We start from the raw sequence: 72,089 nt of genomic DNA, 5'->3' as shown, positions 1-72,089 counted from the left end.
ACTGTCATTTATTAAATATATGATCATCACACACATTTTTATTATTAGGGTGGTCAATCTAAGTGTAAATAGCTTTTATGATGTTTATCAACATTCCATCGTCAGAAAGAACAAGCATGCTGGGCTTATATTGTGTTTCATAAATATTAACAGATGCAATATAACTTTTCCAGAAACAATTTGTCATATTTGGGGGCTAAATCATTGATATAACCTTGCTGCTTTACTATGTTCCGAACAGATATGCTTATGCTGAAGAAAAGTTTTCTTCCCTAGCATCTTGCCTCTGTGCATATAGAAAGATTTCCTGTCTATATAATGAAATTATTTCCTAAATTGTTGTCATATTGTCAACCTTTAATTAATAGTTAGACTAAATTTATAATTAGAATGTTAGTTCTCAAAGTACTTTGAAAAGTTTTGGCTTGGGTCTTTCCACCCCTCCCTTCCCCCCAGCCACCCACAAAAAATACATACCAAATTGCTTTTCTGAATAGCTGATTTCAGTAAAATGGCTCAGCGTTGCTATTTCATTATCGGTTACATTATCTCTTTATATTGTTCAAAAGACATTGAAATTCATTAGCAGGTATGTTTGTCATTGTGACTTTTTGAGAATATAGCTTTATCCTGTCAAAACCTAGGAAAAAAGTATTCTTTATATTGGAGTTAAGGTAAGTTGGTAGGTTCATTCAAATGTTTTAGGCTGAAATTCTCACACGCTAGCTGGGGCTGATGGGAGTTGAAATTTAAACCAGGCTGCCAAACTTTGTCTTGTATTTGATCTATTTGTAGACTATCTTAAATATATATATATATATATATTCACAGAAAAGATTGTTTCAGTCCCACCTAATGGAAGCTGGGAAACATTTTTTTCTCCTGATACTCCCTTTATTACACCCTTGTGCTCTTTTCCAAGTCATATCCAAGGGGCCATACAGAGCATGGGAAGCTCTATTGCTGATCTTTTAGTTAAACTATGGTTTAAAATATAATGAAAATGTATATGAAATATAAATATAAAATATAATGAAAACAGATGCCATCCTATGTAACTGCTTCCCTGTCCCCACCCAATGCAGAGACATTTTGAAAAAATATCTATGCTCTGCTTTCATATGAACAGATAACTCCTCTCTCTTCTTCCTTGGTTTTTCTATTTTCAATATTTCTTCCCATTGTAAGCCACAGGAGTGAAATTCTGCAAGATGCAGGACTGAGTCAAATTTCTTCCCAGGATTGGGGTTTATCTGGGGACTGAGAAGACCTGGAATTTTGCAGCTCCCACACACTGTGTCCCAATCATGTCATGTCCTTTCTTCCTCTCCTGATACTGGATCCCTAACATTGGGAAGTAAACTGCTACCTACCCTTACATCTCCATGTCAGAGTTCCCGAACCATCGAAGACTATTTTGACAAAAGCTGGGGAGATTCAGACCTCCCTCTTTCTAACCTTTTCCCTCTCTTTCCACTCTTGGAGGGGAAGAATATTGTCATTTGTGGGATACCCCCAACAGGAGGATGCAGCCCTACAGCCTGAGAGGTCTTCCAGACAAAGGTGCAATCTCAGTATTCATATGTAAGGAATCCCTTGATGATTACATATTATAATTGCAGGCTATCTACTGCTGACAATTTCAACATATGTCCCTTTGCCAATGGGACTGCAACTGCAATTCAGCAAACCTGTATCACTGCTTAAAGGAGCACTCTGTGTTTTCCTTGGAGGAGATTCTTAGCTGCCCCCCGAGGCACACCACTTAAGGTGTGCTGGCATAATTAGGTAAAGGAGCCCAAACACAGAATTGCTTGCATTAGGAGTTCTGAAGGCAAACAGGAGACAATCACTGTTTAGTCTCTTTTATTTTAGTGGGAGGAAAAAGCAATATGTAATTAGTCCTGTACATGAAGGAACAGATTAAGGAACTCAGGACACAGTTACTGAATTACTGCTCAGCCTCCGAGCGCTGACTATCTGTTGGTTCTCTAGGTTCAGTCATTGGTTCTGTATCTTTACCGAAGTTTTTAAGGAATAATTCGTATTTTTTTAATTGGAAGATATACACAGGCAGACATATGCCTACTTAAACACATATTATTTTTAAGAACTTATTTATTTTTTTAAGTTTAGTGTGTATATGCAAACACATAGACACCCCTCCTGTTCCAAAGTACTCCAGTCTTCAGCTGATTCAAGAGAATGCTCTTCCTGTATTTTGTGTAGACAGACAGAGCTTTGCACAGTAAACAAATCTGCGAACTCAGACCAATTACTTTAGTTCCCCAGAAAGACATCTGGGAGCTTAAAGGCTTAAAGATACTGAATCATATTTATTCTCTGCCACTGTCATGATGATGATGATGATGATGATGATGATGATGATGATGATGATGATGCCTTCAAGTCAGAATTGAATCCTAGCAAGTACATGAATAATTCCTTGCAGTTTTCTTGGCAACATTTTCCAAAATGGTTTGCCACTGCCTTCTTCTGAAGACTCAGAGACAGTGACTGGCCCAAAGCCATGCAGCTGGCTTCATGCCTAAGGCAGGATTACAGTTCATTGTCTCCAGGATTGTAGCCCAGTGCCTTTAATCACTACACAGGACTAGCTTTCATTTGTTTCATTAGCCAAGTTGAATATTTTGAGGAGAAAGAGAGTTGCAGCAAGAATACAGTTTATGTTATATCATCAATAAGTGAACCTATATGAGAAATAAGTACTTCTTGTTGTTGGTCATTAACATTTTCACATATATAGAGAAATATGGTTGAATGCAAACACATTACTAAGAAAATGTACTTGGAGAACTATGGAGTAAGAGGAAATTGCACTGAATTAAATTTGCAATGGGAAAAAATTAGATTCCTATGGGGAAAAAAACAGTAAGTGGAAGAAAAAGACAATTCAAGTACAGGTAGTCCTTGCTTAACAACTGTTCATTTAACGACAGTTCAAAGTTACGACAGCCTTAGAAAAAGTGCTTTATGACCTATACTCACACTTACAACTGTCACAAGCTGTCGTACCACCCCCTGTGGTCACATGATCATGATCTGCGACCTTTTTTATGATGGCCGTTAAGTGAATCACCATGATCATTAAGTGAATCACATGGTCATTAAATGAAGTCTGGCAATTGGGGAAGCTGGATTCACTTTAATGACTGCATGATTTGCTTAACAACCATGTGATTTGCTTAATGACTGTGATTTGCTTAATGACCATCATACAAATGGTCGTAAAATTGGATCCGGTCACATGGTGACTCACTTAACAACTACCCCACTTAATGACCAATTTTCTGGTCCCTATTGTGGTTGTTAAGCAAGAACTACCTGTATCATGCACTTACAAAATATAATTTGTTATATTTTATTATTTTTTGTAAACTTAGAAAAGCAAAGACTTAAGTTACTACATATTATGTGGATTTACTGAAATTTAAATATTTAACATTTATCAATTAAAAAGGACAAAACAGTCTTGATCTATTTAACATTTCTTTTCTAAGAAGTGCATCATTTATTTTTGTTTATGATGCCTTCATAATTCTTGTAGAATAGTTGATGAATACTAATGCATTCTAAAGATCATCACGATGAAAGAGATACAGCTCTAAAAATAGAGAACAACGTTTATTTTTAAACAAATTGATCAATGGCAAAGAGACATACAACTCTCAAATCTGGTTGCACTCTTCCATGACTCTATTGCATGTGCAGGCAAACTTTGACAACCACTGCCACGGAAGGGGGAACTTGTACAATCACAAAGTCATTCTGGAGTTGGCGGCACCTAAATCAATTAATTTAATTAAATTAATTTAAATTAAATTAAATTAAATTAAATTAAAATGTCTACCATGGGAGCGTGGCAGTCACAAAATAGTCAGTTATCATAAGGCAAAGAAGGTGAGATAATTCCCTGATTCCCTTTTAATCCTTCAAGATATGCCCTACTGCTCCAGATTACCTTTATATTTATTTTTTCTGATGGGTAGTCATACTTCCAAACAAAACACTGGATTGTACAGCCATTGTATTTTCTTAGAATAATTATTAATCTTCTGTGGGGTCCTCCTAAGCAGAGATTACTGGAAGTTGATGCTTTGCTTTGGAGCACATTACGTTCATATTTTTATTCAAACTCTAGGAAAACGGGTTAAAGTCAGATTGATTCAGGTTGACTCTTCCTGCTTTATTGCCTTTTGCATGGAACAAAAATCAGTAACATTATTGCACAGTAATACAATGCAGACCTATTTTTCATTATTTTTCATTCTCTCATTTCTTGTCAACAAAATAATGGCTAGCATAGCATAGCATAGCATAGCATAGCATAGCATAGCATAGCATAATTAGCTTTAAATAAACCTGAAATAAAAGCCCGTTTGTACTTTATAATTATGTTCCTCAGAACACAAGCTAACTATTTTAGTAGGTCACTGAGTAAATAGACTGAATCCAATAAGCTAAGAATTTGTTCAAAAGTAAAATTAGCTAAATAGATTCAAAGTAAACAACAGCAACAGTTTTCTAACAAGATCTCAGAAAATCAGGTCCAGCCCTGATGTGATATGCCAATCATAATTTAAAAACACATGTCAAACAATAAAGCTCAGACAGAAAACAAACTTCTTGGATCCACTCTTTTACTAACAAACATAAATTTCAGCTCTACTAACCAGGTGCTTCTACACAATATATTAATGTCCAAGAATGAGAGGTAATCCAGTTTGCTTCCACTCACCATTCCATTCAGACAAACCTGGCTGATTTCAGAAGGTTTAAGAAGGTTCAGACTTGGTTAGTGCTTGGATAGAAGACCATCTGGAAGACCCAGGCCTATGGATTAGACTCCAAAGTTAAGAAGAAAGAAAAAGGTACAGATAAACATCCCAGAAGAAGGCAACAGAAAATCACATCCATACCCTGCCAAGAAAACAATATAGGTATAATCTGTGTAATCACCAGGAGTAAATTCAAATTGAGGAAAAGAAAATTTATCTTATTTTAGTTAAACACAGTATGTACTTCCTAGAAGTTTAGATATGTAGGTGACATGGTCCTTTAAAGCAGGGTTCCTCAACCTTGGCAACCTTGGCAAGGCTGGCTAGGGAATTCTGGGAGTTGAAGTCCACCTGTCTTAAAGTTGCCAAGGTTGAGGAACCCTGCTTTAAAGTACAAAGAAATCCAGATCAGCTCAGTATACCAATTATAGGTAAAGGTGTATTAAATAAAAGTAAAAAGAAGACAGGAGAAGATACCGAGGGGCACAATTATAAACGTAAAATCCTGCGCACAAATTTGCTCTAGCTAGATCAATGTACTCTATCCCTCGAGATGTACTCAAAGTATGTTGATCTGACCTAATTTGAAGGTCTTACTTGATCCAGGAAGGAGCCAAGGAAACCAAGAACAAAGGATGCTTCCACACTGCCACTGATTTCACTTTCATAGCCCTCAGAAACAGTTTGAAGGCAATCATGATTGTCTTCAGTTCTGCTGGCTTGAAATAGCAAGAACAAAAACCAATAATCAACTCCCCAGAACTGAGTCACTACAAGTCCTACAGCAACATTCTGTGCACAAAGAGACATTAAGAAGGCCAACTTCCCAGCCAGTCTGGCATCGCTGATAATTGTCACAGTTCAAAGCTACCAATCTGGAGGGCATCGAGACTGGAGAATGCTGCCAAAGAAGACCTTATCTCAGTAAGAGTCTGGTCTCTGTCCTCTTTTCCATCTCATTATAATATTTTATATTTTGAAAATTGCCTATAAATAGAACTTTAAGGTAGAATATCTTTACTGAACTCTGGCTGAATCAGAATGTAAGGTTTGGCTCTAGATAATTGTGCAATTAATTGAGATCGTTTAGGGATTTTTTCCCCTTTCAATATATACGTTAAGAAAGAATGACGAAGTGCAGTTTGAGATTACCTGGGCTATCCAAAAGAAAATGAAATGTTATGCTCCTGCAATTTGCCCAGTGATCTGAATTGAGAATAAAAATGAACCAATCCATTAAATGTTTTCAGGTCCCAATAGTTCTGAAAAGTCATTGCAGAAGTTTGTACCTTTATCAATAACTATGAGCAGTCATTCTCTGAATAAAGAAGAAGCTTGCTGGAGGGGAAAAAAGATTTTTTTTCCCCTCCACAAAGAGACAGGATTAACATTTTTCCTGTCTTTTAACAAGTCCATGAACCCATGCTATGAGAAAGCTTAGTAGTTTGCAAATAGTTTTTCAATGTCACATTTCAGTTACAGAGTTATGGAACAAAGCTAATTGCTGTCTGTAGTGGATGCAATTTTATTCACAGCAAGATAAATTGGATTTCTAAACTGTGATTTCCATTGTGTTACCTCCATGTATCACAAGAGCTATCCTGATGTGCACAGCAGTAGACCGGCTTACTTAGAGAGAGCAATACAGCTTTATGCTGAATTCATTATCTTGCTCTGTGATCCAGGGAAGCCAAAGAAAATTCCAAGTTTAATTATACACTGCCACCTACTTGAAGGGGTTAATGAGGACACCAGCTACTCAGGTTCAAGTTCATGATATCGGAAACTGGGAGTAACCTTTTATTATTTGACACGTGGAAGTAAAATATCCCCTTTAAAAATATATATATATTTTTCTAAGCAATCCATGTGGTTTCTAAGTTTGGACTACTGTAGATTTTAACTTCTAGTATGGATAAATATAAAATAAAACAAAAATTTCAGCTCAAATTCTTTTAATTTTTTTTAGATCTTATAATATCCTCCAGAAAACAAGTTGAAGAGCAATTTGTGCCAGTTCATGTTTCTCCATGTTTAATTTTTTTCTCATGTTTAATTTTTTTTTTAGATCTTATAATATCCTCCAGAAAACAAGTTGAAGAGCAATTTGTGCCAGTTCATGTTTCTCCAAATGCAAGAGATGCTATTAAATATCTCACCAGTCTTTTTCTTTTATAGCAGGGTTCCTCAACCTCAGCAACTTTAAGATGGGTGGACTTCAACTCCCAGAGTTCCCCATGCTGGCTGGGGAACTCTGGGAGTTGAAGTCCACCCATCTTAAAGTTGCTGAGATTGAGGAACCCTGTTTTATAGCACAAGTTACTCATAAAGACCATTTCTTTCAATCCCACTTCCTTCCAAAAATCAAATATTGTTGTTGTTTTTTTTCCAGAATAAAGCTCCACTATGGTTCATAGGCCTTACTTTCAGGTAAGTATATATAGGGCTGCAGATTTAGTATTACAAATAACAATACCTGTTTATTCCGAGATAAGAAAATAATTTGAAGATGGTTTTGTAGATGGAAAGGAAGACGCTGGAAAGTATCCATAATGGTAAAATTCATAGGATTGTCACACATGCTTAGCATCATGTAGCAGAAGTTTGAAGGCTTTTATTTTAAATTTTAAATAAAGTAGAAGAGCAGAACAACATTCCGCATAAAACAAAAAAATACGGATTCATTTCTGTGGGTTGAACAAAGTTTTTTTTTTTTCATTCTTTAAATTGCAATGCCATTCTCATGATTTGGGGTATTAAAGGAATCTCTTTCAATATTAAATGAAATAGTATACTTTTGTTAGTAAGATCCGAATGGCTATTTATGCAAAAAGTGAAATGCATAGGTCAAAATACTAGCATCAAAGAAAATAGATCCTTTCAACTTTGTAGGCTGGCCTAGGTAGTACTAAATAAAAGCTTCCATAATGATATTATTAGGGTAACCTGCAAGAAGTAAAATAGGAGCAACTTTTCAGTTCAGAAAATCTTCTAGGAAGCGAAGAATGGTTGATCCCAAATAGGACTAATACATTCTTTTCTTTAGCAGGTAATACCTTAAGTCATTGTCCAATTGTAAATTCACCATCCTTCTCTTCAATTTACTATTGACATACAATAATTATCTATCTACTAATGAGGAGTCATCTCATTAGCCATAATTGAAAATAGATAGTTTTTATGCTAGGCTGCATTCCTAATTCCACCCGAAATATTCCCTGGCTTCAATTTTCCTTCTTAATCTACTCTGCCTCATATTATTCTCACCAAAAGTATCAAGAATATCAGAACTTCTTTTTCTTGGAGCTCAAAATCCAATTGGTCAGACATATTCCTTGCAGGAGAGATAAGTAATAGGAATTTACACAAATGTGTCTTCTGTGTAGTCAAAAATATGTTCTTAATCTCAAAGTCAAATTTATTTATTTATTTATTTTGTGTTTTCATAATGGCTTTTACACTTAACAATTAATCAAAAAATGTTAAATCAGCCTTGCTAAACATTTGCACTGAGACCTTAACATGTTCCCCACCCCCCACCATTAACAACAAAGTCTTACAATATTGTTCAATTAAAAGAAAATTAAATTGAAAACTACTGAGAAAGCATGTGAAAGCGAATGGAATATCATTGCACTAAAATTGCCAATTTTATCTTTTTCCTAAATTATTTAAATAAGAGGGTTCATCTGACATCTTCCTCATCAGCTCAGTCAAATGACCAATGAGAAGGCAAATATTTATTTTAATGTACACTGACAGCAATATTTTTGATGATGTGAGACAGCATACTTAAATACATAGTAACAGTATGAGAGTCAGTTCCTAAGCAAGGCTTCAATACGCAAAGTTGCCGAAACAAGTGATAGTCTGAAAAACAAAAATGTCACATGGATTTTGTAGGAAATTTTTTATGAGTTATAAATAGCAGGAACAAAATGTTCTCCTTGTACAGTAAATATTTTCCATATAATCTCCACTGAATGAATGGTAAATGGAATACTTTCTGCATGAATGGAGTAAACCTTCCATGGGCAGACAACTAATGAGGGGAGGTATATAGTCATATGCACAAACCCCTTCCCTGCTTTGTCTTCTTAGACCTGAAATTTCACATATTGAGAGAAGGAGGTCTGCAGAGGGTGTCTCTGCAGTTTGAAGCATCCATATGAGCAGAAATCCTATGGTTTCAAACGAGGATTGCATTACCTCTCATCTTCACATGACAGATTGCACACAGGACTACTGTGTGATGAAAACACTTAACACCTTCCACAAGTGGACAAAGAAATGTTGCATTTTTTTAGATCAGTTCTCATTCAGTTGGATGAAAGAGAGTCTACTTTCAAACTTCTTTCCAACCAAAAATTATTATGGGTGGAGTATATACTTATTTACTTATAGGGGAAGTCAAGGTGTGTCCAGGTTTTCATTGCACACGTATCTCTCCAGTGGTCTCTGATTTCACCCACTTTAATTAAATTCCAGGGGGAGACTCTTTTTTTATTTTTTTGGCAACTTTGCAATACATTTTAACTTTTCTGCCTGTTGATTGGTTTGTAAATTACTTGAATTATATTAAAGATATTGTCCATTGCTCTTGCGAACAGAACAGAACAAAACAAGGAAAGACTCTGTTAAGAAACTCCTCCCATCAGGTTTTATCAGTCTGGCCCCACCCAAAAAGAATCCTGAATTCGACCCCATCTCTCCACCCACAAATTTGCTGGAGAATTTCAAATAGCCATTTGTGCCCAGTTGTACCACGAACTGGGAAAAACAATTTTATAATCCCGCTCTCTCAGGCCAGGAATGTCCCAAAATCCCTAAACAAACAAACAAACAAAAAAAGAATTAATCAAGAATTCCATCCTACAAGTATAAACATTACTGTATGAAATATGTCTCACTATGCGTGAATTTTTAATTCTACACACAAATGTGCATGCAAGAATCAAAATGGGCATGAAAAGGTTCATGCAATATACAGTATAAAGCAGGCCTTAATTGCTCAGATAAGGAAACATGGAACTGTATTCAACAACGTTCTTCATTCTGATATAGTATATTCTAGTCTCAGAAACGGTTTAAAAAGGATGACCTACTTACACTATATTTCAGTGCTTATACACTGGTTATTTTGAAAGCACAAAAAGATTCATGAATTGGGTGAGTAAATAATGTTGATGCCAAGATTTTAACAGCTACTTTGGCAAGAAAGCTACAGAACACATTACTCTCCATAATTCATTCATTACAATCTGGTTTTATAAAAGAACATCAAATCGCCAGTAATGCTAGTCTTCTAGTAGATACGTTAGCTTTGTATGCTAATAAAAATTAAACAGCTGCTTTGGCACCACGGCAGATGCAGAAAAAGCTTTTGATATGGTCCACATTAAGTTTTTTGAAGCCAGTAATGAGGAAATTTATTTCTTGGATAAAAAATTACTATTTCAATCCCACCGCTTGGACAATTTTCAACAATATTATCTCCTCTGTAATCAAAATGAAACACGGAATATATCACGGATGCTCTTGATCTCCCTTAATGTTTAATCTGGTGATTGAACCTCTGGCATGTTTAATATGACAATGTATGATATTCAAGGAATACATGGAGCAGAAATGGAATATAAACTGTTTTAGAAAGATAATATGTTGAGTTTAAAAGATAATATCTTTTAAATGTTCAGCAAAGGTCTTTACCTAGATCTGTAGTAAAGAAATAGTAAAACAATATGGTAAATATCCTGGGTATGCAGTAACTTGGAATAAATTGAACGTTATGCTATTTAGTAAAAAAAAATGTGCTTATAGGTATAGTAAAAAACAGATTTGTTTATGTTCCCAATTCTATTACATTTTAAATAGAATAACCTCAGTCTATTATGATGTGGGGATAATTATTCCTTGGAAAATACCTTCTTAAGGAGAAATTAATATTGTTTTACACCCTCCCAAAAAGGGATATTAACAGGTGAATATAAATACCTATGAATCTGCGGAGAAAAAATAAATGTAGCAAAAATGAATATGGCTTCAAGAAAGAAAACAAATGAGCTCATTTTGTTTATGTTGGTTCCACCTAAATATTTTAAGGAAACTGATAAGTGAATGGCAGTTGCACTTTCCTGTCTAAGCCCCACCATGGCAGGCAACATGAGTGATCTATTTAATTTAATTTAATTTAATTTAATTTAATTTAATTTAATTTAATTTAATGAGTTCTTTATTTAATTCAGTTTTCATCCCATTACTGAAACATGACTAAAAAGTGACCAGATAATCAGTTTGTCCAGAATCTTTTACACTTAGTGCTCTACCACCTTCTCGGTAACTTACCACCAAAAAGGCAGTTTAGAAACTAAGTGATAGTTGTCCAATACAGCTGAGTCCAGAGTCAGCCTATTAAGAAGGACAATGGCACCTCCTCCTCCTATAGAAAGACATTTACAATTGCCAGAATGAGGCTTCCATCTGTCAGCATGTACAAGGGAGATGGAACATGAATTAAGCCCCAAGATGGCAGGATTTATCTGCTAAAACACTCTGCCCACTTTCTCAGGATCCAGAGGTCCAAACTATTTCCAGATAACATTGTTAAATATTACCTTGGCACCTCTTCAGTCCAGCTGCCTTAACTCTGAGCAAATGCATGTGATTTTGTCTGCAACAGACACTAACATTTCACATTGGCCCATTAATAGCTTTTCCAGCCTATCCTTCTTAAAAGAGTCTGCTGCTGGATGAAATAAATGGGGAAAAGTAATTCTGATTTGCTGCCTTATCACCATGGTGTAGGCCTGAATCTGTGTGTGACGGATTTACTTTTCATCTTCTGCCAGCAATGCTCTAGATGTTTCCTCTCATGCTTCGTCTCCCAGAGTTCCTCAGAAAACCAATTAAGACTCCAGATTGGCATACAAGGCCATTCAGAAGCAATCCTGTTAAGACCCTTTGCCATCTCTATATTCTAGAGCAGTGGTTCTTAAACTGTTTGACCCAAGTACCCTTTTTTCCAGTCTAGAATGTCATTACCCCCCACCCATCCCCCAAAAAACCCAAACTGTTGTTTTACAGAAACATCTCAGCAGTGACAGTCCCAAATTGGATCCTCGACTAGCAAGCAAGTAATTACAAATTGCTCCATTACCCTGAGGATATGCCCAAATTACCCCCTTGGAGTAAGTCCCCTCAGTTTAAGAACCACTGTTCTTGATTATCATTCAATTTGCTGGGAAAGTGCTGAAATACTATCTGGAAACCAGTTGGATCATCAAGCCTCTGAAACACACCGATCTAGCTGTTCTCATCTCCCTTTGCGGCACTGGTTTGCGGCACTGGTCAGCCCCAGTTGCCAGAATGTGATTTGTCAGGTGTGTACTTCTTACATCTCCCATTGCCAACTACAAGCCAGCATACTGTTGTATGATTCCCACCAACCTGGAGTATATGCAGTGTGCTGACATACATTCAGGATGTTTTATGTGAATTAATGAACATTAATCACGGGAAGAATGAGGTCTTCGATTTACGCAGTATGATTCAAGGTTAAGAAAAGGTGAGGACTAATTGGAATAAATTAACAAATCTAAAGCAAAGAGGCAAGCAGTCCTTCCTGAACTCGGTCCACAGATATATGGGATGCAAGAGTTGTGTTAATGATTTAATTAATATCATGCATACAATTAACAATTGAAGATCATTGTTGGTTTTAATTATTAATATTTAAATTATAAATATTAATTATAAATATATAATATTTAGATCCTTGAGTTGAAAGCTTATGATTTAACTCTATTTTACTGGAATTCATCCTCTCATTTATGATCATTCATTAACAAATTACTGGAAGCAAAAGCTTAGCTTGTTATTTGTGTAAAACCTTGATTATATTTTGACCTCTTCATATCCTTCAGAGCCTCTCCTTGCCTGGGTATCTAAAATGTTTCCAAGTGAAATCTTCCAAGCTATAATGTACATATTTGAATTTGATCAAAAGACTTCTCCCTGAATGTGAATTTCCCCTTCAGCAGAACTTAAAGTTCACTTCATTTCCTTAATTGTTTTAATTACATATTCTACTGTATAATGGCATCAGGGAGTTCAAACTTTCAACATCAAACTTTCCCAACCTTTAGGGTCAGGTCCACATGCATTCCTTCTAAACATTTTGGGCTTATCCCTTAGATAACCTCCAAGTTTTGCCACCAAACTGAAATTTTTGGTGGGACAGAAGAAAAGTTTACTAAATACATGTAAAAATAATCAGAGAATCATAGACCATATGGGTTGGAAGGATCACACAGATCTTGTAATCTAGCTCACCTTCCATCCAGTGCAGGAATCCACTATATCATTCTGGCTATCCCACTCCCATGCGAAAACCATATCACCATTGAATATTATCCTCTCACATTTGTACCAGTGTTCAAGCATGTTTGAGGTCATTTTGAATTGTGATTTTATTGTCTAAATGGTACCCAATCTCCCTGTTTGGTATCAGCTACAAATTAAATACAAATTAAATAACCTTCCATTCCATCCGCAACAGTACTTGATACAAAACAATTTATAAAGAGCATTTGGATGTGTTTGTTCAATCTCTTGCAAATTGGATTTCAGTATCTCTTTTATATTTTTAAGGCATACAGACAATGTGAGCTCTATCACTCTGTTAGTCCGGAATGAATGGGAAGGATGCCAGATAAGACCAAAGTGTGAAGACCAAAACAGAACTAGGATGAGTAAATCCCAGGGGTTTCTGGGAGATGAAATTTAAGAACTCCAGCCTTTCATCTTACAGGTTCAGCCATACTTCCATACCATTCAAAAATATCTGTTCACCATAATTGCATATCTAAACCTGGCTATGTATCACACTGTCATCTTTACTCTTTGTGCAGTGATGAAGTTATTGTGGTGTAGTGGTTACATTGTTGAATTAGGGACTGAGAGGTCAAAGTTCATGAACACAGCCATGTGTTCAACTATGGAAGCCATTGACTATCATTTATTCTATCTCACAGAGTTGTTGTGGGTAAAAAATTAGGGTAGGGTGTATAAATCTGACTACCTAACAAGTAAACATTGTTTCTTTATTAACTCCTCCAGTTAGTTTATTTTACTAAAAAAATTAAACAAACAAAACCCTCTGCAATGTCTAGCTTATCAGCCTAGATTTATCCATTTCAGCTGAAAATTATCTTGGACATTTCTCCCCTGCCCATAAATGTGTGCATGAGTTTATGTGACCCATTTGCATGCATACATTCATACATACATACATACACCTTCCAGAGGTATATTATAAAAAAAAAAGTCAGGACAAAAAACCCAGTTGAATAAATAACTACTGATTAAAATTAATTGACTATAAAATAACGTACTTTACGTACAACATTAATTGATCCACATTTGCATATGCCATTTTCTCTCTCTCTTGCATAGAGACATACCATTCTTACACAGACAGATATACAATATGTTCACACCCATACACTCACCCACATTCATCTCCCTCTTTCAGCAGAAAAGGAAGGGAAAGGAAGTGGTTAAAAAAATTAAACAGAGGCAAAGTAAAGGATCAACAAGAAAGGGAGTAAAAGGGAAGAGAGAAGCCTTCTTTAGACATTACAAAAAGGGTTATATTCATCAAGCAAACAGCCTCACTCAGGCACATAAGCTTGCAGCAGGGGTGAATATTATTACTTGCACTTCTTGATCATTCTTTTGGTTTTAACAGTATTTACTCTTATAGAGAATGTCAAATCTCATTTGAAGGTTTTAAAAAATAACTATGAAGCTGCTGGGGATGTGGCTAACAAGCAATTGGCATGATAACTTGTTTGACCATACCCTGCAGCTTGATTAATTTTTAGAAAATAATTAATTGATGGATACTCCATTGTGATTGTAATGGAATGATCATTATTTTTATATATTTTTATTTTTCAAATAAAATAATGGACAGGCAAGAATGCCTAAATACAGTGTTAGCCATATTATTCTGAATGTATGTACAGTAAGGGTCTAAAGCTCTTAATCTTAGTAAGATTCTAACCCATTATATACTTCCTTAAGAGTAAATAGCATAAAAGAGACATATATTACATTTACTATGCTTTTGATGAGATGCAAAGTCCTTTCACAACCTATCTTCCCATTTTTAATAATTTGATACATTTAGGAAGTAGTGTAAGTCTTTTATGGTTTCATGTTATTCCCTGTATTAAAAAATGAACTCGATTTAAAGATTGATTCAATTTTGTGAACTGTAGTGTTTTGACAATATTGTAGAAGAATTATGTGTACATTCATGAAAACATTGGGGAAGTCTTGTATTTTAAATTGGGTTCTTTATGACATTGTACAGGGAATTTTCTGAAATATGTACTGTAATTGTAATTGCAGCTCAAGTTATAGAAGCAGGGAGCTGGAGATTCTAGCTAGGCAAGGCTAAATATTGGTTTATTGTACAAAATATTATTTTACAGAATTGCACAATTTTATATTACATTACTTTACAGAACGTAATCCCCAATATTCCAGTGGAGAGTTGATGCTTTCTTTCCATCCAAGACCACATTCCTTTAGATTAATTTGCTGGAGGGTCATATGCCATTTGTAGCAAGCACTGGATGGGGCAAGAACCTGATAGATCTGATTATGCCTTGTGTCTCCTTCCAAACCATTATTGTCCTTTTTTTGTGGGATTCAAACATTCTCTTATCTCTCCCCACCACCCTTTGCAAGCAGCAGTCTGCTAGAGAACAGACAAATTGCTTTTACTACTGCATTGTTCACTTGCAGAAGTCAATTGAAATTAGCCTATAGGCCATACTGTATATTACCTAGGGCTAAAAGTTCCCCATTCTTTCCTTATACTGATATGACTGCAATGCAACATGTGTAATATGTAAATAAAGACAGGAGGCAAATTTACATGTTAACACTGCTTTAATTTTATCAAGTTTACTCAGTCTTTCATAAATGATGCTCTCCAGATACATTACACTTCAGGTCCATAGTCCCTAGCGTGCAGCACCATCTTGGGGTAGATTGTTGATATTTCTGAGCTACTTCTGTATGTTTTATGATTGTGACTTGTCATTTAGTGTAAATGTGAGAGGACAGCACTGGGCCAAGATACTATTTTGCTAATGGGAGTGAAGATTCCTCTACTGAATCTAGGCGCCAGGTAAATTGGGGGCAGGATACAGCATACAGTTTTGCTTTTTGATTTAAACAGAGTAAAAGACTGAGATGGAACTATAGGCAAACTTGTTCCCTCTAGAACTTGATCCAAACAGCAATTGACTCTTGACTCATCTCTGAGAATACATTTCTGATAACTTTACCTATGGACGTTTTTGAACAATGAAGTTTGCATAGGCAAAATCCTGTAGCTGCAGAGTCCGATGGTTTTCTATTATCTTTTCTATTATACTGAAGGGACAGTGGCAATGTAACACAAGAAATTATCTTGAAAATACAATCTGTGTAGAGTACACAAAGATATACTAAAGCTGTATAGATTTTCAAGGAAGTGTTTCATTTTGTTAGAGATCCAAGCAAGGCACTCCTTTAAAGCAACTGTGGGATGCAAAAGAGTGCCCAGCTTCTCATAAGTGGAAAGTAGCCACTTCAGTTGTCAGAATGGCTTCTGCACACGTATAGAAGCTTCTGTCAGTGAGACAGATTGGCTGATTAAAATGGATTGGCCTCACCATGACCTTGCATCAAGGCAGAACAATGTCTCTCCATGAGATGATTTACCATGTTAAGGCAAAGCAACCCCTAAGAGATACACTTTTAAAAAAAAAAATTGTAAGATAGATGCAACTGCACTGTTTTTGATGCAGAATTTTGAGCAGACGCCCAATGCTGGCTCTGTTGCTTTTTGTTAAAAAGAATAACAGGCTCTTCTTTTCAATCATAGCAGAACTGGCAGCCTGAGGACACCTTCAGTGCTGATGCTGCTTGTTTTATGGGACTATATATCAAATTTCATACAAGATGCCTGAAAAGGGAGGTTAAACTTGGCAGACCTCTATAGCTGAATGGTGTCAAGCATAACCCCAAAATGGGTATTTATTTAACACTGCTCAAGAAATATTTTGTTTCAAATTAGATTTGACAACATCTTGGTCTAAAGGTCATTCCTTTGCCATTAGTAATTTTGTGACAAAAAGATATTCAGCAGATGCATTTTCTCTTTTCACTGAAAGAGATCAAAATACATAGACTTTATAAAGCATCACACTGCTGTTCATTCGTAGACATCCTAAAATAGTTGCAATAGTTACATGCCAAAGCCATAAACAGACAAGGGTGATTTCAGTATCTAGTTGCTGATTGTCAGGCTGTCTGGCAAGACTTCAGCAGAATTTCCCAGGCACTCAATTTGGTCAGGCTTAACCAGGCTCTCGAGCCTTAAACCAAGGCTAGGTATTCTGATACGCAACCCAGAATAGCTAGGCAACAATGTTTATTGTCTACTGAAAAAGGCCACTTTAACAGTTGATCTACACCAACATGAAGATCCCTCTTTATAGTGTAATTTAACTCCAGCACGTCCTTCTCTAACACTTCCTGTGGTTTACTCTAATTTTTGTTCTGTACTTCTTGATTTTGAAGCTGGGAAACAGTTGGTTGTTGACATAACTGACATATCTGTATTGAGAAACTATGACTATCAACTTTACTGTCATACAGAGTTATGGAAATGAATGCCTGAATACAGACTTCATGTTCAATATTGCTAATATCTGTATTGTATTGTATTGTATTGTATTGTATTGTATTGTATTGTATTGTACTGTATTGTACTGTATTGTATTGTATTGTATTGTAATATTCTTTCCATAGACAGGAATAAGCTTTTTTCATTGTAATATAACATGAGAAATGCTCTGCTGTATCACTCTAACATTGCTTTAATCTGTGTGGGAAACTCGTAGCCCATCACCTCAGCTCATTCAATCAAGGGAGGCCTCATAATGGAAGAAAGAATGGGGGATCTCCTGCTACTTCTGCCACCTTGTACTTTGTTAAGGAAAAGTATGCAACAACTCCATGAGTTGTCTCATATACTCCTTAAGTGGAAAAAGTGTGTGGCAGTAGTACCACTCTGGGGAAGGTGAGGTGGAGAACACTAGCACATTTGACATCATCTAGCCTACTAGGACAGCAAAGGAACTAGTTCCCTAGCCTTAATTTAGTCCAACATTTTGTTTCTCAGCTAGACGTTCACCATAGGTCTATTGGTAGGACATAAAGACAGTAGCCCTTTCTTGTTCTTGTTCACCATTGTTAATAATGTGAAGCACCCACTGAAAAATGGAGCTACTATATATAGTTGTCACTGGTTTCCTTCAAGGTTTGCTGCCATAGTCTCTGCTGGGACTTATGCTGAATAGAGCTGATATAACTGAAAACAACTACTGTACATTAACATAAATCCATTGGCTGAAAAAAATTCTCAAAGATACAGTATGTACTGCTCCTGTTTATCAGCAGATGTCACATACCATGGTAAGGGCATTCACTGCAATCAATTTCTTCAGCATCCTCATTGGTTGAAACTGTGTCTGCTCTCAAAACCCAGGACTTTTTACCTACTAAGTAGAAAGAAAAAAAAATCCTGCTATTGTTAATAAGCATTGCATTGGAAAGGATTTATAGGCAGAAGATCAGGACAGACAAATTCTGTTCCAAATCAGGCTAAGAGCATATTCCCTGCCTTTGGAAGGTTCTCCTCCTGATATTTAACATAGATCATTCAAAACCCACTTCCATGCACTTGGAAGTCAATAATGCACTTATTTATGTATTTATTTATTGTCCACCCCAGTAGGTTGTGACTGTGGGCAGCTTAAAAAATACAACAATAAACCCAGTAAAAACATTAAGAAATGTTGATGTCATCAAAAAGAAAGTCCCCCCAAAAACCCCAACTAGCATTTAAAAGGGCAGAACATCACACAAGGAGTCCATCACCCACTCTAACCCATGGTCTGGGTATAGAGAAGAAAGGACCAAACATTTACAGCCACTCAGTCTTGTCACACTGGAGTCTGTTAAACCTGTTCCTCCCCATCTAGACCATACAGCCTGTCTACCATCTAAACAATAATGGAGCTTACATTTTTTTCCAAAACAGTTGGATGTATGGTAGATGTGTAATGGTGGGCAGTTTTACAGTACAGAACTCAGCTGAGCTTATAGTCAGCTCTTGTGCAAACTACACATTTCAAAAGTATGATAATGTTATATTGTTCTGAGCTTTAACCATTCACATTTCTGTATTTTTTTAAAAGTACAATTATATTCTGTATCTTAACAAGAAGCTAAATAATTTGAATGTTAAATATTGTGTCAGAAATAAGTGTGTGGCTTTTTTACTACATTACAATGCTAGATTATATGTATTTAATACAGACACACAATATTTTGTGCAATCTAATATTAGACCCACAATACAAAGCATGAAAATCCTAATTTAGATAGTAGCTTCACATAATGGAGGTCAGCCATTGCTTTTGTGTGTATTCAATTCCAAAAATTATAGGCATAACCTGATAGTTGGAACACCTAGTGGTGACTAGTTCTTAAACCAATCTCCAATCTCCATGTGAAGACTGGATCTAAAATCCAGAGTTCAGGTTCATAACATCTGGCCTAATTGGGGAATATTGTTTGTTTTGTTCTTTCTTTCCTTCAACCCTTGGTTTTTTTTTCATCATATAGGCTAACAATGGCTTCTAGAGAATTTCAGATGCATACTCTTTTTTGATACATTGATTCATCCTAATAAAATATTATCCGACTAGATATGTTGCTGTTGTCAACCAACTCAACTATATTTGCTTTTAATCAAAGTACTTAATTGACTGAACAAACAATATGCTAGTTACAACATACCATTTTGGATCACTTTCTGAGAAGGTCATTAGTTACATGCCTGAGCCTATCCCATGCTGAGTAGAAGACCTGGAGAGAAGCTCAGAGATGAGATTTTAGTTGCCATGGCCTGTTTCCATGTGGATTGAAAATCATCACTCATAGTTAATGGGGCAAGGCCAAGGGGAAAAAAGGATAGTCTAAGCCAATAGGTGAGTATGGTCACCCACACTCTAGCCTCCTTACTATTAAATGTACATTCATTATTCCTGCAATAGTTATGTTGCTGCAGTAATTCACAATCAGTTCATGAAAGGTATTCAGGTCAGAAATCACCAAAACAATGTATCCTACTAGATACCTTGAATAATGTAGATGAGATCCTCTACTTGTGAAACTTGTATTTTAACATTTCAAGTTGGGGCTCCTAATATCAACTGATGAACCATTTGTAAAAACTATCACTGCTTAAGATTGTACCAGGGGTGGGGAGGAGAAGGGGTAATGGAAAAGACACACAAAAGTCTCTGGAGTGGGCAAGAAAGGCAGGTCAAAAATAGCAAAGGCGTAGAATGATTAGGCAAAGGCATAGGAACATACTGCTTTTTTCTCTCCCTGAGATCTGAATAAAAAGAAGCTAACCCCCAACATTTTTTTAGAGATCACTTGATCCATCCATCTGTCCTCACCCACTCTGCTGGTTGGTGCTGGAGATTATTGGAGTTGGAATCTAAAAACAGCTGGAGTGTCAAGTTGGAGAAGGATGGCTTAGGTATTTATTATCTCTTGTAGATATTGCTCTTTGTAGGTCAAATACTATATAACTCAGTAGTATAATATTGGACTTCACTGTCAAATATAATTAAAGATTCTAAGATGTAAAGGACTTTATTTCTAGCAAACCTGAAAGTTGAACTTGTATTATATATATATATATATATATATATATATATATACAGAAAAAAAGAGAGTCTACTTAATTATTACTTCAACAGCATAACTCAAAATAAACTAGGAAATATTAAATTCAAGGAGAAAACTGTCTCTAAGGAGATATGACATGCTGAAAAGCCTTGGGAGACAGTCCTATAACCATTGTTTAATCTGCTTATTTCTAATTCTATGAGTCTCTCCACATTTATGTTTATTTTTGTTGATTCAGTGCATTGACGGTCCTGTTTCCAGCAGATAATTACCTTTGGTTTATTTCCATCCCATCCGCCAATCACTTCCTTTCTGCCTTATTGATATTGATTTTTAAAATGCAAAACTAGCTTTAATATTTCAAAAATACTAACGGAGTCATAACTCATCCTTCATTAGTAAACAGATTATGGTTTTCTAACTCAGTTTCCTTTCTTTGTTAATAATAATAGCCAAGGGCAACACAGTTAAAATGTAAGCAGGCTCCCTTCAGATTTCCCTGCTAGAGGACGAGGAGGAGGAGGAGGAGGCATATGAAGTCCCTGGTCTTGTTTCCATGTGAAGAGAGACCACGGGGAGGTGGTTGGTTGAAGATCAGAGGCTGCCTTTACCAAGTCAACAAGGGCAAACTCTTCACACTGACATGAGCTGGCAGTACTAAGCATATTAAAAACAATGAAAAACCTCTTCCTCACCCTGTTTCAAAGAGCTCTATGGACTTCTGTTAGCTGGGTTGCAGATCTCGTACGTCTCACTGGGCCACCTTCTCACCTCTCATCAAGATTATGAATTCCTTTTTGTACATCGCCACATTTTTGTAATCTGTTAAAGTAATCTTCAAGGAAGTTTGTGTGTGTGTGTATCCACAATTCCCTTGAATCTGGAGTTGTAGGGCAACCTACAGAAAACCCTCTATCTGAAGGACTACTCAATCCAAGCCTTGTTTAACAAATCAGAGACAGTGGATGGGGCCTTCCTTTTTCTCCAGAGGCATCCATGGAAGGTGGGTGTCAAAAAAGTCAAGATGGAAGCTGTGACTGCATGATCAAAGCCTGGCTCCTTTTCACATGTGTTGCTTTGCTTGTGCAGTTGTGGCCACCATCTTGACTTTTTTGCCCCTCCATAGATTTCTCTGTTTTTCTTATCACCAGATAGAACCAGGACAACAGACTAGGTAGGCTCTTTGGCAGCAGGATTTCTCTCTAATTCCTTGGAAGTGCTTCTTCAGCGTTTCTTAATTTTTTTTCTCTCAGGACCCCTTGCCACTTTTAAAAACTATACAGGACCCCAAAAGAACTTTTGGTTGTATAAAAGTTATATCTGTCAACATTTGCTGTATTAAAAATTAAAATTGATGCATTTGTAGAATATTTATTTATTGAATCATGTAAAAATAACAATATAGTATTATACCCATTAGATATTAACATAAATGTTTTTCATGAAAGAACCCTATATTTTTTAACAAATAAAAAATAATAATGAAAAGAGTGACATTGTTTTAAATATCTTCAATAGTGGCAAATAATTTTAATTTTGCAGACCCCTGAGCGGGTCTTGGGGACCCCCAGAGCTCCTCAGACTACACTTTAAGAATCACTGACTTAAGGTATAGTAACTATTTCTGAGTGCTTAGCCACTGAAATAAGCCTACTTTTGTCTGATTTATTTTTGTGATGGATTTTCTCCTTTCCTGGCAATGCACATGTAGCCACCTTACTTATATAACATGTTCTATCTTCTATATCTGTTTTGCAAAACAGAACAAAAGCACTTGAATTATGTATAAAAGGGGGGGGGCATTTGCTACAAAAGTGTTTTTTTATTATTAAACCCTTGAAAGATTATCACCATACCCCATTTTATTACTTCGCTCATTTTAAATGGGGCAGTTTTAATAGTCTAAGAACAGTAATAGTTTATAGCTTAAAACTGGAGAGATACATCTGTATTTTTTCCCTATTAAATATGCATGCATGATTTTCAGCCCCATTTAACTAACGTGTTTTTCGAAAGACTTTGCAATAGTAAATGCAACAAACCTCAGTGAGGAGAGGGTATAATACATAAAGCATGATTAATGGCAGTTGTAGTTCTCTCTCTCTCTCTCTCTCTCTCTCTCTCTCTCTCTCTCATTTGCAGAAAATTTGAAATATGAAAACTAAATCCATATAGGTGTATGGACTCTGTATTGCCATCTATATACTACTAAAACTCTCCTATTTGTTTATAACGTTCAGTTGCATCATAGCACAACAACTTTTGATTCAATGTACCTCAAATGGGCTAACTTAAAGAATGTGTCCAAAATCCAGGATCCATTACTCCCATGGGATTGAAATTTGGAAAATTCTGGCTGCTTCAGGGCTGCCGTGCTCCTACACCGCCACACTGCCACGGTCAGCTGTGCTCACATGAATGTCATTTCCAACGCAACCCAATTCAGTGGGGAAGCTGGCAGGAAGTGTGAACTCTTCTGAGGTGATGATGGCACCATACAGCATTGTGGTAAATAATAAAACAAAACAAAACAAAACAAAACAATACAATACAATACAATACAATACAATACAATACAATACAATAAAAATAAATATTGTCAGCCTAATTATGTCTCATGGAATAAGAGGGGAAACATCATGGTCAACAGATGACACCAAGCATTGTCGGGAAGCAGGAAGGAGGAGGAGAGAACAAGAATCGGATGAGGCCAGGGCCACATGACTCCAGGATCAAACAGTACAAATAACATGAGAGAAGGAGAGACAACAAGAGGTGCAGAAGGAGAAGAAAGGAAGAGATAAAGAAGCAGAGAAATGCACATCTCCAGCATCAAAGACAAAGAACAAATAGCAAAAGATATGAACAAACGGAGTATGAAAGGGCTGCAGATCTCCGGAATGACAATGAAAGCCACAGAATGAGGACACAAGAAGAGGTAGAAGAGGAAAGGGAAGATCAACTCAAGAATATGTGGCCAACAGTATTACTGCAAGAGTTCCTCAACACGACAATAACCGCCTTCAACCAAAAGACCTCAACAGAGAAAGAGCAAGGGAAAATGCATGACTCACATGGTGTAATATTTCTGCTGATGTTGGTGTGATAGCCAAAGTCTGCCCTCACTGTTGTGCCTTCCTGTTTCCTGGAGAAACTGCTAATTTCTATTGTATGAAGAGAAAGGTCAGGATAGACAATTTGCAACATCTACCTAATGAACTCCTCAATTTATACAGCAATGATGAACCTATTGCAAACAAATTCAGGAAGGACATCAGACAATACAATTGCCTATTCCAAATTACATCCTTCAGTGCCAAAGAAATCCTTCCAAAGAGGAATGGATGGAATCCTTCTGTGATTATTCAAGGGCAAATCCATCATTACATTGGACATTTAATGCCAGATGCCAACCAGCAAGCCAAATTCCTTCAGATTTATTTCATGGATCCTCAAAAGAGTGTAGAATTGAGAATGGGTATACTCCACAATGATGGAATTTGACATGAGATTGTTGAATTATTGCAGAACTTAATATGACCACAAAATCTCTACATTTGATTTGCAAAAGAACAAATTTGAGACATGCCAAAAGCATCCACTGTCATTGATCCTGACCAGAGACCAGAATATGAACATCAGAAAAGATTTAATGTACAAATTGCCAGTGAAGTTGCTGTCATTATACCAAACAACACTGAATCTGAAGCAAGATCACAGCACATTATGTTGAAAGAACGAGAGGTGGTTTGCAAATAATTTCAGAGTCCCATCACTCCTATGACAGCTTTCAGTACATACTTTTCTTTCTACTTGGAGACGATGGTCGGCATCATCAGCTCCAAATGGTGAACAATAAGAAGCTAATGGCAATGCATTACTATGCATATTGAATAATGAACTATGAGAATGAGTTTAATAACCTTTTCAGAGGAGGACATCTATTCCAACAATACTTGGCTGACACGGCTGCTAAGATTGAAAGTTTATGGCACCTGGTTCCCCACAATTTTGAGAAGGAAAAGATACCTCCCAAAGACTCTAAAATATGCTTTAACAAAATTAAAAGGGCAAAGAATCCATCTACAGCCTCAGTATGCACAAAACATTCCACTCCCACCCAAACTTGTGTCGTGACCCCATATTTTCCATTACCAACCTCCCTTTCCACAAGTAAACCTTCCATTCCACAGGTTGAAAAAGAAGATGGAAGGAGACAGGACATACTAGAATGCACTGGAGGAGGCTATTATCTTCTGACTAAACTCCAGAAAGAATTTACAAAGACTTTGGAAGAGACATTGCTCAATCTGCAGGAACATAAACAAAGCCACTCTTTTCTGCTACTTAAAGAAGCCCAGTTTTTGAAAGACTCATTCAACTGCTTCAAAACTGCTCTTAGCTGTTTCCTCACATATGTGCACCTGCAGCCACCTTGCTTCACAGGGAAGAAAACAAAGAGAAATTTCTCCAGATGCACACATGTGCAGACCAGTCAGAAGGAGTTTCTGAAGCAGTTAAGCAAGATCTTCAGATGGGGTGGTTGCTTTAATAATTCAAAAAAGGAAGCTCCATTTATATTTCCATGTGTTGTGAAACAACTTTTTGGAAGGAAGCCTTGGAGCTGGAAATACTTGTTTGTCTTAGACTGAAAGCAACTGAGAGAAAAATATTAAAAAGGAATAACTCATGAAAGGATGAGAGAATAGCCTTGTATCTTCTGCCCCAGCCATTACAAGTCTTCTTAAATAACAACTTCTCTGCCACATACTTTTATCTCTTTAAATTGTTGTGATAGGTCCTGGTTTTCTCATGTGTAATATTATTTTTCAATAATCAAACTGTTCATGATAGTCTACTGAAAAAAATATATACTTGACTTTTTTGAATGCTTGGAACAATTTAACATTTGTGAATTATATTTAACTGTATTTTTAACTGTATTAGACTAGGTTGTTTGAAGAACAGTACAATTTCAACTGCTCTGAATAACTTGACTCAGTACCTCCCAAAATAAGTCATGGCATAATAATTTGCTATTGTCTTGACAATACAATCAATATTCACAATACCTTTTGCAAGAAACTTGGTACAAAGGTTGCAGCTAGACACTGGAAATTTCAGTTTGAGGATTCATGACCTGCTTTGACTTTTTAAAAGCTATCTGGCTGCTTTAGCAATAGCATTCTATTTTTCTTGTTCTTTGTTCCATTGCACAACTCTACGCTTTCCTCAGTGTTGATTGTGGAAAGCTCAAAATCTTCAAGTTTAGATACCAACATTCTCTCATTCTTTAAGAACTAGAAAAAAATGTTGCACATTTTCTTACAGATAAGATGGCAAGAAACATAGAAAGCTATCTTGTGCCAAGTTAGACCACTGTTCCATCTAGTATGATAGCAGTTACAATAGAGGTAAACAACCTTGTTTTGTTTTTTAGCAATGGATTACACTTCCTTGTTTAGCCTCTGAAGGCTGCAGTGAATGTAACAATAACATCACTAGAGATGGGACAGTTGGGAGGAGCTGGGAGTTTGGGTACTGTTAAATCAAAATGGCCATTGAAAAACCTATTCTAAGTCCTACAGTGTTTTAAAAAACATAGGCAATAGGGTTACCAGAAATCAGCAGTTTGTTGCTAATTTTTAATGGTACTATCCTGTGGAACTCTGAGGTCTGCTAAAATGGGACTGGGAACTGCATGTGGCTCATATGCCACTGACTGCTCACTCTTACTGTACATTGGCATTGGTTCCTAGGCTTTTAGGCAGCACAATTTCTCAATTTTCTATTTGCATGCACTCTGCCTCTGGGGCTTGGCTTCTCCCATAAGTCAGTGTGGTGTAGCTAAATAAAGAAAAAAGTGTCCCCTTCGTGAATCACATTATGAAGGCATTGGTAGTCCTATCTAGATAGCATCTAGATAGCTATCATCTAGCCAATGTAGATGTGCAAGTGGCGGAGGGGGGGGGGAGTTCTTTTTAGCTCAGAACAGAGACATGGCTAGCATAGTCCCAGTTGTCGCTAGAACACCTTTGTTGAAATTCTTAAAAGAGGTAGCTTATATAGTCATCTTATTTAATAAATGATAGGAGTTCTGTTCATTTCTGGAGTACAGCCTGACAACATGATCCAGGAAAGCTACTTCTACATCTTCCTTCTAGCAGGACTTCTATGGTTTTGAAAACAACATAACAGTAAGAGCAGTTAGAGCAGTTAGATTCAGCCTTCCCCATTATTCCATTTCAGTTCTAAATAAAGCTGAGCCTACCTTTGAATTTGTTCTGCTTTTCTTCTAAAAGGCACAAGAATGTTGGGAGGAAAAGAGGGCATCTCTATAAAGTCACAGCCACTGCTGGATGTGCAGGTGGAAGCCATGGCCTGGAGGACCTTTGCTCAGCTATGGCTTGTGCACCAGCTGCAGCCCTCCCTGGAACAGAAGGACTTAACTACAAGTCATACTGTTATCACCCCAGAAATGTTTGTTTTGTAAATTTAATCTTGTGATTCCAATTTTATCCACAGGAAACTGAGATCATCAGAAGGATGAGATATAAATGGTTCAGTAAATACTAAATAAGTGAAAATAAATGTAGGCTGTACAAGAAAACTAAGCTAAGAATAAACTTTTTGAGCTCAGTGGAGAAGAGTTCCAGATTGGTCTGTATTCTGACATGATAATCTGGAGTCTTCTTGGCCAAGTAAAGTCATCTTGGCAGTGTCTAGAAAGGCCAACATATCATTATAAAAGCCAAGTGCTCAACCTTACTTGCAGTTTAGGTATAAATGAAGAAAAGAGAAATGTGAGGCCTTTGAGTAACTGCTGTGAGTGATGTTACAGGATCCATCAGCATGAAGGACTTTATCCTACTGTGCAAGAAAGGTTAACCTGAGAAATAGTATTGCATCAACAGAAATGTTAATGAGTTTATATGTGGCAGCAGGTAAGCAGCAACACTGCACAAGGAAGCTATTGTGATAGGCAGTTAATTACAATGGAAGTCATGTCTTGGTAATGACTAGGATTCACAGCACATCTCTTTCCAGTCACAGTACAATTTCTCCAGCTCTGTTTATGATAATCTATGGGATTATTTGACAGCAAGATGACATTTTGACTTTGGAACAAATTTATTTCATAGACAGTGCAATTACTCACTGGTATTGTGACATTCAATTAGGTGTGGAACTGCTGTGCAATTTATTATTTTTTTTTAAGTGGGAGATACACAAATATTGGGTCTATTTCTCATTAGTGCATAGGGTCCATTCCTTTTCAGCATTCTGGCATTCTTATTTAAAAAGGTATGTTCTAACATAACATACTTATGTTATGTAATTATGTTAACATAATTACATATGTAATTATGTTAACATAATTATGTTATGTGTTAATATGCAAGAGAAATTGCCTTGCAATATATATTTCTTTTTTTTTAACACACAAACCCACACCAATCCAATCAAATTGTGGTTCTTGTAGGCAGCATTAAAAAAAACAACAGATAAAATATTACAATCTTCTTCAAAGACATTACCATGCTGGGAGTTCATATGTAGCTGAGGGGTAGGGGTCTTCTGTGCTTTAAACTATGCTAACAATTCATAAATTATATACATCATTTAAAATACTGTACAAAAGGAACACATGCAACTTGTAGATTGTCAGAGCTGGCTTCCGGCTATGATCACAGCAGCATATTATCACTGGGAAGGTACCATATAGAGAAAAAAATTAGCCTGATAGATAGAAATGTTTAGATGGCACAGAAGGTTAGTGTTGCTGACTCTTTTCTCTATAAAAGAGAAAAGGAAACATGTAAGGATGTACGTGTGTGTGTATTTAAGAGACTGAAGCCAAAAGAGCATCAAGGAAACTCTTAGCAAGAGTAATGCCTCTGGAACTAGCATATTATAGAACAACTTCTGGAAATAACCCCATATATCACATGAGGTTTGTATGACAAGAAAGCAACACAAACTGACACCTCACATACTAAACAGTTGCAACAGAATAATGAAGAAAAAAGTGCTATCTAAATACAATTCCATCTCCAGTGTTAAATAAAGTATCGGTAATTTGGGAAGAAGGGGCTGTTGGCATAATAACTTCTTATTCCTTCTGGAATTCCATCTAAATCTTCTCAGCTAATACTGCCCTTACTTTTGGTCTTATTACCATTCTGAAAATCCTGCAAGTTCTTCTATATTAAAAATGAAGCTATATGGAAAAAAATCTTAATGTGGACATTACTTTCATGTAATTGCATTGGGTGTTTATGTGCAATAGAAAAGCAGATAGAGCATGCAACAGTTTGTTCTTTATTGCATCCAGATGGTTAGAGTTTAAGGGAACTTCCTGTCTTTTGCTCTGCTCTTAATAACTAACTCCAGATCCATAATTCAAATGAATTTGTCCTCTTCCTTTTATTCTTTTTCAATGTCCAACTTTCACAGTCATACGTTACCACTGTTTTAACCATCCTGGTACAAGTTGTCACAGAAATACTTCTGTTTTGATTCATGATGTCATCTCTTCCAGTTCTTATAAAATATTTGCTGTGTAAGTGAAACAAATATGTGTACAATATATATTCTTGTCTCACTCCCTTTGCTGTTCTGAACCACTCTATTTCTCTAAATTCAGTTATTATAGTAGCTTCTTATCCACTGTAGAGCTTCCCCAGAAGAATCATGTGTTCTGGTATTAGTATTAATATAGTCCAGAGTTTTACATGTTTTATATAAACAGAGACATTGCTCTAGTCAATAAAACAAGACTAAACCTCCTTATATTTTCTTGTTCTCTCCATTATACATCTTAATTATTTGATGTCATGTCCAACTGCCTGTCATTTGGCATCTTTCTTTTCATGTACAGTTCTATTCTTTTTTGTAAGTTCTTAAGCAAGAAATTCCTTGTGTGAGGAATTAGCATGCATTCTTGTGCATCTCCCTTCTTTTATACAAGTGTGTACAGCAATCTTTTCCAATCTCTGGGTCATGTAGATTTGTTCTGTTTTCATTGACATACACCTGAGCACACTTTTACTGCCTTTTGTTCTATAACTTTAAACCATATTTCTATGTGCTTTCCTATTTGACATCAGCTATGTTAGCCATACTTTTCACTGTGATATTTCTGCTCTTTAAAATATTCCTTATTTTCCTTTTCTTGTTTCCTTCTATTTTTTAACATGTTCCACAGATATCTTTCATTAACATATCTTTTATTGTTCTTTCTCACCTAGAATTGAAAGGCTGTATACAATTATCCTACGTTCTTCCCCTTTTATATTTTGTCTTTTTTTAGCTATCATGATAATTTATTCTGAAAGTCACTTGAAACATTTCCTCTTTGAGATTTTGGGAATATTCTTTCTGCTTTGGTTTTCCATGAATTCTTGTATTGCTTCTCATAGTTCTTCAGGTTCTCTTTTGCATAAATTAAGCATACTGAATCTTTTCCTTACTTCTGATTGCATGTTCTCCAGGTTGAATCTTGCTGTGACACCTACTTACTTTAATTTTCTAAAACTAACTCATATATTTTATACTGGTAATTCCCAGTCTGTTCCCCAACCTATACTTGGAAATGTCCTGCCTGATTGAACTGTAATTCTCCATCGTCTTCTGTTCAGATTCCAATAATGTGTATCTAGTGATATCCATGGAGGGAGACTATTGCTATGTTGCTTGACACAAAAGTTGACAATAATTACCTTCACAAAATTCTTCTAGCCTCACTTCTGCATTAATGTGTTTAACAAGTCCAAATATTCCTGTAATTCCAGGTCCATCAATTTTTCCAATTTTGGCATTCTAATTTAGGCATCATACTCGGGAAGACATATGTGAATGAATATGTGTGTCTGTGTCATAGCATCCACTAATGTTGCAATACTAACTCTGTTTATATGATGGTCCTCAATGTTTTCATGTAGTGATCTGCATGAAAACAAGTTTGGAAAGTGCTGTTTTATGAAATTCAGCATCCACTTGAATAGTAGCACAACTCCCAATCCATATTTCTACATTTAAAAGTACAAAAGATATGCTACCAAATGTACATTATTCTCAATACTTTCATGTTGGCAATTAGGTATAGGTATAGATACACAACTCTCTATAAATAAATAAAAATACTGTAACAGGCAACTGGGAGTGATTGAATGTCTATCTTTAACACTGGAAAAAGTAATTTGGGAAATAGGGCATTTCATTTAAAATTCTGATTACTCATAGTGGGAATCAGCCATCTAGGATACATACATATTTAAGAACCCTTCCTATGCAGTACAGTAGCACTGAATCGCTATATTTATTGAAGATCATGCTGTTCTGTGCCAAAGATTTAAATGGAAACCTTGACTAAATGTTTATCTTGAAATCTGAAAGTAGTTTTCTTAGGCAGGATTATACTTGTTCTTCAATAATTAACCTCACAAGCTCACAATGTGATCTTAAAACATGGGGCATTGTAATTACCTTTTAACAAATTGGAAACAGGGCAGAAGCTTCCACAAAATTGAAGGCTGCCATCAAAATGATGAAAGCAGGATCATGCTGTTGTGATGTGAGGCATGTGTACAAAAGGCAGAGTTTGTGGCACACTGATGTGTTGCTGCTTTCGTCATTTGCCCCCTTTCACTTTCCCACCACATCCACAAATGTTTCTGAAACAGGGCCTAAGAAGGGTATATGTTCACTCCATTAGAGCTTTTTCTAATAATGAATTCAGGTTGATGCCAACATTCAGCCTCCATATCTTTCTGCAAGGGAAAACTTTCACTTACCTAACCTAAACATCCTCATTGTAAATGCATCAGCAGAACCAGAGCCAGCCAAATATATTCTACTTGTATTCTCCAGATCATTATTATGAGGAAGTAAATATTTCATTTTTGAACTCTCTAGGTGCTGAACAATGCAGCGGAATTGTGTTTAATTTCTAATCTATTTTAACATTAGAGTTATGTAAATTGGATTAAAATGCAGATTTAAATAAAAATGGAAATGCCTGCTGAAATAATTTTAGGCTTGCTTTTCACTGTAGCTTAATTTTGGTGATACTCTAGCTCCCTCTGCTGTACTAATAACTACTGCATTCCCAAATGTAAAAGCAAGAATTACAGATTTGATTCTCTAGGTTTTTTCCCCCCCCCTTCTAGTAAAATCATTAGGAAATAGTACAGATTCATATTATACACAAAAGCAGTGGCTTCTCAAAATTATAAATACTTTGGAAGGTGCTTATTATCTCCTTGTATTTTAAGGTTAAAGCATATGCTGACTGCTAGTTATTTCTGTAACTGTACAAACAAAATCCATCCTCTTTAAAATCTTTGCATATTTCAGAGATCACTGCTGGCGACAGCATGTAGTCATCTCCCAAAAAAGTAAAGCAGGGTCAGACCTGCTTAATGTTTGGATGACAGACCACCAAAAAAACCTGGTCTATAAACTAGACTGGGAATTTGGAAAAAGTATTCTGGAAGATTGTGTCAGACCAGTTCCCTAGCATTACCACGGAAACTTGGTAATACCTATATAGTCACCAAGAGTTGAGCTCAGTTCATATTTACCTATAATTATGGTCCTTCAGATCCAACTCATCATGCACAACCCAACACAATTGGGTTATAAGTCTATATGGTATAGATGTTTTCTGAGAAGTAGATTGATTTGCCACACTGATCCTCAGGAACAGCTTTCAAACACACGCCAAGCCAACCCAACCCTGTCATTAGGCAACCACCCCAAATGGTGATGTGGGGGGGGCGAGATAACCAGAGTAGACCCATCCCCACCTGTCTCCTGAACCTCCTAACTCATTCTCTTCCACTGTACTTCCACTGTACTACACTTCCCCAAAGCTAGCCTGCCATGCTCAGGTGTGATTAGGGATATTAGCCCATTCCCAGGACATAACATTCAGCTCTTAAGCCAGTCAATTTCTGGAATAGGGAGGAGTGCCATTTTATTTGCTACCTCAGGCAACAAAATGTTTTGGGGCATTTTGACTATGCTGGTTGGGAAAAAGGAAGTCCAGCACATCTGAAGGCACCAGACCTGAGAGAGTTGTTGCATAGCCTTGTCTAGGTACCTTGAAAACTTTTGTGTATAGGAATATTTCTACTACAAATCACAGCAGATAAAATGACTCAAATAACAAGGACAAGAGTACCTGAAGGAGAAAATCACGGTGCAATTCTTTAGCATACACTTGATCTCATGAATCACTGTACCATGTTACTACACAGGGTGTCAGATGAAAAACAGTTAAGTGTGTGACTTTCCTATGCCTCTTGAAAATGCACCCATGCTGGAAAAAAATCTTAAAGAGGAAACTGGAAAATAACTAAGTCAAAGGCTAACAAGCATGATTATGCCATTGCAAAGCTAAGCCACTTATATCAAGAGGGGTCTTTTAAGAATTTAGTGTGCAATTTTCTCCATAGGTGCAGAAAATATTTTCTAACTGCTTTACTTCTGATAGAGTCACTTTGCAGCCAGCAGCTATGCAATAGTGGATCATTGATAAAATTACTGCTTGAAAACAAGATTTAAAAAACCTTGACATGAAACATTTGGGGGGGGGGGGGGAAGAGATTAGTTGTGATTAGATCATTAGGGATGTAACTCTAGAATGCTCTAGAGAATGCTCCACAATGGGACAGTAAATGTGCAGGCATACAGATTGTGATATAAAATGTTTGCAATTCCCCCCACCAAGATCCCCAGTTACATCTACTGGTCTCATCAGATTCAGCAGGAGAGGCATCTACTATGGAATGTCAGCTGATGGGACCCAAGAAGAGGGCTTTTTCTGGCATGGTGCCTGCCCTTGGGAACGTCATTCCCCTGGTACTTAGATTGGCCCCAACCCTTCTGGCCTTGGCTTGGCAGTCCAATTGGAGCGGTGAGTCGCTTCAATGGTTACTCTGAATCGGATGTATTGATCATATTTACCGGCTGATTGTGATTATGTTTTTGTGTTTGAGTTCTTAACAGTAGTTTTCATATAGCTGTCTGTTTGCTGTTTTTATTTACATTTTTTTATTGTTCTTGCTGTTGCATTTAATTGCTGTGAGCTGCTGTAATGTCCAATTTCAAAGACATACAGTAGACTGCATTTTCAAAAGGGAGTAGCCAGCCTAACTTGGCAAGTTCTTGGATTTTTAACTTTTTAAAAAAATTGTTTAGCTTACATTTGTCAGGCAGATATATCTGAACACACATGGTCTTCTTTAGTTCAGAAGCATTCACTGGAAGTAATAATTATTTTAATATAAGGCACATGCACATACAGAGGGCAGGACTGGATAAAAACTCAGTGTGAATCCCAAATCCAGAATGGATCAGAATAATTTACATAAAGGGAAATGGAGCAGTTCCAATTTGTTATGTCTCCAAAAACTTCCACAAAGCTATCTGTCCAAAAAAAAAGCCCCTCCCCCCAATGATGGAGTTTTCAGTTTCCAGAGATAAGGGGATGGGGAAAGAAGAATGGAGAGAAATCACTGGATTCAGTAAGTATACTTTCTGACTCTTCTACTCTTAACAGTATTTTGAAAGATAGAGAGTTCTTTGACACCATCCTTTCCTTTCATTTGTACATATGCACGCACTCCCCCCCCAACACATTAATCTATCTGCCTGAAATTTGATACAGATTTTCTTCATGACAGGATTTATTTTCGCTGCAAATTTCAATATGGTCTCTCTCAAATCAAAGGTTAATGGGAAATTTTTTTTAATTAAAGGAGTGTTATTTAAATATTCCTCCACCTGTGTTTACGATATTTGGCTTTTCCCATCTCTTAGTGGTGACCTAAAGCTCCTGCAATTTTCATCCAATTCCAGTGAAAAGTAAAAATGTTATTGGGCTGTGCAGGTTGGCTACAATTCAGTTTGAGAAAAGAGATCCAAGTTTTAAAAAAATCAAATAAATTTCACCACACAAAGGTTGCTGAAAGATCAATAAACCCAGGACAGGAATGAGTAAAAATGGTTAGACATGGCACACTGTATTTGGGATGCATTCTGAGTCTGTTACAAAACAAGAATTTTGTGATTTTTGGTTTTTTGTTTATGGAAGACATTGACTTATTTCACAGCTTTGGGTCTGATGATCTTCGCATTCTGTTAAATGACAGAAACACGTCGTCTAGCCACTTGGAATAAAGCATATATAATTAAAAATGGCCTTTATTCAACCAAGGATGAAAAAACAATTGCAAAACTAATTGGTAGTGGAATATACACAAACAGGCATCTGCAAGATCTTTTTGCACATTTGCCAAAGTGAGTGAAGCTCAGTTGTGCTGCAAACCCCTCCCCTTTTATACGTGCATGCAAAAGCAAACAAACAGTGTCGAGCTTGCAGCGAGATGCTACTTTCATCATTTGTTCCCCCTTGCCCTACCCATGGATGTCTCTGTTCACAAAGACCCATTCTGCTCATTGAAAAAAATAGTAATTACTAGATCAATTAGCTAAATGAAACACAGAATGGAAATTAAACAAATTGGATATACAGTCTCCAGGGTCTCCAATTATCCTCTAAAATGGTAGTTTGGACCTAGAGGTGAACAGTTTTCATTCATAGATTTTGGTAGTAACGGTGACGGTTCTGAAAACCTTTATATGCATACTTTGCATCCAATTTGCTGTGAGGCACTCTGTCAAATGGTTCGTGATCATTGAAACAGGATTCAAAGACTTCATCTACTGCTTTCTCTGCCATCTCTTTAGTAATATTTCTAACAGCCAGCATGGAGCGAACAGCTTTCGTTCTTACACAAGTCTGAAACAGGTGATTAAAAACAAGGTCAAGGCACATGCAATAACATCTGATCAACTGAAACTTTTGTATTGGCGTTAAAAAGGTAATAATTATAAGCTCCATGGATACCTTCAAATATATTACTATCTAACTGAAAAGCCTTTTTATTTTTTCATTTTCCACATTAGATGTATCACTTGGAAGATACCATAATGTAAAATTCAAGTCAATAACAATTTATGAGGATAGTTTATTAGCTGTGTCATTTTCAAAAAAAAGTCATAAGCAACCTGGCCAATGAACAGTAGGTTTCTCGCCCTTAAACTCTATTCTTTTAGATGAGGGTTGAATGAAAAGTAATGCCTCCAGCTCCATAACTTCAGATTAAATAGGAATATTTTAATAAATAAAACCAAAAAAATCCTTGAAAGTTATTTTATCACCTGTATTTACTTCTCCATATAATCACTACCATTCACTACACCCTTCTGCCAATGGACAAGTTGTTAAAAGCCATCACAAAAGGACTTCACGTTTTGTGTCTTCAACCAGGTCCCGATAATCCTTTCTACTTCCTCCACCTTTGCCACTTTGAAAAAACGATTAAGCAGAGTATGGAAGCAGAAGAAGGAACTTTTGACTCAACGAAACAATGCTAGGCTTCATGCCACATGAGTCACCCAAGAGGCACTTGTGAAAGTGGATCTCACTGTCTTACCCCATCCATCACTCAGGCCAGACTTGGTGCCATGCGACTTCTACCTTTTCCCAAAACTGAAGGGATCCTTTGTAGGCATATGTGAGGAGCTGACAGAAGAACCAAAGGCTGGAGTTCTTTCATGCTTTAAGAAGGCTTTAAGAAGCTTGTCCATCATTGACAAAAGCGTTCAGAGAATGTGATTGTGTGCAGAAATAAATTCAGGTAACAAAACAGCTTATTTTGAGGGTTATTTTCCTGTTCCATCTATTTCAACAACGCTCTTCAACTAAAGTTATGGAGCTGGAGGCATTATTTCATGCAACCTCATACATAAAAAGAAGCAGCATAATGAGGGAGACAAAAAAGTGGTCTCTTATTTTTCTCATTGGTACTACATTTCTTTGTAAGATTTTTTTTTTTTTTTAGGTTTGCAGAGCCTCAAATTACAGAAGAAACTACTCCAAGGAAGACAGTTTGTGAACCAAATCTCTTCTTTTACAGATCATTATTAACTTACCTGTTGATGCTGCTTCAGTCCAAATCTAAACCGCATCATTTCATTTATGAGAGAACAATCTCCACTGAGATTAGATGCCCGAATCTATAAAAGATGCATGAACTAAATAGAATATTTACAGGAATGTTAACGCAGTATCACATTCTAAACCTTTTGTCCTAAAGGTTGCAAATCTGTACTTCATTTCCAATTTGTTATATAATTGCTGAAAAGAGGTTCAACAATCAAGTGGTTAAGAATAATTGAATTCTCTTGGTTATTCATATAGCCATTCTTCAGGGGTGCTATTAAAGTATCACTGCTGAAAGACTATCACCTTGATCCCATTTTAGAAATATAGAACAGGATCTTCTAGCTCAGTATTTCTTAACTCTGGCAACTTGAAGATGTGTGGACTTCAACTCCCAGAATTCCCCAGCTGGTTCAGGAATTCTGGAGTTGAAGTCCACACATCTTCAAGTTGCCAAGGTTGAGAAACACTGAGCTAGGTAGCAGCGTCTAGCTGAAACTGGCTGGTCTCAGAAAGCTAAAAAGGATAAGATTTTATTAGCATTTGGCTGGGAGACACCAGGAAACTCCAAGGCTGTAGGCTAGACTAGAAAGTATTTAAAAACTCCCCAAAGAAGGCAAGGCCAAACTGTTCCTATTTTGCTGTCAATAAACTAGATGAACATAAGCATGAAGTCGGTAGGAGTTCTGACTCAGCAGAGATTTTATTTTCTCCGACCAGTAGGTAATACTACCCAAACTGGCTTAAATGGTACCTCTTAAGATCTGATGGACATCTGTCAGTCAGTAAACTTCTGATTATCTCAGTAGGTGGCAGTATTTGATCTATCCTTTCTGAGGCTTGAAGCTAAACAGTGGGCCCTGCTTAGTCCTTGAATGGGAGATCACCAGATACTACCAGAATTATTATATTAAAAAGTTGAAAAAAAATCCCAGGAGGCAATTGCAAATTACTACTGTATTTTGCCAGGGAAACCACATGGATACAGCCATGAAGTCACAGGGTACCAAGTTCAACTCAAAGGAAATATCTTAACTATCAGTGTAAAAAGACCATGTTGCTGCCAGATTTCAGGATGTTTTGTTTGTGTGTGTTATATGATAACCTTCTAATTATGTTTAACAATCTTTAAACCTCTTTCCTAAACCATGGGAAGCAGCATGTTCTTACTTGCTGAAGCCAAGACAAAAAAAAAAAAAAAAGGGGGGGGGGAACTATTGTTCTCTATCTTCAAAATAAATTAGCTGATAAAATGTTTTCAACTGTTATACTAATTTAAAGAATTGAGTGGAGATATTATAGGTTATAGGTTGTTTTATGTATTTGCTTTTAAAAGCTTAGTTGCAGTGAGGGGTAGGGAGATATACTGCTTAGGTCAAACAGTGACTTAAATAATTGTTTGGAAAATGCAAAACATACTGCAGTTTCGCAAGCTATCTAACATGTCTAAATTGTTCTAGATGGAGGAGAGAATAGACAAGCGAATACGTTCCTACTATATCCACTGAAAATAAGTACATGCTACTCATTTAATAAACTATTCACATTACCCTAGCCCTCCTTTGCTCTCTCTGTCTCTCTCTCTCTTTACAATGTCCTGGCTCTGCTGTTGGGAACACACACACAAGCACATACTCACACAGATAGAGAGTAAAACTATTTCAAACAATCCAGAAAAAAATGGTGCACAACATAGTAATAATTTTGCCTTAGTATTTGTATATAAGTTAAAATAAATGAAATTACAGGTTTTGGGGTTTTTTTCCCATTCATAGTTGTCTATTCTCTTTTTAGCAATAGGAAAAACGAAGAAAACACATTTTCAGTCAATTGAATTTCCTATACAAATTGCCCAGTACATTTTACTTTTAAAATGTAAAAAGCAAGCAACCAAGCAAACCAAACAAACCAACCCTTCAAAATGTAATTGATTAATTTCTAAATTAGGACTATGAAATCGCACAATCCTTATGATGACTTCATAGTCCAAACACTGTGGAACTGTTGGATACACAGAGAAAACTAATATTGTGACTATAAGAATTTATCTCTTCTTGCTTATACTGAAAACAATGTATTAGGAATGGAACTGACTAAGCCTGTAGGGTGGAAGGTTGGAAGTCTGCAACCTCCTTTCCCAGAAGTTCTGTGGGTATTTAGACCCTGCCCCTGCCTCCTCCTTTAGGGTAGCCGCTTGGTAGTCCCGCTGCTGTCAGCTAATTTCTAGGGAGTGCTTCATCTACTATCCTCCTCCTTAACCCTAGCACATGAGAGAGATAAGGCTCTCACACCCCATGCTGCTTTTCTGGCAATTAAAGAATCCAAAAGAAAAGAAGAAAATGAAATAATCTGAATAATGCTACCTCATGGCTGCATTTCAGAGTAGGGTAACTATAGATTTCATCCCCTCCTCCTTGTTAAATTTTCTTTCTCCAGACCAGAGGGAGGGACTGGAGAATCTCCAGGGGCACATGGACAACCATGCCTCACTTGTGGGTGCAGACTTAGGATATCTACAGTCTGTGAATGTCGGAGCCTACCTAGAATACAGACTGACATTCACAACAGGAGTTAAGCAAAGAAACATAAAATATGACAGTAAGATTACAAAACTCTACTAATATATCTAGAAGTATGCTTCACTTAAATCAGTGGGACTTATTTCTGGGTGAATATGCATAAGACTGTGTTGTAGTGAAACTGTGTTGATATGTTTATGCCATGTGTGGTTCTGGCATCCTTATTAAAATATATTCGTAAAATTAAGTTTTTCAAACTTACCTCTGAACAGGCTAAGTGCTTTATATTATTAAACCAATCCACATGAGCACGGCAGTGATCAAATGCATGGATAAGTTCATGTGCAACCACTCTGTTCATTTGAGATTGACTACGTATATTGTTTTGGCACAGAACAATCTGCAAACAAAGTTAACCAGAAAATTCCAAAGACATTTTAACAATGTCTATAAGTTTCATGCATTTTAGTTTTAGGGCTTTCATGGCATATTGTGCTTTCAGGATTTTCCTGTTCTTTATGCAGCATTGTTCAACTATTCGCTAGATGTGGCACAAAAGAACTTGGGAGGACTATTCATCTGGCTTCCCCCTCTCTTTCCTCTTCTGGGCACGAAGAGCTTCCCAGAGACTACCTACACATATTAAAAACAAACTAACTACAAACTAAAAATCAGCTGCTATCATTACAGTCTGCCATTTCTATCATGATCTATACTTACCAAAAAATACTGAATGAAAAATATACAGCCCCCAGCGTCTGCTTATGCGTGAGAAGCACCGTGACCAGAGGTGGTTTGGACAGCCCATCACCAGGAATAGATGCTTTATCACTGAGCTCTGCCTGTCCCCAATTTATCTGATTTCCTGCTATTGTTATCCAGAAATAACACAGTCTAAACTTAATATAATGAAGTTAGCTTACAAAAAGATGAGAAAAAACTATTAATAGAATATGTTAACCCAACAGGAAAAAAAAAAATCAGAGGATTAACAGCAATACTTTATAAAATCTTATTTGAAACGGACATTTAAAAAAACTCTAATAAACTCTAATATTCAACACTGATTACAGACTCAACTATTTTGTCTTACTAACATCGCAGAACATAAAAAGCTGCAAGCATGAAGGGGAAAAAGTTCACAGTTTACCTGTGATACTGAAGAATCAAATCCTCCACCAACATGTTTATCACAATTTTCACATGAAATGTGTCGGTTATTGGTGACAGTGCTAAAACAATTGAAGAGTTACACATGTAACAAGTGACTTCAAAAGAAATATAATACATAGTATTCATATAATAATCTTTAGACATAAATTATCTCACCAGCCAGAATTCTTCATAGCATCAAGTAGCAGTTTAGCCTGTGGACCTAGAATAAACATTGGCATAGTAGTTCATTTCTAAACAAATCTGTTGTTCAAAGAAAAAAAAAATATAGAACACGTCTTTAAACACTACCCCAGAAACAATTTATAGATATCATAATCAGAGCACAAAAATGGACTTGATCAACTTAAGAGATACTACTGGTAAAATCCTGAGTGTTTACTCAGATATAAAATCTCCCTAATTAAAAAAAGTTTAATAATGTTCAAGTGTACATAAGAATTTTGCAGTCGAGGAACACAGAAAGTCTGTGTGGAATCTCAACTGAATGTTCTACCTTGATTAAAACTTTGAAAAAAAATACTCTTTTGATGCTGAACGCCCACTTCTAGGTATCACAGTAGAGACCTGAGACAAGAGCTCCCACTTTGCTGACTTTGCCAATCTTCTGTGCAGGTACAGAAGGAAATCAATACTTGTTAAAGGAAATCAACACTTTTTTTTTGCTGAAGGGTATCAACCTGTCAATGCTTAGACAGGAGCATAGAAGTAGAGCATCTTGCTCTTCCATAACTCACTGAAACTTTATTTCTATATTCAGAGAAAGAAGTGCTGCTTCACGGAGCCCTATTAGGAAGCTGTCTTAATAAGTTGTGTCCATCTAGCTTAAAATTGTCTTAAACATTGGCATAAGTTCTCCAAGATTTTAGCCAGCAGTCTTTCTCAGCTGTACTCAGATACAATGAATTGAACTGGACAACTTTGTGGTCTTTATACAAGTAGTCCTCACTTACAGACTGCCTCATTTAGCGACCATTCGAAGTTATGTGGTGTAAAAAAATAGCTTTCTGACCAACTCTTGCATTTATGACCATTACAGTGTCCTGCAGTCATGTGATCACCATGTGGGCACTTTGCAACTGGCTTGCGACAAGCAGAGTTAATAGAGAAGGAGGAAGTAAAATTGGACTTCTGGGGAAGAAATGGCAAACTGAAGGTGGCTCCACTAAAAGCGGAGCTGACGACCACAGCGGAATGAACAGCCACAAGCAGACCGGCTCTTTGTAATTCCTCTCTAGACAAGGGAGGACTTAAGATTGCCCACAAGTGTTCTAGGCAATTGGTCCTCATGAGGAGACTGCAAGAGAGCTGTCTCTGGTGGGTTTAGGACTCTAGGAGACAAGGGAATAGCCATCTTGCTGAAACTGCAGTTGGCACCTTCAAAAGGACACTGGGTTCACATATTTCCTATTCTAATCACTTTCAGAAATTGCTTGTTAACTGCTTTGCAGCTATTAGGAACCTTTGGATTGACACATTTTACAGCACCGGGTGAGTTTCTTTCAATCCTTAGCAAAATAAGTTTTAAATACAAGTTTAAGGACTTAAAAATTATTTTGGAATAAATAGTAAAAGACCGATTAGAACTTTGATTCTGGAAAGTTACAAACGGACTAAGGGTCCAGAAGGATTTGAAATAAGATTTTGGAATTAATTATAAGAATCCTTCCCGTGAGAAAATGCTTTTGTTTTGAGTTTTCTAAAAACAAAAACAAAAAAAAGATAGGATGAGACTTTGAAAGTTGGACACTAGAGGGAACCAGAAGGAACTAAAGAATACAATTAACGGAATAGAACACTTAAATTTGATAATACAGAATGAAACAAAACATTTTAACATTGGACATACTGAAGGATATTTTTGAACAATGGACCCAGAAGTTAATTTTAAGAGTGTCTGCCTCTATAGAAAGAGTGTGTTTCAAAGATACTATGAAAGAACAAGCTTTACCTGACAAGATTGAGACTGATCTGGAAGTAGATTTAAAAATGACAGGGTACAAGAATGATATGGAATAAGATGCTACACTGGAAATACAAAAGAAACTGGATGATGTCATAATAATTACAAGGGATATACAAATAACAAATCAAGAGAGTGACTTGGATAATTTTCCTATATTGGATTTATAAAAGAGGCTTGTTAAAGCTTTGAAGAATTTTGTGGGAAGGGACAAAGAAAAAATGAAAAGAAATCAAATTCTAGGACATTATATGAAGGGACTAAAGATCAAGATGTTAAAAGTAAAAGGAAGGAATATAAAGTTTGTTTATTTATCAAGGTTTAGTTATCTCTGGTAACCCTTAATGGACTGATCAGGACTGAAATGACAAGAATTTGTTTATAAATAAGAGATGGGATATGGGAAGAAGAGATCATTTGTTGTACTTGAAGGGAAGGTGATAAGTTACTAAAATTGTTTATACCTGTTGTGATGAAGGGAAAAGTCACTTCTTTATATATTTCTTTTCTTTTTCTTTACTATCTTCTTATTTTTTCTTTCTTTTCTATTTTTCTATTTTTTCTTTTCTGCACTTTCGATTTTTCTTTCTATCCTTTTATTTTTTTAATTTCTTTTTTAGTTTTTATCTTTTTAATTGTAAAATTACTATAAAAAAGAGGAGGAAGTAAAATTGTAAGTTATGGTCACATGATGTTTCACTTAACGACCATGGTTATTCACTTAATGTCCAAAAGAGAAGTGAAGTGAAGTCATGCCCATCGCAGTCATATGATTTTCCACTTAGCAATTGTGGTGCTTAGCAACCAAGTTGCCAGTCCCAATTGTGGTCACTAAGCAAGGACTATCTTTATCTTTTTCAAGAGTTAAAAGTTTTAGTGTAATCTCTTGCTTTGTTAATTATTTGTGGAAAAATTGGTCACTGTCAGGAGCTGCCAGGCCCAGGATTAAGAACTTTATAATCTCTATGTATCTCCCTTATGTAGTAGATCAAAAAATCAAGCATTATTTGCTGCAGCAGCAGCACCTACAGCTCAACCATTACAGCATCTGGCCTAGAGAAATTCATGTAACACTGTCTCTCCTTCTCATCCTATACTTATGTATTCAGAATCAAGCTCCAGAGGTCTCATTACGTTTACATAGGTGAAGTATTTTAATGGTAAATCTACATTAAATCCATACAGATTATACCTTGACAAAAAATAAAATAAATGTGTTTTTTACATAACAGTATCATGCAGTCAGCTTTACAAATAAGTTCATAACAGATAAGTTCAATAAAATGACCACAAAGAAACCAAAAACCCACAACTGCTAAACCTTTGCTGGAAGAAGACTAAATGCAATGTTGCTTTTAATGTGCCTTGGGTCAACATGATTTCTACTTGAGGAGAAAGCAAACTCTATCCATTTTGAAGAGAAATGGTATATTTGAGATTCCTGTTTCTTCCAACTATCCAGATAGGTGACAGGATCAACATCCTTGGCTAATCTTTATTCTTACTGTTATTGGTTGTTTTATTGAGTTTTATCTGTTGTGAGATGGGCATTTATTTTAAATGATTAAAATAAATAAAATAAATAACACTAGATCTTGAAAAATTAAGACCAGCAGAAAATTCCAGAGCTGTAATTAAATTGGGATGGGGGAGGGGAGGCAAATGAAGGCAAATCACAGCCATGGCCATGAAGTCACGAACAGGAGCTGAGCTTTGACTCAAATGAGTTTTTAGTTTATTCCCTTACTGCAGAAGACTACACAATTTGGCTCAGATGACATTTAATGAACCAGCAAAATTACTCACCAACCTTATTAATATAAACACTAAAATGATATTTTATTTTTGTTCTCTCCTAGGCCAAGTCTCCTGTGCATCAATCATAACCACAGCTGGAGAGGCAAGCATCCTCTTTGCCCCTAGTTGGTAGGTGCAATCTTGTAAACCACTTTGGTAAGATTATAATCCGGAAACATGGAATATAAATAATATTATATAACTGTAATAAATAACATCAACAACACCTACTACAATTCTGCATTATGTTCTCAACCTCCATCTGACAGCTGACTTTGAACTGCAGATCTCATGGCACAATACTGGTATTACTTAACTTAAGATGGGGCAATATATTTCCAAGGTCAGAATTACAATTTTATCACGTAGTAAAATGTAAGGAAAGGTATTAAGGATCGTGCGTTTGAGTGTATGGGGGGGGGTGCGTAATGAACACCTAGAGCTATTTCTCTAGGGCAGAAGGCGGTGGATTATCGCTTCCTCACTAGCAAGATACATTCTCAGGACCAGGCAGCCGACGGGGGACTTACTGGTGTCCAGAGCAACCTTCAGCATCGACTGGCACCTATGCTGGGAACCAAACAAGCCGGAGACTTTTCCCTTCAGCGACGGCTTCTTCCCCTGGCCGAGAGTTCGATCGGGAAACCGGCTGTAGCCGAAGTCCTCCTCCTGCTCTTCGCCACAGCCGCGACTCTCCGGCTGCGGAGTCTGCTCAGATGTCATCGGGGCTTCCCTCTCGCACATTCAAGCCCAGCCGACCCAGCAGAGATCGCCGTTCACATGGCCTCGCCGGCCACCGTACCCGTCCCGCGAAGCCAGAGGCAAAGGCCATCTTCCGCTGAAACCATAGAGATATGCTGGCGCGTTTCCTGCTGCCAATCTAGGACGATACTTCGTACGTGAGCTAAGGTGGGATGGGCCCCATAGGACTATGTTTTATGCCTCTTTTCCAAATCATATAGACACAAATAAATCATAACTCCTCTGCCTTGGCGACTCTCTAACTTCTTTATCTATGAAGCGGGGTATTGAGAGTGAGAGCGCGTTGCGGTGCGTGACTACTGTGTGTGGAGAAGTAAACTACACGATAGTCGTGCTCCACAACGCGCATGTGGGTTTGGGGGGGGGGCGCTGTCGACGCTCTGTCTCTCCCTCTCTTTCTACCTATCTTGGACCATAGGAGTTGAAAGTGCTTTCTGCTAGAGAGACTTCCTTGGCGACGCATCTCCCCGCGCTTTGCGCGCTGGGTGTTGTGGGAAAGGAAAGCGAGACGGGCCTCGGAGGGCAGCTAAAGAGCGAGAGAGATTCGCAGTTGCGCAGGTTGGGGCCGCTTCGCTACCGTTACTGGGCGGGGCTGGGGAAGAAAGCAAAGGCCCTCAGAGGTTGGGCAGATGGCCCCTTTCTTGGGTGCTTCTGAAAAGCCGGGGTCCCTTGCGGAACCGGCGGGCCTGTCCTCCCTTCGTTTTGGAGGGCGATGCTCAGCATTCCCAGGACGCGCCAAATTGGGAGAATAGTTCTCTTGCGCTGGGGGAATAACACATAAGGGAGGGATCTTGCTTTCCCCTGTACCTTCATGCCCATCCACAAATCTCCTCTTCTTGCGTGTTTCTTTTCACTTTTCCTTTAAAAAGGAAAGTTCTGCGAAATTCGCGGGTTTTATGAGGCCACAGAATGTGAATGAAGCTGCTATGCTTGTACCAAGGATTGACTTGGATTTAAGAGCAAGCTGAGCCTGTGGGTTTGTTCTAATTATTTCCTATTTGCGTGAAAAGCAAAAAAGTGGCTTAGTTATTCTACATAGTAAAAAAAAATAATAATAAATTGTAAGGGTATTTGCATGGGCAGCATTCATGCTGCTCCTGGTTTGGTCCCTGCCAGAAGGACTGATGCATTTCCAGGTGAACTGGACATCTGGTCAACTGTGGTAGAACAGTTGGCGGAGGAAGTCTGCAAAGCTTTGGGTCGGCTGTTTCTCTTGGCAGGACCTCACTTTCTAATACCAGGATTCCTCATAAAATGCTAAGCTGTTCCATCACAGCAGATTTTAATTGATCCAGAGGGAAAATGCAATGGCAGCTGTCCTTCAAAGAGGTTTTGAACCTGGATGATTGTTTGCTTGTGTTATTTTTACTAATAAAGTGTTATTGTAATAATCACTGGTAAGCTGATTTTTCCACAGTAAGTAAATGTGATTTGCATAGTGCTATGCCAGAAAGCATAAATGTGTTTCTTTTTTCAAGTTAGAATTTGCTTGTGCTTGTTACAGACTTGCCTGTTTTCCAACACATCCATTCATCAGATGACTTCACCAAATAAAGCAATTGAGTTACAGTTGCAAATACGACAAAATGCTGAGGAACTTCAAGATTTTGTGAAAGATTTAGAATGCTGGGAGAAGGATATTAAAGAAAAAGATCATGATTTAAGGTGTCAGAGTGGAATTGCAGAAAAAGTAAGATCGGTGCTTTGATAATAGGATGAATAGAGACACCTTAAAATGGAAATATGTTCTGTTAACTAGATCTGCTTTCAAATAGAATTATAAATCACATATATAATTGATTTAGGCTTCAATTATATCCCCTCTGTGCCAGAGTCCTAGGATCTATGAATAGGTTCTTGCTATAGGTATAAAAAGAATCTCAGAAAAGAAAATCAAAAACATATTTCTTTCAAAACCCTGTGGAAGTAGTTATAATCCTTCCTCGCTGTCTCTGAATTGAGAAAGGGAGAATTAGACAAGACTAGGGAGGGGTGGAACAGGGGAAGTTTTAGATCCAAAAGTATGTCTCTACATCTTAGATAAGTCCTTCAACTAGTCTAGAGTATTTCTACTTGTCACAGTTGAAGGAGGAAAAAAAAAACTTTAAAAGTTTTAAAGTACTTTAAAAGTATGTGGGAAGCAAAACTTCTGTCAGGCCAGCATTCAGATTGTCAGTGTTTCAGGTCAAGGAAGTAGAATCACCATATTAGTTCTACCATTTTGAATTAACCCATTCGTTTGGGAGGTTCTATTGAAGTGCTTGGAAGTGCTTTATTGTAGGTGGATATATTCATCCCCAGTTGTTATTTTGGACCCTTTTCTTCTAGAAAAAAGCCAGCATTGATTTTGCACTTACATTCCTGTTTTATGAATGGATATCATATCTTAATTATCAGAAGTTTTCTGAAAGTATACTGCTATATTTTCTGTTATTAGGATTTACCCCCAATTCGGAATGAAGCTTACAAAAAAAGGAAGAGCAAAGTTAAAACTGTCTCAAAAAAAACAACTGAAGAAAACAAAAAGAACAAGATAAAATCTTATGATTATGAGGCTTGGGGAAAGCTGGATGTGGTGGGTAAAATATGTTTTATTAAATATGTTTATCAAAATGCTAGGCAAAATTGTAGGATTCTATTTTGTGAAATTTATTCACATTGTAAATTATCAGCTTTTATGTTGTAAACATACTTATTTTATAAAAAGTATAGATGACAATAATATGCAGTGTGCGTTCATTTTGTTTTAATGCTCAAACCTTACTTTAAGGTTTGGGAGATAATTTTATTTATATCTGTTGCAGATTACCTTGATGCTTGACCTTAATGAAAAGACATTATATAAACCCAACAATAACATAATATATAATATATAATAATATATAATATAATTTAATATAAAAATGCTAGACGTATGAAGTTTGTGACTATACTTTTTTTCTAGAAATTATGAGGAATTTTTTTTCCTTTATTAGGCAGGAGTTTGATGGAATAGTTAGAAATGGTATTGGAAGGCTATGATTCTGCCAGTGATGCAGATATTTTTTTATATATATGCAGGGTTCTCTTTGTATATCATATATTCATTTATATTACTTCCTTGTTATATTATTTACTCATTCTTTAAATTTGCTTTCTTTTGCCTTCACAAGTGCCTTTAAATATGTCCTTTCAGGATAAGATACTTGAAGAACTTGATAAGGAAGATACCACTCATGACTCAGTGTCAGATTCTGAAGAAGATGGAATTCGCATAGATACAGAAAAAGCTCTTGCTGAGAAAGAAAAGGTTATTTTAATTTTTTAATAGACCCACAGTTCTTTCTTCTAATGCTCACTAGGGAGCACGATAAATTAACCTACATAAAAATGTGAATTCTCACGCTCTATGATTGAGAAGGATTTCAAGTTTTTATGCTGATTCAATAAGGTGAAACTTTTGAAACCAAGTCTTGGTTTTAGTAAAACCAAGAATATGCTTTACTGTTCTTTAGTTTTCCCTAATACTTTTATCCATATTGTAATTTGATTGTCTGTGTCTATGGTTATATTGAACATCTTATGATTTTTTCAAAATTGTCTATAATATGTAGTGTTCTAGATCAATTTACAAGGCAGTTTTCAAGAAAAACTGTGTTTAGAATATTGTACAATGCAATAGTCACCATGATTTAATATCCCTATACATCCATGTGTTGTTTTTTCTACTATGGCTTTTGTAGATCCTGAAATTTATTTACTTGAAATTATAAAAAACAAGTCCTTCTTGGAACTATGTAGGTGATTATCAAAAATGGTGGAGATGTCTTCATTGCCACCTGATCTGCTAGAATAATGTCTGAAAACTAATATGCATTCATATGCATCTTAATGTTTAAAAAAGAAAGAGTTGGGAGCTGATAGATTATGAAATAGTCTATCTGTTCCAAATGGCATTCTGTCTTTTTCCAATTTTGTCTCCAGTCCTCTTTATTTTATCTTTAAAACAGTCCCATGAGTTAGGTTACAGTGAGAGAGTAACAGACCAACGATTTTTAGTGAGCATTATTCTTTCTTTTCTAAAGAAATCTGTCTGTCTGTCCTCTATTCATTTATTCAATAATTCAGTTTACAATATTTGGATACCACTAACTGAAGATAAGTGTTCTTAAAGTGGTTCAGATGAAATGTCATAAAATTAGATTTATAGGCACAAATTGCCATCTCAGTTATTATAATAATGAGGGGAATATAACATCATTTTTATGTTTATTTAACAGCAAGATTTTGTAGAGCATGGAATATTGTGGCTGAATTGGACTCTTCTATTAAATTAAATGTTAAGGATTTCATTTGATTAGCACTTGAACATAATTCTGTTGATTTGAAAAACGGACAAGTATTGTTTCAAAAAGATGAGAGAAGAATAAAATTAAGAGTTTGCAATATATTCATCTTAGCGCCTATCACATTTGTTCTAATAGGGCAATACTTATTTTAAACAAGGAAATTATGATGCTGCAGTAGAATGCTACACAAAAGGAATGAATGCAGATCCTTACAATCCAGCTTTGCCTACAAATAGGGCTTCTGCTTTTTTTCGACTGAAAAAGTAAGAGTTTGTTGAATTCCTTCATATTTCACTTCAAATATAATTAATTGCTAATCCTGTGTTGATTTTGCCTGCTAATGGATCATTTTAAACACTTCACAGTCTTTAGCATCATATCCTTAGATCTTTTCCAAAAGAATAGCATCACTTCTATAACTGATACTGGTGTTTGATAAAGTAATTCCTGATTTTTCAAACTCACTCTGACATTTATGATTGTACAGATTATGTAATAATCAGCATGAGATTGGAATGAAAAATGGTAAAGTTGCTGATTGGGAACTACAAGGGCCACAGTTTACCCATGGGCCATAGACAGCCCTCCAAGCCATTTTCTGGAGCACACGGTAATACTTTTCAGTAAGCCCCGTGGGGCATACATCTATTGGTTGGTGAGGACTGTTCCAAAGCACTCAGCTTTTCTTCCTGCCCATTTCAGTAAAGTGAGAGTAAACTAAACAGATGAGAGATTGCTGGCAACCTAGAATAAAAAACACCTCACTCCCAGACATACCAGGATGGCAGTTGCCAGAAGTAGGGCAACCCTTTGCCAATCTTGCCAGGCAGTGTAGATCCTCCCTTAAGCTGAGAAGAAATAGCTCCACGTCCAGGCAGGACAGGCTGAAGAATGGCAGCATTTCTAGTCCCATGCTGAGGTGCCATGACAGCTGGATTCTGATTTATAATGGATTCTCTTTCTTTTACGTATATTTAATTTGGCATTTTCTAGAATGTGCTTAATAAGGAAAAGGTACATTTTTAAAAACCATCATTAAAGGCACTGATACCTACAGTGCATTCAGAAAGTATTCAGACCCCCTTCACTTTTTTCAGTTTTGTTATGTCGCAGCCTAATACTACAATTGTTCAAATTCATTTTTTTCTCATTAATCTACACTCAGTACCCCATAATGACAAAGTGAAAACAGAATTTTAGAAATACCTGTAAATTTATTAAAAAGTGAATATCACATGTACTTAAGTATTCAGACCCTTTACTCAGTACTTTGTTGAAGCACCTTTGGCAGCAGTTACAGCCTCGAGTCTTTTTCGGTATGATGTGACAAGCTTTGCCCACCTAGATTGGGGGATTTTCTGCCATTCTTCTTTGCAAATCCTCTTAAGCTCAGTCAGGTTCAATGGGGACCGTCGGTGGACAGCCATTTCCAGGTCTCTCCAGAGATGTTCAATAGGGTTCAAATCAGGGCTCTGGCTGGGCCACTCTAGGACATTCACAGAGTTGTCCCTAAGCCATTCCTGTGTTGTCTTGGCTGTGTGCTTAGGATCGTTATCATGTTGGAGGGTGAACCTTCGGCCCAACCTTCGGTCCTGAGTGTTGTAGAACAGGTTTTCATTGAGGATATCTCTGTACTTTGCTCCATTCAGCTTTCCCTCAACCCTGACCAGTCTCCCAGTCCCTGCTGCTGAAAAACACCCCCACAGCATGATGCTGCCACCACCAGGCTTCACTGTTGGGATGGTATTGGGCAGGTGATGAGTGGTGCCTGGTTTCCTCCAGACATAACATTTAGAATTGAGGCCAAACAGTTCAATCTTGGTTTCATCAAACCGGAGAATCTTGTTCCTCACAGTCCTTCAGGTGCTTTTTTGCAAACTCCAAGTGGGCATTCATGTGTTTTGCACTGAGGAGAGACTTCCATCTATCCACTCTGCCAGAAAGCCCACATCGGTGGAGGGCTGCAGTGATAGTTGTCCTTCTGGAACTTTGTCCCATCTCCGCACAGGATCTCTGGAGCTCAGTCAGATTGACTATCGGATTCTTGGTCACCTCTCTTACTGAGGCTCTTCTCCCCCGATTGCTCAGTTTGCCCGGGCGACCAGCTCTTGGAAGAGTCCTGGTTGTGCCAAACTACTTCCATTTGAGAATTATGGAGGCCACTGTGCTCTTGGGAACCTTCAGTGCAACAGAAATTTTTGTAACCTTCCCCATATCTGTGCCTTGCAATAATCCTGTCTCTGAGCTTTACAGGCAGTTCCTTTGACCTCATGGCTTTTGCTCTGATATAGTATGCATTGTCAGCTGTGAGGCCTTCTGTAGAGAGGTATGTGCCTTTCCAAATCATGTCCAATCAATTTAATTTACCACAGGTGGACTCCAGTCAAGGTGTAGAAACAGCTCAGCAACAATCAAGAGAAATGGGAGGCACCTGAGCTAACTTTCAAGTGTTGTTGCAAAGGGTCTGAATACTTATGCCAATGTGATATTTCAGTTTTTCCTTTTTAATAAATTTACAGACATTTCTAAAATTCTGTTTTCACTTTGTCATTATGGGGTACTGAGTGTAGATTAATGAGAAAAAAAATGAATTTGAACAATTGTAGTATCAGGCTGCAACATAACAAAATTGAAAAAAGTGAAGGGGGTCTGAATACTTTCCGAATGCACTGTATGCTTGATTACAAAAACATTTTTAGACCTATACCCCATAGAAATATTTTGGTAGGACCTGAAATGAGCGGTTTATGCTGGACAATGCTTCTGAGGTGCAGCTCTCCGCAGTAAAGAAATGGGCCAGAATTACTACACAGTCATGTGGAGAGACCAATTGTCAATTGTAGGACATATTTGGTTATTGCGGTTACTGCAACTAATAGTCATATGGTCAGTTACTGAATCCAAAATTCAATGTTGGATGCCATTGTTTATGATAATAAATGAAACAACCTAAGATATTGTTGGTCATTTAGACTCTCTTTATATATCAGTATGAACTCCATGAGGTTTCATTAACATTCAGTGGTAAAGTTTTGAAAATCCAAAAGAGGACAAATACTTTTTCAGAGAACTGTATGTGAATCGCTTTTTTTTTAGGTCATTGGGGTTTTTTAGATCTCTGCATGCATCTGCTTGTTTAAGGAGAGAAATTATACTTAAATTATTTGTACTCTTCCCCAAGATTTTGTTCTTTGCATGTATTCATCCTTATTCTTTGAAACAAAAACTAAATAATGAAATTCAAATTATGCACACCTAGAATATTGATTATGTGCCATAAAGTCATTGTTGACTTTTAGCGATCACATAGATGGATTTTTTCCATTTCAGTCTGCCCCTAACCTAGTCTTTCAGGCCTTCCAACAGTGAACCCATTGCCACTGTTACTGAGTCCATCCACCTTGCTGCTGGTCATCCTCTCCTCTTTCCTTTCACCTTTCCCAGCACTACAGCACACCTAGAATATAACTAATTCCAATTTGTGTATTAATCAGGGAAGTTAAAATTGGTTAATTAAAAATACAAACCACATGAAATTCACCAAATTCTCTTAAGTATGCATAGTAATGAAGTATATGGCCAGAGCTAGGCTATAAGGAAAACTAGCCTTTATTTCCACACAGAGACACTGATTCTAAATTGATATTATTGGAGCCTGAAAGAAAATGTTAAAATTTAGAAATCCATCCAGTCATTCTTTCCTAGCAGGGTATTTTATGCATTCCCCCAGACATGCTTAGTTACTATAACTTACAGGTTTGGTTTAAACTTTTGCAAATGTAGATGTTCTTCTAAGTATCCTGTTTTCTCTTCAATTATTAGTAACCTCATTTTATTTCAAGTTGTGTCTATAACCCAGTTCACCATTAAAGAAATTGATTACAAAATAATTGGAGTGCCAGCACCCTATCAGTGGTTGGCTGGTGCCCTCCTTCCCAAAATTGGACAGCCAATGTGAGATAACCTTTTTTTTTTGCTGTTCACAGAGTCCTTCCAACATAGTACACCATGTCTGCAACAGCCTTGGTAGTTTGTAAAGTTAAGCATAGAAGCTTTTTAAGCTTTTCTCCATTCTTCAATGATGGTTTTAAGAGCTAATATGGTATAATGGCTAAGATGTTGATCTAAGAGACCCAGGTTCAAATCCACCCCCATAGTAACTTGCTAGATAACTTTGTACAAGACTTTTCAGCCCTGGGTGTTGGGAAAAATTGGAGGAGGATATCCAAAGCATGCTGTCTGGAACTACTGAAAGAAATGTGGGCTGTAAATGTAGTAGATGAATAGTACTTCAGAATTCATACCTGGACTTGTGTTTTTATTAGTATGTATTTAATGAACATGTATTTTTAATAAACAGTTTTAATAGCCATACAATATCATTTCAGGTTTTCTGTGGCTGAATCTGATTGCAATTTGGCACTTGCCTTAAACAAAAATTACACAAAGGCTTATAGCAGAAGAGGGGCAGCTCGCTTTGTTTTGCAAAATTTTAAGGGTGCCAAAGAAGGTACACATGTCTTTGTCTGTTGTATAATGCATTCCCTTTTTTGAGTTGTGTTCTGCAAAACTTTTGATTTATAGTGTGTATTTGAGATGATCAGTACTACTTTCCATACATTACTGCTTCTCCTGTCTTAGCATAGAAGAGTTTGACCAGTATCAGTATTCGTACAGGCTGCCTAAAGAGTTTTCCTTTGTGTTATTATGGTAAATATCTATAGTATAAAAAACCCAATTTTTTTTAATTGTAAGCCACCCAGAGTCACCCTTTGGAGGAGATGGGTGGCATATAAATTTAATAATAAATAAATAAAATAAAAATACTAACATATATGCTTTATCTGATCTTTGTAGGAGACATTATTGGTTTAGTATCCATTATTGGATATTAAACATTCTAGTTACTTGTTACAATTATGTAGGTAGGTAGAAGGAAGATTAGGTTAATGAATTGTTAACATAAAATAAACCTTTTTCCTTCAAAATTTAAACAAATACATGCTAGAGTTTGTTTCTAATATAAACAATGTAATTATAATACTATTGAATAATAGACTATGTGTCAGGAATAATCTAGCTTATCTAGTTTGTATTTTTGCACTGAAGCATGTCATATAGCACTACTGGTACAAGAACTGAGCCCTATCTCTTTGAAGAAAGAAAGAGATAGGGCTCAGTTCTCATACCAGTAGTGCTATTTGAAAAAAGGATGGTCTATACAATCATAGTTTTTGAAAACTCTACCTTTATATCTTCATGCAGATTATGAAAAGGTTTTGGAATTAGATCCAAACAACTTTGAAGCAAAAAATGAACTTAGGAAAATTGAACAGGTAAATAACTTCAGGTTAATAAATTTGCCAATTGACCACGATTTTCTTTGTAGCTAAATATTTGAAATATTATGTATATTTTTATGTTAGGCTCTCTTGTCAAAAGAAAATTGCCAGCCTGAAGAAACAGATACCTTTAGAAAACTGGAAATTGCAGAAGAAGAATTGAAACAACTGGAGGAGGAGCAGCTGAAGCAAAAGGCTGTGGCAGAAAAAGATTTGGTAAACAGCAATGCAAGAATATTTTTCAGGCACATAAATTGGAATATTTTGCAGCCTAAGGAGTCATTTCTTGCCCAGTGGAAAAATGGCCAGGCATTTCATGGGATACACTCTCATAATTGATTACTACATTTGCCCCATATTGTTAAACTGATTTTTTCTGTGCTTGTGTTGCATGTCAATAATTTGGCCCAGATAACACATTACTTATACCTGGCTTAAGTCATCTCAGTGTGGTGCCTTCTAGATAATTTAGCTTATAACTCCAGCTGTCATGCTAACTGTGGTTTAGGACAGTTGTAGTCCAGAACAGCTGGAGAAATCATGTTGCTTACTGCCTGATACCAAGCATACAGAATTCTATATAGCTATCTGAAAATTATCCCTGTGATCAATTCTTCCTGCTCGACTTCTTGCAAATAAAATTATTGAGAAAAGTGTTATGTTTATTATTATATGTATGCATACATTTAGATTGCCAATAATTATTTTTCTTTCTTTTTCCAAATATGACAGGGTAATGGGTATTTCAAAGAAGGCAAATATGAAATAGCAATAGAATGCTACACACGTGGAATAGCAGCAGATGGCAGCAATGCACTCCTTCCAGCAAATAGAGCTATGGCCTATCTAAAAATTCAAAAGTGAGTTGTGTGAATTTACCACTTCTTATCTATGCATTTTGATGAAATTCAGTTTTAAATGCTTACTGGTTTTTATTAAACCTAGTACTTATTTTATTGTGACATTGAGAATGCTTAACTTAGAAGTTCTAGACCAATATTTCTCACATGTATTCTAGATGTCTGTAACTCAGCAAATGTACATGCTTCATTAGTGGTGTTAATTCAGTTCAGTCAAAGTTGTGTATTGATTTTGCCTTTAGTCTTTATTTTTTATTAACATTCACAAAGCACAACTAATAAAAAATGAGATTCTTGGGATCCTAACAAGAATTATTTCATTGCTTTTAGTATATATATCTTACTAGTATACTAACTAGAAGATTTTTTTTTAAGTATCTAAATAATAAACACACATTAGTCCTGCCCTAACTGATCTACTGAGATGATTTTACCTACATTCTAGTATATACTTTTCTTTCATACCTAAGATATAAATATGAAAACCTTGATTTGAATAGGTAAGAGTTACTGTAGGCTTTAAGGACCCCAAACCATATTAAATTATTATGCTGTAATAAGTATTTTTTTTTAAAACAAACAATTCTTAACAATAAGATATGAAGAAGCGGAGGAAGATTGCACTCAAGCTGTATTACTTGATTCTTCATATTCTAAAGCCTACGCCAGAAGAGGCACAGCTAGAGCTGCCCTGGGAAAACTGAAAGAAGCTATGCAAGGTGGGATTGTGAATGAAAGTGTGCGTGTTTGATGTTGTCTCTTTCTCTGTCCGACTCTTTCAAGGAAGCAGCTCCAATCCAACAATAGTATTTTGATATTCAAAATGCTGTGATTTTAAAGCTGTTTTATATATAGTAGTATACATTTTAGTGTTTTATGAGCCAACATTTTTTGTTGTTGTTTTTCAGCAACTAAGAATTAAGGAACAGATTATGCTTCTTTTAAGAAAATCCTATACATTTTAATCAGAGAAATGCTTTGAAAGTCCTGTTGGAATCAGTGAAACTGCCAAGTGCTTACCTTTGATAGCTGTAACTCTTCAGTTGTAAATAAACATGTATATTGGAAGAAATGCCTTTGGATTACTTGCATCTTTCATATAAAATATATTGAAAGCCTAAACTCTTTTTTTGGTGGGGTGGGGGGTATTTATATGCCTTTGTTAGATTTTGAAACTGTCTTGAAGCTAGAACCTGGAAATAAGCAAGCGATAAACGAAGTAACAAAGCTTAAAAATGTAAGTGTGTTTATGCTTATGTATTTTAATACTTCCTTGCAACAGCAATAAAATGTTTTTAATCTGGATATTTTGTGGGTATTAACCTCTTTATATTTCAATGGATATCTGACTAATCTTTCTTTTAAGGAGTTAATCGCAAAAGGTTTTTTGTCAGACACGGAATATTCTGGACTACCGCAGAATGAATCAGAAATACAAAATCTGGTAAAACCCATTGATAAACCCTTACATCTAAGATCAACTGTAAGTATTGATGATGAAAAGATACGAGTTTTTAAATCTTCCTAGTAAGCACTTTTTTTTTTTTAGATTTTTATCCCACTTTTTTTTTCATATACAACTCAAGGTGACAAACATACCAATACTCTTTCCTCCTCCTATTTTCCCCACAACAATCCTTTGAGGTGAGTTGGGCTGAGAGAGTGACTGGTCCAGAGTCACCCAGCCAGTTTTTCATGCCTAAGGTGGGACTAGAACTAACAGTCTCCTGCTTTCTAGGCCAACACCTTCTTAACCACTATACCAAACTGGCTCTTATTTTTTTAAATCTTTTTTCATGCAGTATTTCTGCAATTTGGCTTAACAGCCCAAGTTATATGTTTCTGACTCCTCTCCTGTCTCTCTCATGCATTTACCAGCAACCAAACACTTCAGTTGTATATAATAATGAGGCGTACAAGGGAATAGTGGACTCAGCGGGTAACAGACAGAATGCTTCTTGTATTAAAACTGAATAAATAACCCAAGATTCAATTTCACTTATCCAGTTTCATGAATTAAAAAAGTTAATTGCAAATCTTGGGCTTCAAGAAAGCAGTCTTAACATTCTTGGGTTTGGGATGAGGGTGGGTCATGAAAATCCACAGATGGGCAATACATTTATTAGAACTAAACAAAATGATGCAAAAGAGTGTGCAAGCTTTTGAATTACCTAAAGTTCTTCATCAGGCAAGATGTTTCATGAATGGGAAGGAAAAGAAATGAAAAATTAAAAATGAGTCACAATATTCAAGCCATAAAGTCTGCAGTTCAAAATAACAATATCAAGTTTGTGGACTCAGTGCAATCTACATTGGAGATTGCTGCATTGGGTAACAGATTGCACTCAGTTATTGGGAACAAAGCAAATGGTTGCTAGCTGATTTTAAAACCATAATTGCTAGTCCTCACATATTGGCAAGTCAGGAATTGGCCAAGACAAAAAAGAAGAAGAAGAAGAAGAAATTCTAGTTCATTCTGTCTCCTGCCATTCTTTATCTCAGTGTCCTTTTGCACTTGAATTATTTGAATATAATGATAAACTACCATTTTAGTGTTGTATTCAAGTCATGAAAAATCAGATACAAAAGTACAATTAACTATTTGATTGGAGTTAAATTGCAGTTATTTTGTATTCTGCTTTCCACTTTTGTGGTGAGATTGATAGATAGGAGGCAAAATTTCCCTTGGGATATTTCTGTTGAAGAGATAGACAAAATATTCTTTGTTTTCGTTGAGACAGATATAGTTATTCTTTAGAAATGTTGCTCATCTGTATGTAAAAGTGTGCCTCTATAATAATTAATTCATTGCATGGTTGTTTTTGTTTATTTAGAAACCTTTAAGAAGAATAAACATTGAGGAAGTCAGTAATGATATGCTAAGTGCAAATTTGATGGCCACCAGAGAGCCTGAGCCTATTCAATCTGTTTTTGCAAACCCAAATGCAACACAGGAATTAGTATCTGCAAAGAATCAAAGCAAGAATTTCTCTTCTCCATCTGGTACTCCCAAAGCAAAGCTGCTGAAAATAGAAGAAATCGGTGATGCTTTGTTGACTGAGTAAGCATATATTTTTTAGAATGGAATATTATCAGTTCCATATGTTCAAAGGCTTTATAAAATTGAAATAAATATCCTACGCATGGATTTGTACCAATAGCATATTGTGACTTTCTTACTACTTTTTACAATCCTTTAAAATTATACATGGGTTTAAGGATCTCTTTCAGTGTTACAACTGCTTGTTTGCATACTGTTTTAGTGTTTGTTAAGCTAAATTACACAAGGAAATTTTGTGTAATTTGTTACACAAATGCAGAGACAATTTAAAGTTTTCATTATTTCAGAGATTATAATGTACTTTTGATAAAAATATATTTGTAGTTAAATGTACAGTTCTTGAAAATAACCTCGAAATTGAATTGATAGACAAATTATAGTAGAGGAAAAGACAAGACTGCAATCATTGTTGAGTGCCTTTGTACGTTAGACATTTTTTTAAAAATAAAAGAAAGCTCTTTTCTTATAGTGGAAAAGAACACCATAGTAATCGTTTAACAATTGTAAGGAGATTTAAAATGCATCTAAGTTCATGTTATTTAATCTTACATTGTGCTTCTTTTCCCATTATACAGTATATTTCTTTTTATTTTTCTTTAAGTTTTGATGTATGGGTGCAGGGGATATGCAGCAAATGCACCCCTGTAATAAATCCTAGGTGTGGGGAACCAGTCGCTATTGGTATATCAATACCAACTATAACATCTTAATGTTGGGTGAGATTTGCTGTGATGTTCCATTCAGTGAAATGCCTCCAGAGGTCTAGTTGCAGTAAGACATGGTACCCTGAACTCTAAACAGGATGTTGTATATGCTTCCTAAAGCAAAGTATTTATCCAAACAGAAAAGTCCCTATTCCCTGTCTTCATGTTTTTAGATCTATCACCACGAACACTGTGAACGAGAAACCATCGCTTCAGTCCTGTGCTATAAAAAAGCAAGACAAGATAGAAAACTACGTTCTTCCTTCTGTGTCTGAATTTTCTGTACCTCCAGTCCCTGTGAATTCTTTCCAACTTGAATCAGATTTCAGAAAATTAAAAGGTTACCCTGATCAGTTGTACACATATTTGAAGGTAAGATAACTGATTCTTTGTGGCCACTATTCAGTTTCTACCAGATTTGAGCTTCGTAGCCAGTTTGGTGTAGCGGTTGAGGCATCAGGCTAGAGACCGGGAGTCCTGCCTTAGGCATTCACTTAGCTGGTTGATCTTGGGCCAGTCAGTGGAAGCAGGCAAGGGCCAAACACTTCTGAAATCTCGCCGAGAAAACTGCAGGGACTCATCCAGGCAGTTGCCAGGAGTCAAGACTGATTCAAATGAATTAAAAACATTTTTTTGATCTTTCTAAGTATAGTTTAATGGTGTGAGCACTAGTAGCATTTTTGAGATAAAATTACTATATTCTGTTTTATTTATACTTTATTTTTTGTGTTGTTCTTGAATTGTAGAATTATTGGGATTCTACTCTTAGAAGGTAGAATGCTTCATATTAAATCCTTTATAACATAAAGCAAGTTTATTGCACCAGTAAGTGTCCAATTCTATCTCATAGGCTACAGAGATAGTTACAGTCTATAAAGTCAGTTTCATGGAGTCCATTTTGGAGAGCCCTGTGTTGTCTTCTCTTCTAGCTGGGAGAAATGGGGGACTGTGCAGTTCTCCAGTGGCTTGAGATTCTTATTTTTATTACCTAGCCCCTATTCCTGAATTATTTTAGGGCCTTTACTTGGGTTCAGACACTCCAATTCCTACAGTAACACCTCAGTCAAATAAATTCCCTCAGCCTATGAAGCTGCTGTGTGTATGCTTGGAACTGAAACTTGAAACTTTTGTATTAAAACTACTGCGATGGATCTAAGTGATAATTAAGTTTCACACATGCATACTCAAAGCAAGTTCCATTTATTAGAGAACTCAGGCTGAGGGGTAGCAAAAAATAAAACTGATTATTTCTCTTCAACTCAGCTGCAGTTGTTTATTCGTGAAATTTAAACCCTGCCTCAATTCATTTGGACTCTAGGCAGATTACAGTGTATATAATAATAGCATTACAATAATATAAAAATAAACAATAAATATATACAATTTTGCATGCTTACTTTGTTTTGCTGATATGTGTTGTCTATATGCATGCCTATCTTGAAGTCCAATTAATGAAGAAACATATATAAATTCCATGTGCAAGTTGAAAGAGGCCTTCCAATATGCAGATTCACATATACACTGTCCTATGATTTTGATTATCCTACATGCAAGACATCTGTTTTCCTGTCTCAGAATTATTAAATTGCAATCAGTGCAACAATTTTACAGTCTTTTTTGAATGTTACATCTTTAGGAAATCTTTTATTTATTAGGTTCTTTCCATCTTCTCCCAAATAACCCATGATAATGTGCATACTTGAAACTCCTTTTGATCCTAGCAGCTATGCAACATTCATTAGCTTGAAAAATGGTTATTCATCCATACTCACCTAAGGTGAACTTTAGGTCTGAATGTCAGCCTTTTGCGGTAGGCCAAGTCAAGAAAAAGACATTGCAGAAATTCCAGGAATGCAATTTTATTATTGTAAGTTGTAATAAGAGAATCTTGAAAGCCCATCCAAGTTAATTAATAGTAAACTGCTATAGTTTGAATGCTACTTGTTATAACAAATTCTGTTTGAATTTTCTTTTAGTAGGCATTGTGTAAGAATATGAATTCCATTAGTATTAAATATCTACTCTGATTTTTATATATTCCTTTTTTTGTTGTTGTTCTAAAGCAAATTGATCCTTCTCTATATCCTAATCTCTTTCAAAAATCATTGGATCCAGATGTTTTTTGCCAAATCTTGAAAATTCTACAGGATTTTTATACTAAGTAAGTTTAAAGCTATGTTCTTAGACTAATTTCCTATTGTGCTTTTTGGTTGCATTGTGCCTCTAGCTGATAACCAGTTTTAATATGTTCTGCAGCATAATTCTTGAGACAAATTTGTTCTGTCTGATACTAACAATATGCCAATGTCTCAAATTCATACTGTTTGGATAATAAGCAACAGATATAATAAATTATTAAGCAATTTAAGATGTTTTTAAAAAGCAGGGGTAACAACAGCAAAACTATTTCCTGGAGTTGAAACACTTCAGTGTGACTTTTACAGTTCTTCGATAGAAATCCAGAAATGACCCATAAGTACAGTTGCCATGGCAATTGTTTCACATTCACATCTGACAAGATTGCATCCCAGAGACACTCAGAGCCTCTGAATAACATGTTAAAGTAAAAAATGAAAGCATTCCCAGACTTGTAACTAAGGGAAAGAGCTCATTTCATCTCACTTTTGTGCTATGTTTCAGAGCATTCTGAATATCTAGAAAGCATAAGATTTTACCCAAATAGTGCTCTGGAATGGAGCATTCACTGCCTCTTGAAAGATGTTGTAAAGGTCTTCCCTTCCATCAAGTTCTCTGTGCATGTTGGAAAATTCAACAGAGGCAGACTGGTGACCTTCATTAATTGTAGCTTACCAAGGCCAGCCAAACTATTAATATCCTTTTTCATTTGAGATGCCAAAAATTTAAACTTTGGTAATATGTAAGAGAATAATTATGCTACATGAGCTTTTACCACTATCTTTGGGAAAGGGGTGGTTGCTTTTAAGAGGAAGTTGAATATATTTAGTGTTGTTTAGTAACAACTTGCAATTATGTTGCATACCTGTATACAAAAGGAGAAAAAGTTTGGTGTGAACAAGAAATAAAGATTAGATGACTATTTATTTAATATAAATAGAATGTTTCCATTATCGTGGATCTGTAATCTGGAACAGAAATTTTAGTAGTTGTGCTACTGCGAATACAGTGGAATATTTGCAGTTTAAAGACAACATCAGGACATTCTTTTATTCAAATAATTGCAACTTGGGGAATGCATAAGCTAACAGAAAATTCATCAGTGTGCTTTTGCTTTTCAGGATATGACTTTATTTTTATCTTAGCAACAATTATAAATTAGATTTGTAGCTACTTTTAGAGTATGCAACTGTATGTATTCTGTGAATATTTTCAAATATGCATTCTATTTTTCATTTTTTAGCCAATATTGATTGTGCTTTGTTTATGCCATGAATATTCCCAAATAAAAGTATTTATAGGTATGCATTAATGTCTTATCTTACAAGGAAAGAAGAGCCTTTACTTGTCCTTGAAATTCTACACAAATTATCAGAATCCAAAAGATTTGATATGGCAGTTATGTTTATGTCAGAGTCAGAAAAAAAAAGTAAGTAAAACACATTCCTGGGTTGTTATTAAAATCTACTGGCTTGGTAGTTTAGAGATTAGTATAACTATAGTTAGCATGTCCCAGCTACATTAAAATCATTTATTATTACATTTTTTCCATAGAAAGCTCTCCCTTCTGTCCCTGAAGAAATTTTGAAAATAATTTTTCAAAATTTTTCAAATTTTTCAATTTGAAAATAATAATTTCAAAACAAACTATAAAATGATTTGTTGGGTCTATAAAATTCTTTTCCAGCTCCTGTATCTCTTTGAGTGTCTTTTCTTTCTGTTTAAATTGGAAGATAAAAAAGAAGTGAAACAAAGGATCAAAAGGGAAAGACGACCAAAGCCATCTACCCACTTTTTTCCTCTATCCCATTTTTTAATCTGTGTTTTTTGCTTTCTGTTTCATGCTACTGCAGCTATACTTGTTTCATACTGGTTGCTGATGGCCAATTAATGGGCCATTCAATGGGCCTCTTGCCTCTGCTTTTCATTTTCAGCTGATTCAACAGTTCATAGATACCTTGAGCAACAATAAATGGCTCAGTCGTATTAGCCATATTCCACCTAGATGTACTAGATTCACTACTATCCATAGTGAAACATTAGGGTGATTTCTCCTTCATCTGGTTAAGCTTCTTTCTAAATAAATGAATAAAATATGCAGTTGCATTTAAAAGTTTAGATATTCTTGGTCAAATTACATGTTTCAGTGAATCCCTAATTGAACATAAGCTGACCCAACCTCTACATGGTACAGAGCTAAACATGACTTCTTTCTGCAAATTTGAAAGCATACCTACTATTTATGTGTAGTTGTTTGCAGATTTCAAATCAGAAAATAATGAATATGGCAGTTATAGAAGTTTGGATATCCTTCCAATAATTAAATGCTTTTTTTTTTTTACCGTGAAGCTATTAATCATAAAGGTGACTAGGCCTACAATTAGGCGGGTGAAAATTTCATAGTTGAACAAATATTCTGACTCATATAATCTCCCGAGTTGTGATTCTTCTATCTTCTTTCAACAACTATGGGATCCTCAAAGCAGCTGTCTGAGCATTTGAAAATGAAAATAATTGGTTCAGGGATAAACCAAAGGAAAAAGAAATTTAAAATTCTTCCAGTTTGTAGCACCAACTGTGAGAAACATTGTTAAGAAATGGAACTGCTGAGGTCAAGGAAAGATGTTAGAGACCAAGAAAAAACTCTTCTAGAATTGCCTGTAAACAAGTCAGATATGTTAAGTAGATGTGCCACAGATGAAATGAAAAGTTTAGCTGCAATTGGGTTAATTGTCATCAGTACAGCCTCATTTATACAACAACAGTCTTAATGGAAGAGTTGTTGGAAGGAAATTTGTTTTGGGAACTTGTGACAGCCAGCGGTACAGCAAATATTGTGAAGATGAAAGGAAGAATGGATTCAGCTAATATCAATGTTTCCTAGACAAGGTTACACAGTGTAACAGAAAAGAGGTTGCATGCTTCAAAAAGACGGGTTCTGGAACATGCCATCAAATCAGCCATGAAGTAATTACAGGAAAGATAAAGGTTTTGGAAAGGCCTTACAGATCCAGAGTTCAATACTGATAATCTGCGGGGAGATCTGTACAAGAAGACCTAAGATATTTCTGAGCTAGAAGAATTCTGCAAGAAACAGTGGGGAAAACATCCAAAAGCAAGGTAAAGAATAACTTTACTACTACAGAAAACATTTAGAACCTATTGTTTCTGTCAGAGGTTTACAAATTTGTGATTGAAAGAGTGTCCAAACTTCTTCACCTGCCATATTCTCTGTGCCTTTATTTTGCAGTCTACAACTGCACATAAATAGTAAGTATGCATCAAATTTGCAAGAAGATACTATGTTTAAGTTTGTGACAGCTTTTCATTTAGAGATTCATTAAAACATAAAATTTGATCAAGGGCCTAAACTTTTGCATGCAACTGTATCTAATTACCAGTACAGTTGAGTTTCCTAAATAGTGGGATTTATTGACTTGTTAATATCTCTCTAATGCTAATACCTACTTGATTGCCTCTAAGTCCCAGACTCTGGTAATATCCTATGCATAGTTCGTTCCTATGCAGTATTAGGCATGCTTAAATACAATGTGATAAGTGGTTAGGGAAAGTTACATCTGTATAGCAATGGATTGTACTGCCCATAAAGTTAACTGCCTGGAAGTGGATTTGACACAGTTCATTCCAAGTTTAATTATGACTCTTAGTTCAATATGGCCTTTGCATCTTAGTTACTGACTTTTTTAATATCTAAATTGCATGATGGTATCATATCATTAACTAAATGCTAAATGTATTTTTCTTAAAACAGAATGCAATATCTGATATCTCTCTTTCTCATTATAGCTGTGCGTTCATTATTTGATCATTTGGAACAATCTCATTTGAAAGATTCTACTATTAAACAACTCAAGATAAAATACAGTGTTTGAATCAAAGTAATTTTTGTATCTGTGTATATAAATACAGCAGATTATATACTTTTTCGGAAGAACAGTTCCATATAGATGATTATGACAAAGAGAATTTCAAGTTTGTTCTGTGTTTCTGTTATGAGTTGATCCACCATGTATTGCCTGAATCTTATTTAATTTTTCATTTTGAACATTCTGTAGAAAAAAGATTGACAGCTGTTAAAATATTTAATAAATTCCATTCTTTGTTTATTACTTGTGTGTTAAAATTATATATTTTTGTCCTTACAAATAAATTCACAGATGTTAAATTCTTTCAATCTTCCTTGTTCATTTGCAATACTTCCAATATTTCTTGGCTGATTTTCAGGCCTAGACAAGTGAAAAATCACTTTTTTAAAACTGTCATCTAATGTTTTCCTTATTTTGATTATTTAGTCCTGGTATATTTTAAGAACATTTGCTTGCTGTTAAAATTTCACTAGTCATTGTTTTGATTAAGTCAATCTCTTCTTTTGAGACAGAGTATCATCTACATTTGACTGTAATGTTTTAAATTTATATTCCTTACACAAGGAGCAAGATTTTCCTTCTGAGTACCGTAGAAGTTGCAGAACATACAGTATACAGGAAATGCTCCACAAACTTTCAGCTGATCTCTTCTATGGGAAATGGACAAAGCTTACTTTATGCATTTTCTTTGTATTATAAGTCAAAAGTAATTGAATCTTTAATTACAAAACTTCATGTGTAATCACGTTTTATTACCTTACTCTTCCTTTACTACTTCAAATATCATAACACATTAAGCCTGAAGAGGTGTTTATTTTATATTTTGCTGATGTACATAACTCTTTCCAAACAAAGGATGGATATAAATACTGTATAAGCATGAAGAACACTAGCTGATGTAAGAAGTGCCAATGGTTTTAACAGAGTTCTATATTTATATAGCATCCCATAATACAAATTCTCTGCATAACTTACAAAACAATCTTAAAATGTGTAAGATTATTTCACACACTGTTTTTTCTATTTCATCTGTGGCTGTATTCCTTAACTGGAAACCCTATCAGACCGTATTATTTCTCAAAATGTTCTTTGCAACCTTTCACCCACAACCTTTCAGTCACAACCATATGAGCTGGTACATCATAATTCCAGTTTTCCCCAGTATTAAAGTTATTATCATTTATTATTTTTAAGGAGGAAAGGCTCTCTTAATCAAAGCTGTCATGACTAATTATGGATTATGAATCAGTATTGTTTTTCTAACAGGGTCCCAAAAAGACAGTATTTCAGATAGAAAAAGAGATTCTGTCTAAATGTCACCACTACAACATGATTCAACACCTGATAGCAAATAGTCATATCCCTGTTATGCCCCAATGAGACAAGACTTATCACTGAAGCCATCTTGACCAGTGTTGAACAGCTAGAACTCAGCTGTCCTGAACGTGACCAATATGATTTGCAACACAGCAAATCCATGATGGTCCAATGTATTAATTCCTAAAAGGCTAAATTCAGTTAATTTGATGCACAGTTAACAGTCAAAAGACCTGATACAGTAAGATCTTATTTCTGTTTAAATAATAAACCTAGCAATAATGTTTATCCATTAGCAGAAACACTAGCTGCTGGCAATTATGAAAAACTTTGCGGTTGAATAATTTTGATCTGAACTCAAATTACCTGGTTGATATTTTACATTTCATAAAAATATTTCCTGCTTATGTGTAATACTGTAGGATGAGCTACAGTGGAGGGCATCACTTTTTAAACTATATGGTTAAATGAGATATTTATATATTAAATGTATCTCTGATCTTATGATTTGTGATAATTTAATACACAATAAAACCAAAACAAATAAGAATATAGCCATTCATAAACAAAAATATTTCAATAAAACCAGTGTCCACCATACCAACTATTGGCACTACGAAGATAGGTCACAAAAGCCCTATGAAATAGTTCAGTTCTTATTACTTGGTAGAATGATGTCATGATCTTTGCCAGCATAGCCTCCATGAGGTAAAGGCGATGACAGAAACATTGACCCCAATCTCCCATTGATCTAACCTTTCTTATATTGGGTTGAGATGGCCTCTCTAACTGGATGAATGCACTGGACAGAATGATTATACCTATAGAAAAGGTCCTGTAAGGACCTAGGAATCAAGTCATGCAGGGCTCTAAAAGCCAAAAACAACCAATGGTCTCCAGCTGGAGCCATACTACTTTCTCAACAATCTTCCTTAAAAGGACAGTAGTTGTCTAAAATACCTGGGTCCATGGAAGTTCTCTTCAAGGGGAAGCATACCAGCAGCTCCTTAAAGGCATCAGGAACAATCCCTTCCCCCCTCCAAAAAAAGGGACTACTTTACTTCTACTTCTACTTTACTAACTACTTCTCAGATCCAGTTGGTGTTTTTGGGGTTATGGTGATTGTCTGATTGTGACTATTAATAAAATCTATTTGTATATCAGTTCCTGATATATTCATGTTCCTTGTAGGAATGACACCACTGCACAAAATCCATCTTTTAGACAACAGTAATTTTGTTCTGGGGTTGCAAAGGAGGCAGAATTATGTTTAATTAAATAGCTTAGGATTCTCACAGAATTCCCTAGATTGATTATGCTGGCTTTGATTTTGCTGCATGTTCTGACATTACACACTGTTACTTTACAGAATGCTGCTGCCGCCGCTGCCTATAATATAAGGAGAACCCTACCCTAACACTGAAATTTGTATAGAGCTGAAGTAATTATTGCATGCTCAATGCAATCACCAATTCTTTTCCGGTAATTAAGTAGTTTGGTGAAACTGTTACAATCCTATTGTCACTGGGTTTTGCTATTAAAGTGGATGATCAAGTGGCTAGACTGGAAAACTATCACAGACTTAAAAAATGTATAATGTGCCTTTCTACTGAGAACATGTAGGGATTAGCATACTAAGCCTTCAAAGTTATTTACAATATTAATACCATTCAAAATGTATAAAGATAGGCATGGATGTACACTGCAACTAAGCCCTGAATTCATAAAAATCACCTTTTCTTGGAGAAACATACTTAAAGGAGCAATCAGAAAAAAGAAGTGATAATAGATACAGTTCTAAGACCCCCAAACCCAGAAATTGCTGTTGATTCCTTGAGACCATTCCACCTCAGAGAATAATAAGAAATTAAATAATGCCTTAGAATAATAGTCACCCTAACCCTGAGAAAGAAGTTGTGCCTTTGGTATAAACTAAAACCTGGAAAATTCAAACCTCCTTTGTTAACTGGCCATTGAAACTTCGTCAGTAAAAAATTATGGAAGAGTTTTCCCTGATAAATCTAAAAAAAAAATGCATTACTTTTCTGAAATATGTAAAGCAATACCACATATAGTACAAATTAACTTTGGCAAGGCACTTTTTTCAAAGCATTAATTATACCCCAAACATTTAAAAAGATTTAATATTCAACTATGGGCCAAAATGTCTATGCATTCTTTATACAATTCTATGAGAAAATCATCTGGTCCTAGTGTTTTAGCATTCCTCAAGCTATCAATAATTTGTTTAATTCCATCCATCTGGATCAGCTCAGAAAATAGCATTTATCAGGGAGGAAAAAGGCTTGATAAAAAGCCTAATTAATTTTCCATCAAATCCTTATTTTATTAAGGATTTTTTTTTAAAAAAAGATATTGTCTCCAAATTGATATTATCCTAGATCATTAGACCAAATCGCTGAACTTATTGCTTCTTGAACTGACGTACCAAAACTTTATCTTTTTTTTCTCCTGATTCCCAAAATATCTGCTGTAAATATTTTAATGAAAAATCTTTCTTAATAGAAAGCAGTTTATACATTTTTACATAATACTTTGCATTTCATTATCTAGAGAAGAATGAATAGCAATCAATCAATCAAAATGTATTTGCAGTCCAAGACCAAACACTGATGGTGATAGCAAATTGAGACAATAGAAACATATACAGTGGTACCTCGGTTCACGAACTTAATTCGTTCCGTGACTCTGGTCGCGAACCAAATTGTCGTGAACCGAATCAAATTTTCCCATAAGGTTCAATGTAAATACGGTTAATCCGTTCTGACCCCTCCGAATTTGGTCGCCAACCGATTTTTGATCGCGTCCCGAATCAAATTTCCCCATAAGGTTCAATGTAATTACGGTTAATCCGTTCTGAACCATTTTTTTTTTTTTTAACCGCAAAAATATGACACAAAGTACAGCACGAAGAGAGAGAAAGCTAACCTTGCTCGACACGACTTCTGGCGTGGAGGACAGGAAGGTGGGTGGGGAGGCGGATATTGCTTGGAGGGAGAGTCCCCCTCCCTACAGGAAGCCGCGACCACGTTTCACGGGAGGGAAAATGGCCGCAGATTCTGTTCGTAACCCGATCCGGCGTTCGCAAACGAAGGCAAAATTTTGGGAACAGAGCTGTTCGTGAACTGAATTGTTCGTGAACAGAAGCGTTCGTGAACCGAGGTACCACTGTATTTATCTTCTAGCAATGCCCTTTTTTCCCTATGTGGAATATAGAGAAGGAATATAAGGAATGCCTATATGCCTTACACAATTTACACTCAGTTACACTAAAAAATTATGAATGTTTCTTCAGATTAAAACAGTCTTGAAATTTAAAAACCATTTGCTTTTTAAAATTGTGGTAAATTAGCCAATAAACTGACATTTTAATTTTAGAGGCGGGTCCAGTTTCAAAGTTACAACATCTGGGATGTGATAATATATTTCTATGACATGCTATTGCATTCTAAGATGAAGAATTAAAAGATAATCTAGATGAGATTAGTTTTGATATAAATAAAAAAGTTATAAAGTCTAACATTTTAGATAGGTTGCATATCAACTAAACCCACTTCACACAAGTAATCCTTCAGTGCTAAACACATTGAAGACTGTAATTTCTTAAGTGAAGAATTTCTGTCTAAACTTGGATGAAAAACTGCATTAAAATCAAGAGTGATTATCAAAAACACTTGGTCTTTTTATTTTTATTTTTCAGGAAGTCCTGGTAGAAAGTGAAAAATACAGTTCAATATTTAACATAATGTTGTTTTTCTTAATTCCAATGAGCATTCATTCATTCATTCATCCCTACCACAATGCTCAGAAAACTAAGCAATTCACAACAACGTGCAATGATACAATAAAACACCCATGGTAAAAAATATAAAATAAATCATAAAAAATACATCAACGTAGAATAGTAAACTGTCTACCATACATTGGCATAATCTCAATTGTTACACGTTCTCTGGAACAACTCAGTCTTTAACAGTTTCTGCAAGGGCCAGAAATCATCCTCCATAAAATGCTTTGTATAATCAGAAAAGATTTTTGATGGACTCTTATTAGGACCCCTGTTTATTTAATCACTGAAAAATCTCTTTTTGTGATGTAAATCTCAACCTAACAATAAACAGATGTCTTTCCTGCTCCCATGTGAGTGGGGGAGGGTTGGAATCTGATGAGCCCTCTGTTTTCTAATTAAAAGTCTATTGATAAATTGAATATCTTATACAAGAAAATCTTGATAAAAGCTGGACTTCTGGGGAAATAATGGTGGATTGAAGATGGCTTCTCATGAGAGGAGCTGATAGCCACAGCAGAGAGAGGAGCTGGTGAATGTATCAGCAACTTGGAACACCTCTCTGGATCAATGATTACCCACAAGTTGGGTTTGAGAGCTCTGGAAGCCGGGGGGAAATCATCTTGCCTTAGCTGCAGTTCAGTGCCTTCAAACGGACACTGAGTTTGCCCACTTCATCTCTTAACTACTTTAGGAAACTACTTATTGATCTTTTGGATGTTAAGAACCTTCTAAAGGGCAAGTTTCATTATACCAGGAGAGCTTCCTTCTATCCTGGATGAAAGAAGTTTTATGTAAGTTTAAAGATGAAATAGAAAAAAAATAATTTTGGACAAACAGCAAAAGTGCATCTAGAATGTCGATTTTGGAAATTTAAGGGGCCAGATGGACTTGAAAGAAAATTTCCTGTGGGCAGTTTAAAATTTTACAAAAGTATATATGAAGATTTTGAAATTAGCTGTAAGAAATCCTTCTGTGGGAAAGTTTTGCTGACTGAAGAATAAACATATGATAAGAGGGGACTTTGAAGGATTACTAAAGGGAACCAGAGAGAACTAAAGAATACAGGTAGTCCTTTCTTAATGACCACAATAGGGACCAGAAAATTGGTTGTTAAGTGGAGCATTCATTAAGCAAGTCACCATGTGACTGGACCCAATTTTACAACCATTTTTAAATGGTCGTTCAGTGAATCACCATGGTAAGTAACGAAACACATGATTGTTAAGCAAATCCAGCTTCCCCAATGGAAGTTTTTTGCCAGAATTCATTTAATGATCATGTGCTTCACTTTATGACCTTGTGATTCACTTAGTGACCCAGTGATTTGCTTTATGACTATCATAAAAAAGGTCACAAATCACGGTCACATGACCACGGGGAGTGGTGCAGCAGTTTGCCATGGTCATAAGTGCAAGTACAGGTCATAAAGCACTTTTTCTGAGGCTGTCATAATTTCGAACCATCACTAAACGAATGGTCATTAACCAAGGACTACCTGTACAATTAAAGGACGAAAGATCTATTAATACAATGGAGCAATATTATCTGACTATAGAAGAAATTCAAGCTTTCTAAGAACAATGTACTCAGAAATTACTTTCAAGATTGTCTGCCACTATAGAAATGGATATAACAGAGGTTACAGAGTTAAAATACAGAGGATAAAATAAAGACTCAGGCTGATTTGAATGTGGATTTGAAAATGGATTTTAAAAAAACACCAGACTACAAGAGTGATATGGAAGAAGATAATGTGGATTTGAAAACAGACTTAAAAATGACAG

General features: G+C 36.0%; 2 protein-coding genes across 7 annotated transcripts; one reads left to right on the top strand and one right to left on the bottom strand.

Annotated features, from left to right (window-relative positions):
• Nucleotides 1-34,823: 34,823 nt before the first annotated feature.
• On the bottom strand, nucleotides 34,824-44,841 carry ATP23 (ATP23 metallopeptidase and ATP synthase assembly factor homolog). Of its 2 annotated transcripts, XM_007438038.4 has the most exons (6): nucleotides 44,628-44,841; nucleotides 40,494-40,539; nucleotides 40,315-40,396; nucleotides 39,427-39,564; nucleotides 36,636-36,719; nucleotides 34,824-35,439 (listed from the first exon to the last, which is right to left on the bottom strand). In XM_007438038.4, the coding sequence occupies exons 1-6, from the start codon at nucleotides 44,839-44,841 to the stop codon at nucleotides 35,236-35,238; spliced, it is 768 nt and encodes a 255-aa protein (XP_007438100.1). In that variant the 3' UTR covers nucleotides 34,824-35,235. The 2 variants fall into 2 exon arrangements, with proteins under 2 accessions (XP_007438100.1, XP_025028843.1); XM_025173075.2 differs by lacking the exon at nucleotides 39,427-39,564.
• A 28-nt stretch (nucleotides 44,842-44,869) lies between these two features.
• RPAP3 (RNA polymerase II associated protein 3) lies at nucleotides 44,870-65,479 on the top strand. Of its 5 annotated transcripts, none has more exons than XM_088141768.1 (17): nucleotides 44,870-45,006; nucleotides 46,364-46,549; nucleotides 47,297-47,434; nucleotides 48,035-48,148; nucleotides 49,323-49,450; nucleotides 53,576-53,697; nucleotides 54,453-54,523; nucleotides 54,614-54,745; nucleotides 55,262-55,389; nucleotides 55,987-56,108; nucleotides 56,556-56,626; nucleotides 56,756-56,872; nucleotides 58,224-58,450; nucleotides 59,328-59,526; nucleotides 61,218-61,315; nucleotides 62,619-62,719; nucleotides 65,098-65,479. In XM_088141768.1, the coding sequence occupies exons 2-17, from the start codon at nucleotides 46,397-46,399 to the stop codon at nucleotides 65,181-65,183; spliced, it is 2,007 nt and encodes a 668-aa protein (XP_087997894.1). In that variant the 5' UTR covers nucleotides 44,870-45,006; nucleotides 46,364-46,396; the 3' UTR covers nucleotides 65,184-65,479. The 5 variants fall into 5 exon arrangements, 4 of the variants coding, with proteins under 4 accessions (XP_087997894.1, XP_007438101.1, XP_087997895.1 ...); XR_015796392.1 differs by lacking the exon at nucleotides 44,870-45,006 and adding an exon at nucleotides 45,260-45,417 and having other exon boundaries at nucleotides 61,270-61,315; nucleotides 65,098-65,136; XM_007438039.4 differs by lacking the exon at nucleotides 44,870-45,006 and adding an exon at nucleotides 45,260-45,417.
• Nucleotides 65,480-72,089: the final 6,610 nt, after the last annotated feature.

This window comes from Python bivittatus, unplaced genomic scaffold (genome assembly GCF_059951505.1).
Source record: "Python bivittatus isolate LINGU-HERP-01145 unplaced genomic scaffold, Pbiv_v1 ctg000330_np1212, whole genome shotgun sequence".
NCBI classification, from domain to species: domain Eukaryota; kingdom Metazoa; phylum Chordata; class Lepidosauria; order Squamata; family Pythonidae; genus Python; species Python bivittatus.
Note: the sequence above shows the minus strand (reverse complement) of the source record. Positions and strands in the feature narration are given on the sequence as shown.

Coding starts and splice junctions, on each gene's coding strand:
- RPAP3 (XM_088141768.1), top strand. CDS start 46,397: ATGACTTCACCAAATAAAGCAATTGAGTTACAGTTGCAAATACGACAA. Junction 47,435..48,034: donor CTTGGGGAAAGCTGGATGTG/GTGGGTAAAATA, acceptor ATGTCCTTTCAG/GATAAGATACTTGAAGAACT. Junction 56,873..58,223: donor CCTTACATCTAAGATCAACT/GTAAGTATTGAT, acceptor TTGTTTATTTAG/AAACCTTTAAGAAGAATAAA.
- ATP23 (XM_007438038.4), bottom strand. CDS start 44,841: ATGTGCGAGAGGGAAGCCCCGATGACATCTGAGCAGACTCCGCAGCCG. Junction 40,397..40,493: donor GCTATGAAGAATTCTGGCTG/GTGAGATAATTT, acceptor CAATTGTTTTAG/CACTGTCACCAATAACCGAC. Junction 39,565..40,314: donor TTGATTCTTCAGTATCACAG/GTAAACTGTGAA, acceptor CTTTGTTTGCAG/ATTGTTCTGTGCCAAAACAA.